The sequence below is a fragment of the Amaranthus tricolor genome, chromosome 2, assembly GCF_026212465.1.
Source record: "Amaranthus tricolor cultivar Red isolate AtriRed21 chromosome 2, ASM2621246v1, whole genome shotgun sequence".
In the NCBI taxonomy this organism is placed as follows: Eukaryota; Viridiplantae; Streptophyta; class Magnoliopsida; order Caryophyllales; family Amaranthaceae; genus Amaranthus; species Amaranthus tricolor.
The window spans coordinates 28,124,365-28,196,453 of NC_080048.1; the positions used below are offsets into that span (position 1 = coordinate 28,124,365).

The following is a 72,089-nucleotide window of genomic DNA, read 5'->3' on the forward strand; positions in this document are numbered from 1 at the left end:
AGTAGGAGTTCCCAATTTTCTTCACATGAATTTAAACAACAAAAAAAAAAAAAGAAAAAAAGAAGTAACACTAAATTTAATAACTAAAACTTCAAATCTATATTTTGCATCAAAGCTGAAAAAAAATGGAACTTACTCGAAAATTAAAGCAATAGTAGTCACTTCTGATTGATTCTTAGAATCAATACTTTCAAAAAGTGAATTTGATGTTTGAAACTCGGCAAATATGCAACCTACCGACCATATATCCACAGCAGAGCTATAATACTCTGAACCCAATAGCAACTCTGGTGCTCTATAAGAAAGAGTAGTAACCTAAGCAAAAAAAAAGACTTATAAAATGATTAAAAAACATAACATAATTATTTCTACTTAAATAAATGAAATGAAAAAAAAAAAAATCAACCTGCGGTGTAAGATTGATTTCATCCATGAACCTTTCCCTAGCTGATCCAAAGTCCGCTAACTTCAATATACCATCAGCAGAGACCAAAACATTTTCGGGCTTCAAATCCCGATGAATTACTTTCTGCCTATGAAGATAGGAAACAGCAGCTAACATTTGCTTAAGCCAACCCTGTGAAACACAAAGAAAAATACATTAGCTATCAAAATTTTAAATAATTGATAATTCAATATTATTTTTTCATTTTACCTTTGGATTTTCAATATACTTCTTGCATTGCAAATAGCAATTCAGATCTTCTTTAACATATTCCATAATCATGTAAACTGAATCATTTTGAAAAAAGACCTGCTTCATCCTACTCAACAATAAAATATCAAAACCAGAAATAGTTCAGAGGAAACATACATGATTTTTTAAATTCATCATTTGGTACATAGACAACACCTAAAATACTTAGCAGTGCACGTCATATTAGCCATATAGGTTTATAAAAACATGATGGAAAATGATTCATTGCGTTGGTTGAAGAAAAGAAAAGAAACATGGTGCGCTTTGGAAATTGGACTTTCAAAAAGCGTAGTTTTCATATAACATTTTCCACAAAAAAAAAGGTTAAATCAGAAGTTATATGAAAACTACGCTCCCTGCATTCCCTTAGAAGCTACAAGCTTCATCTGGGAAAATGTTGACCCCCCAAGAGGGCAATTGACCCTTTGGCTTGCAGTTCATGAAAAACTATTTTGACTCTGGAAAGGCTTGGAGTAATTAAACAAGCACAAGAACTTTTTCCGTTCTGTAATCTTGAAATTCAAAACCGTGCTACACATCCTGTTTACTTGTCAATTTACATGGAAACTGTGGATGATGATACTACAGCGGTGGAGAATTAGTGGTGTACTACATGGAGAATGTGGTATATTTATATTAGCATGGAGGGGACTTGCAAGGACCAAGAGAATGAAAAAGTAGTGGAGCTCTGTACAGTTTTGCATAATCTGGAGTATTTGATATATAAGAAATAAAATCAAATTTGAAAACTCAATACCAAATTGGAAAATTTTCTTATATTATAAAGGTAAGGGTTAGTACGTGGGCAAAGGTGTCACTAAATAACCATAATCACTCCAATCATGATAAAATTGAGAAGATGAAAGCCGTTGTTGCTGTGACATCTTAAAGATTAATGCTAGCCCAAGTCATTGCTTAGATACACCATGATATGATGGGGGTGCGATCCAACTATTGTGTCTCTTTTACTGTTATGTTGCTTTGTTGTGAAATATGCAAGTATTGTATTTCACTCGTGTGCAGCAACAGTAACTATGGAATGTTAGATTTATGACTTTAATTCCCAAAATCACATGTAAATCCATAAAATAATTAAACCTCAGATCATAGAAACATACCTTGCGAATCCATAAGATTGTATGCGGAAGTCCTAATGGTATTATTTTTTAGGGTTTGCTTGTTATAACTTCCACCACTATGTTTTCCTTTTTTTGTGAAAAATAAAATGATACTTTTCAATCACCCTTTTAACACTATAATGATGGGTATATATAGTATTAAGAGTTCTTTAAGTCTAATGGGCCACAATCCCATTATAACTTAATGAGTTATATTTATAAACACGTGGTGGGGCCATAACCGCTTATTAAATACTATAGCATAATATCTCTAATTTGTCCCGATCACCAAAAAATAAAGATATTATTATGGTATCTACACAATATTATTTTCACGACATTATTGCCTTTAAGCCTATTTAATCTTTAATAAACCACTATATTATTGGCTATACTAATGACGATCCACACATTATTATTTAACATGTGTGACCCATATTACAAAGACCTTACAATCTCCCACTGGGTCGCATATGTTTCCTTAAATGTGTCATACCTTATGAGCTCAATTATATCATCATTACCTCAGGCAACACAATCTCGTCCATCAATCTCATCAATATAGGACCAATGCAGCTTTCATTATGATAAACACAATTTGACCACCAATGATCACACATATTAACATGATTAAATGACATAGATCAATCATAAAAAAAAAATGTAGCATGAAAAACACATGAATGTGGCTTACACATGTCGATTTTCAACTGGCCTACTTAAAAAAAAATTTTCAACTGTAATGTTCGGTAAGAAACTGTCTAATTACACAACTTTATTTTGATCAGAAAATAAAACTTAACATGTAATCAGTCTTTATGACAACCAACTCCCACTAAACTCCAGAATCCTTAAAATCTATTACTCCCGTGTGAGTAATATGCTCATGAAAAACTTTAGGCGGGAGACCTTTTGTTAGAGGATCTGCCAACATAGAGTTTGTGTCAATTTTCACAATTGAAATTTCCCTTAACCGAACTCTTTCTTTAGTGGCTCGATACTTTATTTTGATGTGCTTTGACTTAATCGAGCTACTATTATCATTTGAATACAGTACTGCCGACTTGTTGTCACAATAAATCTTTATAGGCTTTTCAACCTCATTACTATTTGCAGCCCAGTGACAAAGTTGCGTAACCATAATCCCTGATTTGATGTAACAAAACAAGCAATGAATTCTGCCTCCATGGTAGAAGTAGCTATAATTTCCTGCTTAACACTTTTCCACGATATCGCACCACCAGCTAGCAGATATACATAACCTGTGGTGGATTTACTAGTGTCTTGACATCCCGCAAAGTCAGAGTCAGAGTATCCAACGACCTCCAAGTTATTTGATCTTTTATAGGTGAGCATATAGTTCCTTGTTCGCCTAAGATATCTCATTACCCTTTTGGCTGCTTTCCAATGGCCCATTCCTGGATTACTGAGATATCTGCCTAACATTCCGACAATGTATGCTATATCTGGACGCGTACAAACCTGAGCATACATTAGACTTCCCACACATGACGCGTAGGGAATCTTCTGCTTCTCCTGTCTTTCCAGATGACTCTTAGGGCATTGCTCGATACTGAATTTGTCTCCCTTAGAAATAGGGGTATCTCCTGGCTTACAATATTCCATGTCAAATTTCTTTAAGACTTTATCGATATAGTTCCTTTGTGATAACCGTAGAGTATATTGTGATCTATTACGCAATATCTCAATTCCTAATACAAAGGAGGCTTCACCAAGATCTTTCATCTCAAAATTCTTTGATAGAAATTTCTTGGTTGCGTAGAGCATGCCTGTATCATTAGTCGCTAATAGAATGTCATCGACATATAAAACCAAGAAGATCATCTTACTCCCACTGAACTTATGATACACACAATCATCAACAACATTTTGCTCGAACCCAAATGAGAGAATGACTTGGTGGAACTTGTAGTACCATTGACGAGATGCTTGCTTAAGCCCATAGATGAATTTCTTTAACTTACAAACCATATTTTTTGAATCTCCTGATACAAAATTTTCTGGTTGTAACATATAGATTGTTTCAACTATGTCACCATTGAGGAACGCCGTCTTTACATCCATCTGATGTAATTCAAGGTCAAAATGTGCAACAAGTGCCATGATTATTCTAAAAGAATCTTTCGATGATACAGGAGAAAAAGTCTCTTTATAATCAACACCTTCCTTTTGAGTATAACCCTTAGCCACAAGACGTGCCTTATACCTCATCACATTACCTTGCGAGTCCCTTTTAATTTTAAATATCCATTTACAACCAATGGGTTTCGCGCCTTCTGGTAATGGGATAAGTTCCCAAACTTTATTGTCATGCATAGAATTATACTCTTCGTTCATTGCGCTAATCCATTTATCCGAATAGGAACTTTTCATGGCTTCACGGAAGTTGATAGGCTCATCTTCCATTAGACCACCACTTTCTTCATGTTCCAGGAGATAGACAATGTAATCATCTGGAATTGCACTTCTCCTTTCTCTAATGGAACGACGCAATGGGACTTGTACTTGTTGCTCTTGTTCTTGAGGTTGTTGAATTTGTTCATCATGAACAGGACCTTCTATTTCATTAGGAGGAATAACAACATTGTCTTGCTGAGGTTCCTCATCTGTTTCCTGAAAACCATCTTTATGAATCGTTTCAGGAATTGAAACTGATTCTTCCTCAAAGACAGTGTCTCTTACTTTATTCTTCTCCCCAAATGAAATATCCTCAAAGAACACAGCAGTTCCCGTCTCAAATATAACTTTAGTAGTAAGATCATAAAATTTATAACCCCTGGATCTTTCCGAGTAACCAATAAAGTAGCAGCTAACTGTTTTGGAGTCCAGTTTCTTTTCATGTGGCCTATATGGTCGTGCTTCAGCTGGGCATCCCCATATATGAAAATGCTTCAGACTTGGCTTTCGCCCAGTCCAAAGTTCATAAGGTGTTTTAGCAACTGCTTTAGTTGGAACTCGGTTAAGAATGTGAGCTGCAGTCTTTAGTGCCTCACCCCAGAGGGAATCTGGTAAGACTGAATGGCAAATCATGCTTCTTACCATGTCCTTAAGGGTTCTGTTTCGTCGTTCAGCCACTCCATTCATGCTGGGTGATCCCGGCATAGTGTACTGAGGCACAATCCCACATTCCTCTAGGTATCTTGCAAATGGTCCTGGACGTTGTTCACCTGTACCGTCATTCCTACCATAGTATTCTCCACCGCGGTCGGATCTGATGTTCTTTATGCGTTTATTGAGTTGATTTTCAACTTCAGCTTTATACGCTTTGAACACATCCAAGACTTGAGATTTTTCATAAATAAGAAACAAGTATGCATATCTAGAGTAATCATCAATGAATGATACAAAATATTCTTGCCAATTCCAAGATGGAGTTGGAAAACGCCCACATATATCTGTATGTACCAATTCTAATGCTTCTACGGCTCTGTATGCACCTGATTTCTTAGACTTGGTTTGCTTACCTTTAATGCACGCAACACAATTATCAATACTTGTGAAATCAATGGGGTTAAGGATCCCATCAGACACTAAACGCTTAACTCTATTTATAGAGATGTGACCTAGACGTTTGTGCCACAATTCACCTGATTGTGCATTATCAATTCTACGCTTAGTACCACGTGTTTCAACATTCAGGCTTTGATTATAAGAAACTACAGTATCAAGCATATATAGATTGTCATAAGTATTAAATGATCCTGTCCCAATTTCATTCGAATTAAAAGACAATGTAACTTTATAGTTTCCAAAAGAACAACAATATCCTAATTTGTCCAAATAAGAAACAGAAACCAAATTCCGCCTAAAAGACGGTACAATAAAAGTGTCTTTCAAATCCAAATAAAAACCAGAACTTAACAACAATCTAAAATGCCCTATAGCTTCCACCGCCACCGCTTTTCCATCACCCACGTAGATGTATCTTTCACCATCAGTTGGCTTGCGGTTGCTCAGACAGCCCTGCATAGAAAGACTTATGTTAGATGTAGCACCGGAGTCTAACCACCAAGTGTTTCTTGGTACTGAAGCTAAATTGTTTTCAGAACAAACCAGAATAAAGGTTGTACCTTTCTTTGCCTTCTAGGCCTGGTATTTAGCACAATCTTTCTTTAGGTGTCCAGATTTTTTACAGAAGAAACAATTAATTATATTTTCCTTAGGTTTCTTCTGCTCAGGACCTTTAGCAGCTTCATCCTTATAGGGAATTTTCTTTCTCTTTTTACCTTTATCTTTAGAGTTACTAGCCAGATGAGCACTCTCTATCTTATTTCGTTTCAACCTCTCTTCCTCTTGCACACAGAATGAAATGAGCTCATTAAGAGACCATTTCTCCCTTTGACAGTTGTAACTGACCTTGAAGGGATCAAATGCATTTGGGAGAGAGTTCAAGATTATATGTACGAGGATATCTTCTGATATTTCGATCTTTAATGTCTTGAGTTTTGAAACAATATGAGACATTTCCATAATGTACTCCCTTATGTTTCCTTTTCCTGAATACCGTTTGGAAGTAAAACTGCTTAACAACAAGCTTATTTTCCGCCTTATCGCTTTTAATAAAGCGTTTCTCAATTTCAGTAAGGAAATCCTTGGCATTTGTAACCTCATCGGACACAACGCCTCTAAAAGATTATGGAATGCCGCGCTTTATGATCATTAGACTTAGGCGATTCGAGCCATCCCACTTCTCATAGTACCTTTTATCCTCAGCGGTACTATCATCTGTAAGAGAAGGGGGTTGTTCTACTCTAAATGCCAAGTCTAGATCCATGCAGCCTAGAGTGATTTGAACATTCTCCTTCCATTCCTTAAAATTAGTACCGGTTAGGACTGGAATAGAGTTCAAGTTGGTAGATATACTTGAAAAATTAACTGAAAAAGGAACAAAAACCAAACAATATAAATATTTGCTCACTTAGAACTTTATATAACAATTCAAATAATTGTCAAAAACCCATCACAAGATATCAAACGCATCATTAATACCAAGTCTTTGGAGAGTAATATTAACTGCTAGCAATACTCTTGTTGCAACAATCAAACATTAATGATAATATATGTGCAAAAAATAAATCCTCCTTTGGGTTGATTCATGAACCACATATTTCACTTGATAATCATTACATGTTTATCGTCGTAAATGTACATATATCTGGCCAAATATTAACCTTCCTTTGGGCCGACTAATATTCGCACATAATTATACATACATGCATTCAATCTTTCTCATAAGTTGTCTACATAACCGGGATCACTTTGGTGATATTTTATTTCAACAAGCTTAATCAAAATAGTGAACATTTATTATTTGTCAAACATACATTATTATCACCACATGTGTGTTTAAATTTTGGCCAAATAATAATCTTCCTTTGGGCCGACTATTACTTGCACGAAATTAAATACACACATCTCAATATTTTAAATCTAATAATCTATACAAAAGAGGTTACTCTGGTAACATATTATATCGATTAATTAGTCTAAAAATTGAGGCAAAATTTTATTTTATATTATATTATATTTATTTATTCATATATCTGATACCAATTGTTAGATTTATGACTTTAATTCCTAAAATCACATGTAAATCCATAAAATAATTAAACCTCAGATCATAGAAACATACCTTGCGAATCCATAAGATTGTATGCGGAAGCCCTAATGGTATTACTTCTTTAGGGTTTGCTTGTTATAACTTCCACCACTATGTTTTTTTTTTTTTGTGAAAAATAAAATGATACTTTTCAATCACCCTTTTAACACTATAATGATGGGTATATATAGTATTAAGAGTTCTTTAAGTCTAATGGGCCACAATCCCATTATAACTTAATGAGTTATATTTATAAACACGTGGTGGGGCCATAACCGCTTATTAAATACTTTAGCATAATATCTCTAATTTGTCCCAATCACCAAAAAATAAAGATATTATTATGGTATCTACACAATATTATTTTCACGACATTATTGCCTTTAAGCCTATTTAATCTTTAATAAACCACTATATTATTGGCTATACTAATGACGATCCACACATTATTATTTAACATGTGTGACCCATATTACAAAGACCTTACATGGAACTGCTCTGCGGCTATTCTGTGGAGTGCGCAGCAATATAGTGAGAAGACAACAGTATAACGTAACAAGTAGCTGTGTATGACCATTGCTATAGGTCCAACAGGGAGTGCAGGCTAATTGAGGCTGTGTCCATGCCGTGGTTGTGGGTGGTGACTAGTGGGTGCTAAGTATGTTTGGAGAAGGACAGATATACTTGAAGTGCTACCCCTGCTGTGTGCTGCGATGTAGATATAGCAAAACCAAAGCAACTACACTCGGGTATGACATATAGGTTGGTGACAGGAGGGTACTATGGGTCGAATTGGTTGGACTGCAGCAATTCTGAAGGCTGATCCATGCATGCAACGTGCAGCATTGAAGGTATTTGACAAGCAGACCTACCAACATAAGAGGTACAGAGTGTGTTCAGAAAGTATGCAAATGGAACCATATAGCGAGAAGACTGTTGGTGTGTTGCGTTTTGGTGTTACTGTTTTGGTATGTTTACTACATAAAGAATGTGAAAATGTAAGCAGACTGTGAGAAGATAGTGTGTATAAGAGGGAGTGTAAAGCAATAATTGTGTGCTGTTGTGCCACATGGGCAAAGAATAAAAGCAATAATCGTGAAATTGAGGAACCATTCATATTCGTGGGTCATTGGCACTAGAGTTGTTCAAAACAAACCCGACCCGAAAATCCGACCCGGAATCGAAAATTATCCGACCCGAAAAATGTAAGTTTTTAGGTTTACCGAACCGCAATTATCCGAACCGATACTTCACTCGAACCGTTTGATAACCGAAAAGGGCAAAATCGAACTCGAACTGCAACCGAATTTTATAACCGACATATAAACCTTAACCGATGTTACCCGAACTGAACAGTGATCGACCCGAGTCAAATCCGACCCGAATTATGCACGTAACCGAATGTAACCTGACTAAAACCGATTAAGATCGAACTGTTTTTAACCCGAACTGATACAAACCCGATCAATTATTAATCGAACTGTTTTTAACCCGAACTGATACAAACCCGAACCGATTGTAAATCGAACTGTTATAAATCCGAATCAAATTTTCACCTAATTTTAGCAAATTAAGTCCAATTGCAGTTTTCTAATAATACGGAAAAAGGAAGAACACAAGTTCTATACAGAAGAGATTGCATACAGAATATATATATATATATATATATATATATATATATATATATATATATATATATATATATATATATATATATATATATATATATATATATATATATATATATATATATATATATATATATATATATATATATATATATATATATATATATATATATATATATATATATAACTATTAAGTGTGATTTACTTTTGTTAATTAAGTTTTAAGTCCAGTGGCAGTTTTGTAATTTTTTAAAGTTCAAGGGCAAAATGGTAATTTCGTTGGGGGTGGAGATAAAATGAAAAAGGGTGGCGATGTTTAACAACACCCGTTTTATTACCCCTATTAATTACCCTCAATTTCCAAACAAATTAAAAGCCCAATGCCCCAATGTCGAACATTTACAGTCGAAGGCAGGAAGCAAAACACCAAGACCCAAACAGAAACGACCAAACCCTCTGTCATCTGACCTGCACTGGCGACCGGCGTCCACCACAGCACCACTTCTTACTCCACCACTCCACCGGCGTACATCACTGTCTTTTGTTGGACCATTTATGATTTCTCTTGTTTAAGGTTATTTTTTTCTTTTTTCTTTACAATTTTTTGTCATTTAATCTTATGTTGAAATTAATCAAATTAATTGAAAGTAATTCATTTCTAATGTTGGAATGATGATGATGTAAATGAGGTAAGAAACCCAATATCATATTATGATGTAAATGATGTGATGAGGTAAGAAGAACTTATATTCAAAGAGGTTCATATCAACCTCATAAAAAATCTTATCTGCAAACTTTAAATTATGGATTCGCACGTCGATTTAAAGAAGAGTGGTATTTTAAGTATTCTAATTGATTAGAATATAATCCTAAAAATGATGCTTGTTATTGCTTGTTTTGTTATTTGTTTGCAAGCGAAAGTGAAACTTCAAGTTTCCAAGGAAGAGAGGCATTCACTAGTGTTGGGTTTAGGACTTGGAATAATATTAAAAGATTTGATACACATATTAGTGGTGTAAATAGTACTCATAATAAATGTGTAAAAAGATGTGAAGATCTTAGATGCAAAATCAATCCATACAAGCTACTCTTCATAAACAATTTGAGCAAGTTAAGATTGATTATAAGAATCGTTTGAATGCATCTATAGATATTGCTAGATTACTTTTGATTTCTGGATTACCTTTCCGAGGTCATGATGAAAGTGAAACATCCTTAAAGAAAGGTAATATTCTTACTTTCTTAGAGTTTTTTGCTGGAAAAAATGAAAGTGTTGGTAGTGTTGCTTTGAAAAATTTTCCCATTAATAATCAAATGACATCCCTTTCAACTCAAAAAGACATTATCAATGCTTGTTATAAAGAGACCATTAATGCCACTCTTGAGGAACTTGGAGATGATTATTTTGCTATTTTAGTACATGAATCCCGTGATGTGTCTTGTAAGCAACAAATGGGTCTTTTTTTGAGGTGTGTTGATAAAAGGGGATTTATCATGGAGAGGTTAGTTGGTCTTGCTCATGTTACTAGCACTACCGATGAGTCACTCAAAGGAACAATTTATTCTATGCTTGATCAGTTATCTTTGAGTCCATCTCGTATAAGGAGGCAAGGTTACGATGGAGCAAGCAATATGAGAGGTCATGTACATGGGCTTAGGACATTAATTCAGGAGGATTGTTCATCGGCTCACTATGTACACTGTTTTGCTCACCAACTTCAGTTCACTCTTGTTAAGGTTGCACACAAACATGTTGATGTTGAGCGTCTTATTGATTTGATTCAGCTCACTTTAAACACTATTGTTGTTTCTTATAAACGTAGAGATGAGTTTCGAAAAAAACAAGCCGAGATGGTTGAAAGAACATTACATAAAGGTGAGCTTATAACTGGAAAGGGTTTAAATCAAGAAGTTGGTCTTCAAAGACCTGGGGATACTAGTTGGGGTACACATTTTAAAACCTTTTGCAATTTCATTAGTATGTTTTCACCAATTGTTGATGTGCTTGATGCTCTTGTTCTTGTGGGAGATGATGATATAGCTAAAACTCAAGCTATTTTGGATGGTATTCAAACTTTTGATTTTGCTTTCATGGTACATTTCATGAAATTAGTGATGGGAATTACATATCCATTTAGTCTATCTTTGCAAAGAAGAGATCAAGATATTGTGAATGCTATAAGATTGCTTCATACTGCTAAGAGACAATTTCAGATGACTAGGGATGAAGGTTGGGATTCTCTGATGAATAATGTGACTTCTTTTTGTGTAAAACATGATATTGAAATTCCTAACATGGATGAGCTTGCCCCTTTACGAACTCAAGGAAAATCAAAGAGAAGACGTTTAGATGTGACACTTGAGCACTATTATCGTGTTAATGTTTTCTACACAATTCTTGATATGCAAATGTAAGAACTTGATAGTCATTTTCCTGAGAATAGTACAGAGTTACTTATCGGAATTGCTTGTTTGAATCCGGCTAATTCATTTTCCAATTATAACAAAGAGTAGGTACTCAAAATGGCTAAACTTCATCCCGATGGTTTTGATGATCTGGCCATTAACTGTCTTAGTTTTGAGTTAGACGCTTTTGTTGGTAATTTTGCAACTAATGACAGATTTTCAAACTTGGCCACTCTTGGTGAATTCTCTAAAACGTTGATCCGTACCAATTTGTATAAGTTGTGCCCAACTTTTTTTAAGCTTTTGAAGTTGGCATTGATTTTGCCGGTATCCACTGCGACCGTTTAAAGAGTGTTCTCTACAATGAAGTTTATCAAGTCCGACTTACGCAACAAAATTTGTGATGAGTTTTTGAGTGATGTTATTGTAACTTATTTTGAGTGTGATTTGTTTCATAGTTTGTCAAATGATGACATTATGCGTCGCTTCCAAAATATGAAAATGTGACGTGGGCATTTGCCTTAATTTATTCAATGGTGATTGTAATTTTTTTTTATTATTGACATCACTTCTTTTTTTTTTTTGGATTCGCCACTGGGTCTATGCTGTAGGAAATGAGAGTACTAACCACTGATCTAGCATATATTTCTTTATACTATTTGATTTTATTTTAGATTTAAGTGATGTCTACTGACGTTGTTGACCTCATCATAGATCCGCCCCTGATTGAGATGGAAAAAGCCCAAGTTAGGCCAAGTACAAGGATATGACTAAACAATGACTAGTTTAGTGCTAGGTTCATGGGAGAATATTAAAGTAGCATATGAAGTTTTTTAATCTATCCAGATTTAGTGATAAGAACCAATAATAATGGTGAAGGTGGGAGTAGTGGTGAAGGGGAAGGGGGATTGGGGCAAGAAGTAACGGTGGTGGTGGAAAAGTGAAGGGTAGTATTGTTTTCTTTTTTCAGAACTTTTTTTGACATTTTTAATTTATTTTTTTTTATTTTATTTCATTAAATAACCTTTTACATGGGTTAAAGATAATCGAGAGTACTCTTGGAAAATACCCCTAAAATTGAGATTATTTGTGGTCAATCAAAAGTTAAGATTGTTGTAGGAAAATTAGTAAAAACATTTCATTACTCAGGTGAATTTATCCTTAAAATAAGCAAAGATATTATTTAGTTGTGAGGTGTAGGAAAAATTATAGAGAATAGATGAGTTTTAAATTCATTGGTTAATTATAAAGTAACAAGATGAACTACTATATTTGAAGGCGAAAGGTCAAGAGATATGAAGAAGGACGATGAATTCTGAAACTTCTGAAAATAGAGAAAATTAAATTTTACAGCTGACCTTTATGTTGGAAAAAGGAAGGAGTTGAATCAACAAATTATTTGCTGGAAAATGTGTTGTAAATCACCATACTATGTTTTTAAAAATTAAAACTAAAGGCTTCGAACACCAAACCTCATGAATAGAAGATAAGGAAAAAATAAAATGGTAACTCATTGGTCAAATCGAACTCGCCCGAAATCTAAAGCAATCCAATTTGAAACTGATCGATTCAAAAATGCAGAGTTCCATGGTAGGTACCTTGGCACAAAAAAAAAACTTATATTATTTAAGTAAACTTGTTACTAATGTTATACGAGTACTTCAGTTTAGAAGTAATTCAAGTATATATACTCGTGCTAATGCACAGATTAAGTGTATAGTCACAATAAAGTGTATGATCAAATATTGTTCACTACCATTCAACAATATGATGGAAAATGTATGCATATGATGTGATCGTTTTAGAGCACATTTTCAACCCCATTATAGTGTCAAGTCTTGCTATTATAGATTAGTTTTATACACATTACGCACGATCTTACCTTATTCTTGTCTCCGAGGTGTTTTAAGGTCTTTTCAAGTGTTTTTAGAGATTTTGAGGTCAAGAGGCGTGAGTTCGAGGCTTAGTGATGTATAATCCATCATGATCACTTTTTTATTTTAGAGATCCTCATGGTGAAAACGTGCAACCATGCTCCAACAAGGGGTTAAAATTAATGTCTTCTGATGAATTAATGGTCCAAATACAAGAAAAAGTCCAAATATGAGTCTGACTTTGACTTGTATGTCAAGGCTTTAGGAATTTCAAAGTGTAGCAAAATTCGTCTTTGACGTACATAAGGTGTCATGTTAATTTAGCTTGACATTGCTGTACGTATCTTCCTGAACTAAGTCAAATAAATAAACCGAAATACACTCTATAGCATAGAGAATATGACTAATTTAAGTCATGCATAAATATGGAATGGTTGAGGGAATATTGCTATATTATTAATTAAGCCATTCAAGAGGTAGTAATTGCTGAATTTATTCTTGCCATTTACTACCTCAATTATAGCCTTTTTTAGAAAGGAATGTTTTTGATATTAAGGCTATTATCATTATTTTCGTTCATATGGCTGTTAGGGTTCATAATGTTGACTATATAGTTATTAGAAGGGATATTATTGCTGATTTGGGGTATTATTCCGTACCTATGGCTATTGAAAGTCATGATTTCATTGTTGAAGGTTTAATGGCTGAATTCAAGAGGGATATCCAAGGGTTTGAAGCATTCAAGAAAAAGGTTTAAGAAGAATTAAAGTTTCGGATCTTAAGCATCAACATAAGATGAATTAGAAGATTTCCATGATGGCATTACAAAGTTTTTAAATCTGATTTTAAATTTCACCAAATAAGTTAGTAAAATAATAAGTTTTAACTAGCATTAGTTGTAACTTACTAGTAGGTTTCATAAGTTATAACTGAATTGATCTAATGTATGTCAAGGGACTATTCAAGGCTTTTTAGTATGTTTTTAGAGACTTTTGGTTAGTTTTCATGTACTTGCATACACTATATAAGGCTATGCAACGAGATGAATAAAGATAGACTTGAGACTTAAAATTTGATTAAGCTATTTTGCTTGTTAATTATGACATTGAAATTCTTTTAGGGAATTTGTCTTGTTTTCCAATTGTGAGGTTTTTCTCATCATTGAAGAAATTAGTGAGTTTTTTTAGAGTTCCAAACATACTAATTTGTATGATAAATCCGAGTGAGTGTTCCTCAAATTAAGAGTACACCCTAGCAAGATTAAGTGGGTGCTCCTTGCTTGCATATCCATAAATCCTAACAATCTAGTGAGTGTTCCTAGTTTTTTCGTTTATTTTCTATAATATAAAACCAGCTAAACAGTCCTTTGAAACATGTCTCAACCGTTGAAAAACCAGTACAAAAAAATTCCTTGAATACGTATTCAAACCCTTGAAAATAAACTCAAACCATCCTCCTAAATTGTTTTGTTAATCTAATCATTTTAGATTATACATCATTTGGCACGTTAGGTAGGGGGCGTAAAAAGGATCTTTGAGTACTTTGTACTTGGAGTCTACTTACAAAACCTTGTTTATGATGTGAAAAAAAAACAAAAAAAGAATTAATTCGAAATTCCTACCTAATAATGAGAGAGTATCAAAATAGTTTGAGAGAGAGATTGCAAAACCTTGAGGAATCTTTGACTAGGATTAATTGTATGTTGGGTATTACGAAGTGTAAACCTTTTGAGTATCACTATGACATGCTTCTCCTATAAAGTCACTCTCTTTTCCTAAAGCAAAACCCCATCTAAAACATGTCATGAAAAAGGAGGCAGCGCAAGATTGTTTTCCAGAGAAGGAAATAGTGCATAAAGTTGAGACTAAGGAGGATAATGCTCTTTCAATAAGAGACGATCCTATATTGTTGCCTGCACCTCAAGCTTTGGATAACCCTTTTTATGATCTAGTGGATGAAGAAGAATCATCTTACTCCTCTCATGAGACCTGCATAAAGGTAACAAAGTCATCTTTGGTTACTCTCAATAATCACAATGAATTGCAAAGCAAGGAGTTAATTCTTTATGTTGGGTTATCTAGTTTGTCTTCTTATGCTCTTGATGGTGTTATTAACAGTTCTTATGAACTAAAAAGGCATAGAGGATGATAGTTATGTTGAAACATATAGGATTGATCAACGTGAATCTAAGGGGAGAAATTTTTTCTTAAACTCAAGATGATTCATGAAAATTCTATATATCATTCATATGAGTTTTGTTTTCATGGTGGGAACAGAACAATCAATTCATCCTTATTGATTATTGGTAATACTTAAATTTTTGGCATCATTCTTGATGAAAAAAACATTTTCGTTTTTAATCCAGGAGGTATTGTTTATTTTATTTCTCATAAAACCCGATCGAATTTGAGGAAAAATTCTTTTAAGAGGGAAGGTTTGATGTATAATCCATCATGATCACCTTTTCATTTTAGAGGTCCTCATGGTCAAAACGTGCAATGGTCAGAATACAAGAAAAGGTCCAAATACGACATTGACTTTAACTTGTATGTCAAGGCTTTGTTAGGAATTTCAAAGTGCATAAAAATTCGTTTTGAGGTACATAAGGTGTCACGTTAATTTAACATGACAATGATGTACGTATCTTCCTAAAATAAGTCAAATAAATATACCTAAATACACTGTATAGCATAGAGAATATGACTAATTTAAGTCATGCATAATCATGGAAAGTTTGAGGGAATATTGCTATATTAATTAAGCCATTCAAGAGGTCGTAATCGCTGAATTTATTCTTGCCATTTACTACATCAAATACAGCCTTTTTTTAGAAAGGTATGTTTTTGATATTAAGGCTATTATCATTGTTTTCGTCCATATGGCTTTTGGGGTTCACAATGTTGACCATATAGTTATTGGAAGGGATATTGTTGCCGATTTGGGGTGTTATTCCATATTTATGGCTATTGAAAGTCATAATTTCATTGTTGAAGGTTTAATGGCTGAATTCAAGAGGGATATCGAAGGGTTAGAAGCATACAAGAAAAAGCTTTATGAAGAATTAAAGTTTCAAATCTTAAGCATCAACATAAGATGAATTAGAAGATTTCCATGATGGCATTACAAGGTTTTTAAATCTGATTTTATTTCAGCAAATAAGTTAGGAAAACAATGAGTTTTAACTAGCATTAATTGTAACTTATTATAGGGTTTTTAACAATTTATAACTGAATGGATCTAAGGTATGTCAAGGGACTTTTCGTGGCTTTTAGTATGTTTTTAGAGACTTTTGGTTTGTTTTCATGTACTTGCATACACTATGTAAGGCCATGCAATCAGATGAACAAAGATAGACTTGAGACTTAAAATTTTATTAAGCAATTTTACTTGTTAATTAAGATATTGAAATTCTTGTAGGGAATTTGTCTTATTTTTCAATTGTGATTTTTTTTTCCTCATCATTGAAGGAATTTGTGAGTTTGTTGAGGGTTCCAAACATAATAATTTGTATGACTAACTCGAGTGAGTGTTCCTTAAATTAAGAGTACACCTTAGCAAGATTAAGTGAGTGTTCCTTGCTTGCATATCCTCAAATCCTAACAATCTAGTGAGTGTTCCTAGTTTTTTTGTTTATTTTCTAAAATATAAAACCAGAAAAATAGTACTTGAAAACATGTCTCAACCTGTTCAAAAACCAGTCCAAAAAAAATTCCTTGAATACGTTTCAAGCCCTTGAAAACAGACTCAAACCGTCCTCCTGAAGTCTCTTGTTAATCTAATCATTTTAGATTATAAATCACTTTGACAACCTAATCGAAGTTTAGTCGCGCGTATCGGAGCTTTGACACACTTTTCAAGTCTTTCCCAAAAGCTGCACAAAGTTCGAAAGACATTGGATGCATTGAAGAATTAATGAAGCAAAAACCAAGTGCTGGAATGACCGAATGCTGAGCCATTTGGTCGAATAAAGGACAGCTCGGGAAAATGGGCTTATGATTCGGTCGAGTGGCCTATTAAACATCATTGCATTGCCTCACAACTCTCTGGAAAGGGCGAATGGCATGTATTCGGGCGAGCCACTATCCATTCGGGCGAATGGTTGAAGATTCAGGCGTATCATTGATTAAACTCTAAGACCTTGGCTCAAATGCTTTTGAAAACCCCGAATGAGATTGCGATCGGTCATATGGACATCATTCGTCCGAATGAGTCCTGCATTCGGCCGAATACACCCTGTTCCTACACGTTTTGATTTCTTTGCAAGCTTTAACTCGTGGACTATTTTAGGGCTTTCTTCCCCTTATGTTTCTAGGCTATATATACCCGTTTCTCTATACATAAACCCGTATGCCTACATTGAGAGCTCTTGCCTCAACAAAGAACTTCAATTTTTACCTGCTTTCCTTTCATTTATGCCCACTAGTGGAAAAAAATGTATTTGCTGCTCATTATTTGCTGCGGTTTTTGTGTATTAGCAGCAAAAAATAGGAAAACGTATTAAAAAAAAATATATATACTCTAATTGCTGCGGTTAACCCTTTGACCGCAGCAAATACCCTAGCATCATGCATTAATTGCTCCGGTTTTTCCACAACCGCAGCAAATAACCCTTCAAAATTAGATTAATTGCTCCGGTTTTTCCACAACCGCAGCAAATAAACCTTCAAAATTAGATTAATTGCTCCGGTTTTGTTATGAACCGCAGCAAATGACCGTTGGGCAAAAACCCGCCAGTTTCTTTTTATTTCGCATATCTTCTCAAATATGTTATACAGTTGTTCTTCATTGAAAAAACGCTTCATCTTCATTTGCTTCGTTCCTCTTCTACATCTTCACAAACGTATAAGATTAAGCATCAAGATCATTTGTGTTCGTTTCTTGTGTTCATCTTCATTTTCACAAACGCTGTTTTATTCATTTGCTGTTATTCATCTTCATTTGTGTTCGTTGCTGTTCATCTTCACAAACTTGTTGCTGTTCATCTTCATAAACTTGTTGCTATTTATCTTCACAAACTTGTTGCTGTTCTTGTTGCTTCTGTTCATCTACTGTACATCATCAAACTTGTGTTTTGAAGGTAAATCCTTGCTTCTGTTCTTGTTCATCATCAAACTTCGAATTTCCATAAACCTACTTGTTGCTTCTGTTTTGTTGCTGTTCTTGTTGCTTCTGTTCATCTACTGTACGTGTGATAAATATCTAAAAAAAACCTAAATTAATTACCTTATTTTTATTTTGAACCAACTTCGAATTTTGTTGCTGTTCTTGTTGCTGTTCATCGAATATAATTATGTTTCTGTTCATCTTCTTGTTGTTGTTGTTCTTGTAAAAAATCTTGTTACGTTGTTGTTCTTGTTGCTTATTCTTGTTGTAAAAAATCGAATATAATCTTATTGTTCTTGTTGTTGTAAATCCTTGCTTCTGCTCTTGTTCTTGTTGTTGTCTAAATGCTTAAATTTGCTTCTGTTCTTGTTGTTGTCATATTTGTTTTTCACAATTTATCTGATTTAATTATTTCGATTTTAAATATTTTTAGTTGTGTATGTTTTAAAAATTATTAAAAATTAATATTAATAAAATTTAAATTTTAACGAATTAAATAAAATTTTACTTTATTATGTTTCAACTTATAGATTTTACATAAAATACTGATTTTACATAAATGAAATAATTGTTTTGAATTGAAGTCAGTATCTAGTATTTTAATGATTGTATTTATTTGCTTGAGGGTTAGGGAAATAGGTGAAATTTTAATATGAAAATATTAATATTGCATTCTTATTTTTCATGTTATTTCTATTATAGTTAATACAAAATAATAATACTCCTAGTTGATAAATAATACTAGTATATTATTATTTGTAGAGTAAATAATTTTTTGTTCAGAAAGTATTTTTAATTTTTAAGTTTCTTGTTCGTTTAAGTTTTAAATGTGTATGATTCGTTTATGTTGTTGTTGGAGTTCATTGATAAGCCACTAGACCGGATTTTAAGGGTGAATTGGACTTATGCTTGTTTGTACTCTACGTCTAGTTTGTAGCTAGTATCATAAATTTTCAAATAAGATCACTATTAGGTTATATAATTTGATGTATATTAAAGTCAATTATAACTTTAAATTTTATTTTTTTTTAATTTTTAGAAAGATTATTATAATCAAAGAGTTTAAGTACCTTCAAATAATTTGTAGCAATTCTAAAGTGACCAATTATAGTTATAAAGTAATCACCTACAAGTTTAAAATGATCACTTTTTATAGTATAATTGAAGTCATCATTAACAATCTTAAAAAACATTATTAATTATTAATTTTTATTGTTTTTATATGAATATTATTAATTATTGTTTTGTTTTGAATCAATTAATCACACTAATTAGGATGACAAACGATCGTTCTTGGATGTATGGAAGCATTGAATCGTCGGAATTTATTGATGGCGTATTCGAATTTTGTAGTATTACGGTTGAACATCAAGTTAGGACGGGGGGAGTTGGTTTTTATTGCCCATGTGTCAGTTGTGGCAATGTATCAAAGGTAGATAGTGTTGATATCCTTAGGAAGCACATACTTCGACGTGGGTTTAGGCCTCAATATCATGTTTGGGTTTGGCATGGTGAGGAGGGAGTTTACAAAGAGAAAAGTGTTGTTGAGGACGTCAATAATGTGGCCGATGTCAATGAGGATGTAGTAGATCATGTTGATGGGTATGAGACAGATGAAGAGAATGTTGATGAGGATGTGGATCGTGTTGATGAGATGATGGAGGGAGTCGAGGATGAGTTAGGAAAACGTCCTCGTGTTTTTGACTTGTTGACAGAGGCTTCTCAAAAGCCTTTGTACCCTGGATGTACAAAGTTCACCAAACTAACAGCAGTGTTGACAATTTTCAGCATTAAGTCAAAGTTCAATTGGAGTGACGCTAGTTTCACAATGTTATTAGAAGCGTTAGGTGAGATGCTTCCTGAGGGAAATGAACTTCCAAAGTCGACATATTATGCCAAAAAGCTCATGTGTCCTTTCGGCTTAGAGTACCAAAAGATTCATGCGTGTCCGAATGATTGTGTGTTGTATCGGAATGAAAACGAGAACTTAGAAGAGTGTCCTAGGTGTGGGTTATCGCGCTACAAGCGTAAAGGGGCTCGGGATGCTAAAGGGCCCCCGGCTAAGGTATTGTGGTATCTTCCAATAATACCTAGATTCAAGCGCTTGTTTTCTATAAAGAAAGATGCGTTAAATTTGAGGTGGCATGCAGATAGGGTGAAGAAAGGTCACTTGCTCACACATCCATCTGATTCTCCGGAGTGGAAGAGTATTGATAGGTTGCATAAGACTTTTGGGGATGAGGTTCGTAATTTAAGGCTCGGACTGTGCACGGATGGAATGAACCCATTCGGTAATCTTACTTCTCAACATAGTACTTGGTCGATACTTTTAGTGATCTATAATTTGCCACCTTGGTTGTGTATGAAGCGTAAGTACATAATGCTTTCGCTTCTTATCTCGGGTCCTAAACAACCTAGCAATGACATAGATGTGTATCTTGCACCTCTCGTTGAGGATTTGAGAAAGATGTGGGATGAAGGCGTTTCAGTGTTTGATGCATATGCTAATGAGGAGTTCACCTTGCGTGCAATGCTTTTATGCATCGTTAATGATTTTCTGGCATATGGCAACTTATCGGGGTATAAGAACAAAGGGAAGAAAGCATGCCCAATATGTATCGATGACATGGAATCCACGTGGATTCCTAAGTGCAAACACGAATTCATGCACCATCGAAAGTTCCTCCCACGAGACCACCAATATCGTAAGAAGAAGTTGTTCAACGGGGAGGTTGAGGACCGTGTAGCTCGTCGACCGTTGACCGGTTATGAGGTTTATGAACAGGTTAAGGGAGTTGAGACTGTATTTGGTAAAACGGGGCAAGTGCAAGGGGGTGAAGACCGATTATAGAAAAAAGAATCAATCTTTTGGAAGCTTCCATATTGGAGAGATCTACAGGTTAGGCATTGTCTTGACGTTATGCATATAGAGAAAAATGTATGCGATGCCATACTCAGGACTCTCATGAACATTCCGGGTAAGACAAAAGATGTTAGGGTTGTGCGAGATTGGTTTGAATGTAAGGGTCTTCGTCCGGAGTTGTGGGCACATGTTAAGGTGAGTAAGAAAAGAAATAGAGCTGATGAAGTTGGTGGCAGTAAGAAGAAGATGAGTAATGACAAAGTTTATTTGCCTCCAGCTTGCTACACATTGTCCAAAGCAGAGAAGCGGACATTTTGTGAGTGTTTGTATGGCATTAAGGTTCCGTCTGGGTACTCATCCAACATGAAGAGATTTGTGAGCCTAAATGGTGAGCTGAAGTTGGGAAGCATGAAATCTCACGATTGCCATGTAATGATGCAAGTGTTTTTACCAATTGCAATCCGTGGAATACTGCCAAAACATGTGAGATATGCTATTACCGAGCTATGTTCGTTCTTTAACACAATTTGTAGTAAAGTTCTTGATCCCTTTAAACTTGATGCACTTCATCTCGACGTGATTGTAACTTTATGCAAGTTTGAGATGTATTTTCCACCTTCTTTCTTTGACATAATGGTTCATCTTATTGTCCATCTTGTTCGTGAGATCAAGCTTTTGGGTCCAGTTTTTTTAAGGTGGTGTTATCCTTTTGAAAGACACATGGGTGTTTTACAAAATAAGGTGAGGAATCCAGCACAACCCGAGGGGAGTATGATTCAAGGCACTGTGAGCGATGAGATTAGTAACTTTATAGCCGAGTATTTGGCCATGGCAAAGCCTATTGGACTTCCCACCTCTAGACGTGAAGGAAGGCTTGAGGGAAAAGGAACAATTGGCTCCAAATCGGTCACACCTCCTCGAGAAAGCCTTCTACAAGCACACTTGTATGTGTTGCATCATATTCCGGAAGTTCATCCTTTTTTGAGTGAGCATTTTGATATATTGCGTGCAAAACATCCTTCTAAAAAGGATAGGGCATTGGTGCAGTTGCATAACAAGACATTTATTAATTGGTTTCATAATCGAGTAATATACGAAGAACTCAAGGGTGTATCCGAAATTGTTAAGTGGTTAGCTTTTGGTCCTCGTGATGATGTCAACAAATATGAGGGTTACGATGTCAATGGCTTCACATTTTGGACTGAGGGTCAAGACAAGAAGTCATCGTATCTACAGAATAGTGGGGTTTCTATTTTGGCGTCATCTACATTTTACGCGAGTGCGAAAGATCAAGCGTCGGTTGATGCTAAATTGGTATACTACGGGCGGGTACATGAAATATGGGAGCTTGACTACTCTACTTTCAATATTGGTCTTTTCAAATGTAAGTGGGTAGATAATAATCGACGATGCATTAAAAATGACGACCCTTGTGAATTTACTCTTGTAGACTTAGCTCGTTTGCGTGATAGTGAGGAGCCATTCATACTAGCTACACAAGCCAAGCAAGTATTCTACATTGTCGACCCGTCTGATAAAAAATGGTCTATTGTTGTACCGGGAAAAAGAAGTATCCTTGGTATAGGTGATGTTGAGGATGAGGAAGAATATGATGCTTTTGAAGACTCCCCTCCCTTTATCTATCCAAAATCAGTGGATCAAGATGATGTAGATGATGTAGATGTTGGTTATATGCGTGTAGATCACACGGAAGGAATACATTTGAATTAAGTGATTCACAAGGTATGAATTTAAAGCTTTTTAAAGTTTTTTTGGCACTTGGTTTGTTTTGCATGAAACATTGCACATAACACTATTTGTTATATATTATTGTGTTGAACGTATTAGAACTGTTTGTCATATTCTTAATATTACTTAGCTTATATTCTAATATATTTCTATTCATTCTCTTTCAGGTACTGATATACAATGCATTTATAAAGAGACGAAATTGTCCCCGAGATTGAGACCTCGGATAATGAGCATCGTAGTGATGACAGCGAAGAAGACCAAATTGTGAGATACGAGCGTATGGCTGAAGACGCTCCACCGATTGACAATGATTTGAAATTGAAGACGCCCTACCAATGGATGCTCTCACCACTACCAGTAAGAAAAGAAAAGGGCGAGGTCCTACAAAAAACCTCAAAGTCACAGAACCCATACATTTGGAATACAATGCATTGGGTCAACCCTGCGGAAAATGGCGTAGGCAATATGGAAAACAAGTGGGTCTATGTATCCGCAAGTTTTCCATATTGCACGCATAAAACGAGGTTCCAGAGGGTTTGAAGAACTCTCTATGGCATGATACTGTTGTAAGCAACTTTACTATTTTTACTCATTTATTTTCATTTTAAAATTAATTTGATTGATAGTAATAAATATAAATTTTTTTTGTAGAATCTTTTCCACATCGAGAGCGATGAGGACAAGAAGAATGTGTTTCTTTCACCTGTTGCTGAAAGTTTCAGAGATTTCAAATCCAAGCTAGTAACTGGCTGGATTACGAAGAGCCGTGCTCGTACGACCAAAAAGGTCAAAACTTGGAAACGAAGGTGGAGAGCAAGCACCTTCGAAGATGCCCTACGAAATATGGGGTCACATATCGAAGAGGGATTGGGAAGCCTTTGTTGCCAAAAGAACAACTCCCATAGAAGTTGTAAGTATTTCATATTATATTATAGTTTACCAATTTGAATTTACTTCTTTTGCTTAAGTCATTAAACTAATACATGACATTCGATTTCTATTGATTAATTAGGAAAAGCGTGGTAAAGCTTCTAATTCTGCAAGCAAAAGGAAGTTTTACCATCGCTTAGGCCAGAAAACGTACGATGAGGTCCGAAAAGAGTGGGTGGATGCGGGTTTATACCCCAATCAAAGTTCATCCACGCCCTCATCTACGACTACCTCCGAATCCGTAAATACTCTTGCTGGAGATCGGGTGCGTGATTGGTATTGCGGGCTTCATTCCCGAGATGCAAGTGGTAAATTTACCATTAATGATCCGAGAACGAAGAAGGTTGTTGATGTTGTGGTGAGTTTTGAAATTATTAAGTATATTCTTCATTTGTTTTATATTCTTTGGCTTTGATGTACTTATACTAATTGCTATATATGTCACTTTTTATTTGAACAGATGGGCTGGAAGGAAAAAGAAGCTATGGGGGAGTTCACCCCAAGAGGCAATGTTGACGCATTGCATATGGTCTTAGGGAAAGACCACAGTGGGTGGGTAGTCGGAAAAGAAGGCATCTGCGTGGGGTTACAGAAGGCATTTGGCAAAGAGTGTGTTGCTACTCAATCCCAAACGGCACTGCGGGAAGAAGCAGCAACCCTCCGAGCGGAGATTACGAAGGACGTTCTCTCCAAGCTGGCCGCCGTGTTGCAGAAGATGGGAGCACCCATTGTGGACTTGGCAAACCTGATTGTCAAGGATCAGGAAAGTCAACATGGGGATCCTAACGCTTTGGTCGAGCCAACACCCGAGCCCATTACCCCCGTAGCACCCCAGCTCATTATTAATACCCCTGAAGGGGAAAACACCACACCGGAGAACATAAACTTCGTTGCTCAAAATCCGGAGCCAACTCCGGAGCCAATGCTACAGGTACATAGTTTTTAAATATATAAGCACTTATTAATTAAAATTGCAACGCGTAATTAATATTTTATTATGATGCTTATTATACTAAACGACACAATTTTCAGGAGGCGACTCCTTGTTCTCTTTTGCTGCCTCAGTTAGGTGTTGCTAGTGATGGCGACTTAACTGAGGTTGCATATGGTGTGGCCCAGCCAAACAAAGAGGGCCAAACAGTGCATTCAATGCCTGTTACAAGTGGCCACATCAGTGTGGCCGTGGAGACTATTGTAAAGGGGTTTGAAGATTTCTCACTCCCAATTCCAATGCCAGCATGGAGCCTTGAGAAACTATCAGACGCCCTAGGTAGTTTCGTCACATGGCCATATGCTTGGGTCCGATTCACTAACATGGTAAGAATCATTTGTACCTTATTTATTTTTATTTTTTTAATTGCATGCTCACACTAATTTAATTGTATAAATTGAAATAGCAAAAGAGTCCAAAGAGATCTTGGAGAGAGGTCGGTTCCTCAGCAAAGGTGTCGACTCGGTCAAAGTCGATGCCAAGCACTCCAATTTTGACTGATGAGGAGCTAAAAGATCTCTCTCAAGATTGCAAATGGCTGCATTATTGTGCATCTCGCATAAGTGAGGAGGACCTAATCATTTTGACCCTGCTGAAGGAGCAATATTGCTTTTTAGAGAGCCCGTTTGTAATTATTGGTCCTAATGACATCGGGCAATTTTTGAGAGGAGAGATGTTGAACGTAGCTATTTTCCATGTCTACATGAGGTGATGTTCATTATCTTACAAGTTAGGCATTGTTGTTTGATTGTTTTAATGACCGAATTACTAACAAAATTCTCTTATTTGTGAGTTTAGTGCGGCTTACAAGGAGCTAAATTCTTACGAACCTCCAATAAAAATTGGATGGTTTTGTCCGGAGTCGATTTCGGGTAGTAAATGTAGAAATGATCCAGATCAGGTCAGAGCATACATTGAGACTGCTTTGACTAATTCCCTTGCATCTAAACACACATTCATTCTGGCTCCATAGTGGGAAGAGTAAGTTTTATTATTGAAATTGAACTTATCTTTTGATTTTTAAAGTCACCTAATCTCTAATTTGTTGATTTTAAATTTGTGTTTCTAGTTTGCATTGGATACTTTTGATCATTTGTCCTTTAACGAACACTGTGCACGTCTTCGACTCATTACAAAAACCTCAAAGCCCACCTCGCAACACAAGATTCAAAGTGTTGTTGAATGCGTACGTAATATTAATTATTTTACCAATTTGATTTAATTAAGTGTTATATATATATAAATAGTTTTACTTTTCCCATGCGTTTCAGCGCAATGAAAAGAGTGCGTGGACAAATGGGATCTACATCCAGAGCCACATTTCCAAAATGGATAGTAAGAAAGGTACGCAAATTCGATTTTATGCGTTTTTAAGCGTTTTTGTCAATTTCGCGCGTAAAGTAGGTCAAAATTGGTTTGTTATGCACGAAACTTCGCACACAAGACTATTTGGCATATATTATTGTGTTGAAAATGTTAGAATTGAAAATAATAGTCATATGCTAGAAATTAGGTGTTAAGTTGCGATTTTAAGGGTTTTTAAGCGTTTTTGTCAATTTCGCGCATAAAGTAGGTCAAAATTGGTTTGTTATGCACGAAACTTGGCACACAACACTAATTGGCATACATTATTGTGTTGAAATGGTTAAAATTGAAAATAATAGTCATATGCTAGAAATTAGGTGTTAAGTTGCGATTTTAAGGGTTTTTAAGCGTTTTTGTCAATTTCTCGAGTAAAGTAGGTCAAACATGGTTTGTTTTGCACGAAACTTGGAACACAACACTATTTTGTATATATTATTGTTTAGAAGTTGTTAGAATTGAAAATCATAGTCATATTCTAGAATTTACGTGTTAAGTTGCGATTTTATGCGTTTTTAACCTTTTTTGACACTAACATCTATTTTCTCTTAGTGCTTTCAACAACCTTCTTCTTCCGTTGACTGCGGCTACTACGCGCTGAAGTATATGGACGATATTATAAATTCCGTGGAGGACTTTGGAGTCGAAAATATAGATGCCGTAAGTATTTGTTACATTATTAATTAAATATATTATTGGTAAAATCTAATGTTTATTTCTATATTAATCTTTTATTTTAATATTATATATAGGTTTTAAACGACATTCCGAGGGAAACACGCCCTTTGAGAAGTGAAGAGATACGCGAATTAAAAGACAAGATTGCCGCGTATCTTGCTAATATTTGTCCTTGATAAATTGTAATTAGTATAGATTATTTTTTATACTTCAATGTATATATATATATATATATATATATATATATATATATATATATATATATATATATATATATATATATATATATATATATATATATATATATATATATATATATATATATATATATATATATATATATATATATATATATATATATATATATATATATATGTACGTACATAATATTATATTATATATACGAGTGAGAGTTTATTATTACAAAGAGATTAATGTTGATTATCTGTGATTATCATTGGATTAATCACTGTTATTACATTGTATTATTATTGCATTATTATAAGGATAAAACGGAAAAAGAAAAAAAAAAAAGAGAGTTATTTGCTGCGGTTTTGCCCCTGACCGCAGCAAATAACCCTACTTATTTGCTGCGGTTTTTGCCCATGACCGCAACAAATAATGCCCTTATTTGCTGCGGTTTTGAACCGCAACATTTAAAGTAGGACATTTGCTGCTGTCAGTATTGCTGGGGGCCATAACCGCAGCAAATAATGGCAAAAAAACCGCAGCTAATGAGGTTTTTTCCACTAGTGGCCCTAGTGTAATTAATGCTTTTCTTTATTGCTTTTATATACATTTCAAGCTTTGTATTTTGGATTTAAGTCTTTCATTTAAGCTTTTTGTATATGTAAGTTTCATTTCTCTTTTATGCTTATTGTCATTTAATGCTTTCATTTATGGTTGTTTGATTTCATTGCTTTCTTTATTGCTCTTGCTTCATTCATTACTTTGTAGAGTAGTTCTTGGTTTCATTTATTGTTCTCTCTATTGATTTCTTGTTATTTTCATTTAAGTTCGTCATGCTTTCATTAATGGTTTTCTTTATTGCTTTTCCTCTTGTCATTTCTAGTATGTGTGAGTAGTTTTCTTAGGGGTTTTTGTTTGGTGAAACCTTAGGATTGGTTTTATTCTTCTTGTGTTAAGTTAATGTTTGAGATTATTGATGATTAGTTGATTGATATTCGATGTGAATCTTGTGCTGCCACTCTTTAGGAGACATGGGGCGATTATAGGTTTTTCGCAAGATTTATAGGGTCACAAACTTTCTCGCATCATCTAGAGTGTCTTGATTGATTGTTGTATGATTTCCCTTGACCTAGCTATTCATGAGTTCATATAGACCTTTCTAGGGTGGATGCATTCCATCCCTGTTTGTCTCATATCGCTTATTATCACTTTATTTCTTGTTTTGTTGTTGCTTTTAGTAGTCTAGCTCTATCAACCCTATACCCCTTACACTCCCTGCATCAAGTATTTAGTCTTACAAGCCTTGTCTTCGTGGTTCGATCCTCTACTCCTACAATACTCGTGTAGTGCTTAGGGTGTTTACAAATATTGTTTGCATAACTTGGTTCTTAGTTAACGACGCTAAAAGTCGATTTTCAATATGGCGTTGTCAGGGACAAGGCGTTATTCTTAGATTTTGTGCTTGATGTAGCTTATTTTTGCTTTCTTTTAGTTTATTGTTCAATAATCTTGCTTCTCAGTGCTTACGCTTGGTTTCTAGTGTTTTTTGCATGCACTATAGCACTCACATATCAGAGCTACAACTCGTTACTTACAATTTCGAAATTCAAAAGGTTAGAAGACGATCTCCACCTCTTGTTCGGTCATAACCATCCATACCCGATCCCTCTTACACCATCGATGGCTGAAAAATAACCTTTGTTTGGTCAGTTTGGGACACCTAGGTTTCAAGGGTTTCAAGGGGGTGTTGTGCTACCCGTAGCCCCAGCTCCATTCCAAATTCACCCCCAATTCACGTAAATGGTGAAGGAGACCTCATCATGTCTTCTCCAACACTTAGAAGCATTCTCAAATATCTAGTTTGTGTGCTCATTCCTCCATGCCCCAACAGTCCAGACTATGTTCAGATGCACCTTTTTCATGTGAGTCTAGCCAGAAACGGCAAAGATTGGTATAAGTGCTTAGAGCCCAACTCCATCACTACTTGGGCTCAGTTGAAGACGCTTTTCTAGAAAGGTTCTATCTTACTGTTCAGACATAGGATTGGCGCAAGAAAAACGCGTCATTTACTCAAGAGGATAATGAGAACCTCAGTGACGCTTGGAGTAGAATTAAAAGAATGATCAGAGCTTGCCACCATTATGAGTATGGGGAGAATCATCTCAACACCTTTTTCTACGATGGGCTCAATGACTCCACCAAAGCACTTTTAGATTCGACGGTTGGTGGACAACTCTCCAAAGTCCCATGCAATCAAGTAAAGGTCAAGATTGAAGAGGTGGGCCAAAAATAGCTCTTGGGATAGAGCGAGGAGTAGTAGACTGCCTAGAGGAATGATTGACACGGGCAACTTGGACTCTATCAGGGAAAAAATTGAAGCAATTATGGATAAAAAGTAATCTAAGTTCAAGTTGGTTCAAGGTAGTTCCAACGTATCTGCTGCGTATGAAGCCAAATCATTCTCATGCAGAATCTGCGGGGGCACTAATCACGATACATCCTAATGTAGGGGTTCCAATTCTGAATAGCGGTTGTGAATTATGAGGGGTGCAACCAAGAAAAGGCCCCGGTCATGAATTATGATGGAAATGGTTATAATCCCGAATGTGTGGCGGCCGTGGGTTATGGTGGCCAAGAACAAGAGTGTACTCATCAAGCTTCATATAACAACCAACCCTCTAGACCTCCCTTCAATGCCAACCCTAGCCAAGGAAACTTCATCCAAGGTTACAACTCTAACAATTATGTACCCTATAGCAATCAAGCCGGTGGAAGCTTCCCTAACTCTAATGGGAATAGGCCAAATATCCAAGTGCCACGACCTAACCCCAACTTTCCATATCCTCCAGCACAACCACCACCCAACCTTGCTCTAACCAATGATTACCTTTCTACTCAAGTAAGCTCTCTTGCTAAACAAAACCAAACCCTATCCTGAATCAATCAAACCTTGATTACTCAAATGCAAAAACTTCATGCTGAACAGAAGATGTTTGAGTCTCAACTTGCTCAGTTGGCCCATCCACCTCCACCATCATTATTTCCATCCAACCCTCAACCAAACCCATCCACCCACTTCAATCGCCTAACACCCCAAACTCTAACCCTCACCATCATACAAGGCAATCTTCCTTAGATCGGAGAATTCATACTCCACTCTAGTTGTGGCTCCAAGGGATTATTTTGGGGAAGGTTCTTCAAAGGGGAATGGTCTTTAATTGAATATTTAGCATGGGGGTGACCTTGAGAGGGAAGAAAAAAGGGGAGTTTTTAAAGAAGAAGATACGATGTTGAAGAAGAGAAGAAAGATGAAAGTGAAGAAGGAAAAGAGAAGAAATCATTGGATGAAGAAGAGAGATGGAATAAGATACAAGAGAAAAGGAAACTTGAGCACCTACATGCCCCACTGCTACCTTTTTCATACAAAGCAGTGGAAAAACAATTGGAAGATAAGTTCCTTAAATTCCTTGAGATAAACTCATATACAAATACTACAATATATAATAATTTAAATTAAAATAATTAAACATTTGAACTAAGTGATATTTTAGAAATTGACATGTCATGAACGACCTTTTTATTATTATTGTTCTTGGTGTTATTGTTGTGATCTTGTTGATGAATGATGAAATCAAATTACCCCAATAGGAGTTAATGGTTTATCTTCTTCGTCATCAATTTCAAGTGATTCTTCCATTTTATTTGCATAATCTTCTAATTCATGATCATGTCCTTCTTGGTAATTTGTCTTATAGTCGTTACTAACTAACAATGATGTTGATCTCGCTAGAGTAGAAGTAATCTTTCATTTAGAACTTGATCATCCTAATGATTTTTCCATCTTACTAACTATCATAATGATTTTCAAGAAGGAAGATATATTCGTATGTCACAAACTCACAATTAAAGATATAAGAGAATAATTATAGATTTCTTTAAATGAATCATAATAACTAGTGTCAAGCATGTGCAATTAATGTGATTTTTGACTTTTCATATACATAGAAATTTAATTATTTTGATAATTTTTTCTTAGGATAATTAATAATCATGCAAATAAAAAAATTTAATAATTATATTAAAAAAATCCACATAGTCAATTAAAACAGGTATTAAATTAAATCTTGTAAAGTAAGTTATTGATAAATCACCTCAAAATACTACAATACAAATTTAATATATAAAAAGTTATTACATTTTATATGAACTCCACATAAATTACACATTTGAAGATGACAACATCTAATTCCTACGTAAAATAAATAACAAACAACTAATCTAGTTAGTAAATGATCATGATATTAATGCATAAAATTTTACAATAATATGTAGTTTAAATCAACTTAAATAAACATCAACGGAATAACTTCGTTATTATTAATAGTTGTTACGTTCAAGTAATATATATGCAATTTGGATCAAGTCAAAACTTATTGTACGTCATTTAAATCGAATCTAAAGATCAAGTGAAAAATTTGGAAAAAACATTACCTCAAAGATAAAACATTGGAATGAATATTTCTTGAAATGGATTATATATCGATTATGTGCCTTTTCCCACAAGTATATATCGAGAATACCATCACATTCAAATTAATCTTGTTAGTAAACGATCATGATATCACATACAATGAGTGCATCATTTTGTTAATAAAAGATTTGTATTTGGTTGACAATTAAGTTATTGTTCATGGGGTAATTTAGTATAAATATTAATACTTATACATTTTTACCTTTTGCAGATGTAAATACATTGTGGCAGAAATTTTGTTCATATCCTTGAATCACATTGAAAATATTTTTAAGAAATGAAAAAATAATATGATTAAAATAACAAAATGAACATGCAAGTAGTAGTAATTAAAAAAATACTTATAACTTGATTGGTAATATAAATTGTAAATTTATTCTACATGAATCAATTAATAGTTTTTAAAATAAAACAAATGTACATGTAGTCAAAAGATTTTTAATCAAATAGAAAAGATTTTTAATCAATTATTATTATTATTATTATTATTATTATTATTATTATTATTATTATTATTATTATTATTATTATTATCATTATTATTATTATTTATTTTATTATTATTATTATTATTATTATTATTATTATTATTATTAATGTAAGTAATTTTATATTATTAACATTATTATTATTTTGTTATTATTAATTTAAATATTTTATAATTATATATTGTTATTATTATTATTATTATTTTTTAATATTAATATGTTTTATTATTATTCCAATTATTTAAATTTATTTTTTGTATTGTTATTATTTTAATATTAATTATTAAAGTATATTATAATTTTTAATTAATATTAATTTGTATTACTATTATTTTAATACTAATTATTAAAGTAAATTATAATTTTTATTTATTATTAATTATTAAAGTAAATTATAATTTTTATTTAATATTTTTATTATTAATGTTTGTATGTATAGTTTTTTAATAACCTAATATATGGTTTATTTCATATTTCAAATTCGCAGGACTTTGAAAACTTAAAAGACAATGTAGATTACTCTGGTAGATTTGTTATGGATAGGGAATTTAATTCCATAGATGAATTACATAATTGGGCCGATGAGATAGCAATAACAATAGGTTTTCAATTTACACGTGTTTCTTATAAACAAAAAAAGGACGTTCTAGAGTTAGTTTGTATTTAAGATGTCATCGCTATGGTAATACAAGGGATGATTTGCATTATCTAGATAATGCTGCCCGACCTGGTTCTAAAAGTAGAACTTGTCGGTGTAAATTTATGGTTGTAAAAAGTAGTCGTAAACTAGGAGAAAGACCTTGGACGGTGAGGGTGTGTCCTGGAGAAAAAGGTAGACATAATCATGGATTTTTAGTGTATAGAGAAGGTCATGTAAGGGCAAATAGGATGAATGTAGATATTCGGGAGCACATACGACAACTTAGTGCAAACGGCATGCAACCTGCCTTTATCATGACTTGAATTAGAGATAATTTTACTGGTTTTTTTTACTAGTATGAATCAGATTTATAATGTTAGCCAATCAATAAGGAGAGAAGAGATGGAGGGTAGGACTCTCCTTCAACACTGTCTTTATATGGCCACAGAGCTTAATTACGTGGTCTGGACAAACTTAGATAGTGAAGGGGGATTGAGCAGATGATTAGTTGCAAATCCTACCTCTATCCAAATGATATGTATGTGCCCGTATGTTTTGTTGATAGATATAACATACAAAACAAACAAACAAAAGTAGCCACTGTGTGAAGTAATAGGAATGACGCCAACCAATCACAACTTCTTGATTGCGTTCTGTTTGATGCGAGATAAGGCAGTTGTGTCATATTCGTGGGTGTTACACGAATTGAGAGATATTTTAGGCACAGCTCAGACTCCTAGTGTCATCGTCACTGATCGAGATGAGAGTTTATCTGCAGCTATTCGTGATGTCTTCCCAGGTAAAAAAGTTTTGTTGATTAATTATTGTCGTTCTCTTTATTGAATATGTTTTAATTACATTCAATGTTGTGTTTAATGTAGATGTGCGGCATTTGTTATGCATTTGGCGTATTGCAAACGACGTTGAGAACATGGTGGACAAGTTGTGTGGTAGGAAAAGAAATCAACAAGGGCAGATATTCAGGAAAAGTATATGGAACCCCTTGGTTGAAAGTTCTACAATCGACGAATTTGAACAGAGATGGCAATTGATGGTCACTACCTGGTCGGTTAGGAACAAAAAGGTCGTTCGATATTTGGCTGGAACATGGATTCCACTTAGAGATAAATTTGAGCCTGCATGGACGAATGACTGTTTACACATGGGTAACCAGACTACCAGCAGAGTCAAAAGCCAACACTCGTCTTTCAAGTATTATCTTGGTAGCGGTAATAGCTCATTTGATACCCTGTTTAAAAGGGCACACGCACAGATTACAAACCAGCAAGCTAGGATCCGACAAGCGCTATAGGAATCCATGAATTTTGTATCAAGGTCAATGCGACATAATTTCTTTAGACCTTTATATCACCATGTATCTATTTTTGCCTTGGAGCAGTTGCGGCTTGAGCATAACCGTATGTTTGATTTGAGTGATTATGTACTTAACAAATGCAGTTGTGTATGGATTTCCGTGTGCTTGTAATTTATATATGTCGATCAGTTCACAAGGTGCGTTGTACGTGGATGACATTCATCCATTCTGGAGTACTTTGAAGTACACAGAGGTAATAGATGACACCAACGAAGAAGTACGGCACGCAAACGCCGATGACAAAGAGTACTTTCAATCGTTGGTCGATGATGTCTTAAAAGCTGATGCTGCAGTTCTACGACGATTGTCTCAGGTACTTGAAGATGAATTACACCCTGATGCAGCCCATATACCTGAGCCTTACGCAAGTCCACCTAGAAAGGGAAGACCAACCACAAGCAAAACCCTTAGAAGAAATAAAAGTTCATTTGAATATAGTAGATCATCTTCATCTCATGGTCGAGGGTCTAGTTCTTCATCCCGCGGGAGATCCAGTGGTAGATCTAGTGGTTGGGAAACACAAGCCTCAGTTGGAATTAAGTTGAGTTTCAACTTATCCGGTACATGACTTTCCTTTCCGTTATTTAAATTAGTTTGTTACAGTTTAATCTTACTAACCTTATTTCAATAATAGTAGATGATCCATGAGGTCGTGATTTATCACTGTTTCCATGGCCCATTCACATCCTGCACATTCTCCCTCTATTCTTGTTTGATTGGATTGATGTCATAGGTGATGGTAACTGTGGATTTAGAGCTATTGCCGCCACAGAGTTGGGAGGCGAGGAGGCATGGCCTCTTTTAAGACGTGCAATGTGTATGGAAATGCAAATGAATAGAAAGCAAGACCTACGTTTGTATCTATCGGAGCAGACGTTAAACAATGCTATATTCAGAATTGGTTCACACAGCAATGGACCTGTTCCTTATATTCACTGGATGGATGCACCGACGGCATTGTACTCTGCAGCAACGTTTCTTGACATTACAAATGCTTATTATGGTTCTGCTGACGGTAATCCTATGTACAACTGTTTGGTTCTTCCGTTAAGGAAAGCAGCGGGTGTGCATAGTGTAAATAAAGTTATACATATATGTTGGGTGAATAAAAATCATTTTGAGCAACTATTAACGAACGATGATTCATCTCTTCTGCCGCTAGTCCATCAATCATGAAGAGAAGCAGTTGACAATTTTTCCAGACATATAGAAACACATTTTAGTAGCAGGATTTTGCTTTGGAATAGACTATACGGGCCAAAAGCACCACAACGTAATAACACCGCTAAAGATGCTGTAAATTTAGATAGTCCATGGTGTAACACAATGTGTAAATCATTATTTAGTTTAACTGTAAAAATATAGATGGGATTCAATTGTAGATAGTCCATAGTTATATTATTGTGTGCATCATTATTTAGTTTAACTACACATGTAGATGTGATTCAGTTTGTAGATGAAATTCAATATGTATAGTAATGATATATATTAATAAAAGCATTGATGTAAACATGAATTAAATATAATGTAAAAGGCATTGACGTAAATAAATAAAAGCATTAATGTAAATTAGTTTAACTACAGTCTATGAAGGGCCATGCCCCTTAAAAGCTTGCCATTCGGCAAATAAATCTATTACATCACCATGATATACATCTAAAGCATGTCTTTCCCAGGCGGTCATTTCCGCAACATGAGACAATTTCAACAATGGAGCGACTCGACTCAGCCATTCATTTAGAAACTGTAAAAAAAAGGGAAAAAGGGTTTGAACAAGATATTAAACAACATCTAAATAACATAAAGACATAATAGAAAACAAATAAATTAAAAAAACTTACGTATTTCGATCTACTTTCAGCTGGACCAAAACCGGCACTCAGTCCTTCGCCAGGGAGGATGTATGGGTGGGAGCACCCTCTGAACCAGTCAACGTAACTAGGATCAACCTCTGATGGAACAAATTCTCGACAAAGTGCCTGATCACCAAGGCGGGCACTATAGGGGAACCTACTCCATGCCTCCGTATACATAGACGGAGAAGCAAAGGTCACGGAATAGGTACCGTGTGCCAGTCGTAAAGCCTGGGCTGGTCTCATAGGAGGGGGGAATAGCCTGCACAAAGCCGACCTCTCGCACTGTCCTATCCGGCAAATACACCTCGTCGATATCAAAGCAAGTGATACCCCCGATGTAGGTGGTGCGTGGGTGCTCATTTAGCAATGCCCTTGGAGAAGTCATGTACAGAGTCCATTCCACCTGCATACAAGCCAAGTTAACATATAAAAATAATCTAAAATTAAAATAACATGAATAACAAAGTGTGATGTGATGTACAATACCTGAGTCTCCGTCATATAGTCCAGTATACTCTTGCAGTCCCTTAGCCTGTTGATCTCACGACCTGGCTTGGGCGTGGACCACATCTCCGCCCTAGTCTTATTAGGCACATTTGCGTGGCGAGGATGAGGGCGGAAGGCAGGAAAGTACTCGTAAATCCATGTCTGGAGCAATGTCAGGCAACCAGCAATGGTCTTGCAATCAGCCCTAGATGCCATTCCTAGTTGGCGATACATGTAGGCCAGCGTCACCGCACCCTAGGCGGTCTCATCCTGATCGACGTTGATGGTAAGTATCGGGTGAGGTCGCATGTCGGTTCTGGTCTTATCCGCCAGCAGGGTAGAGCCGACAATAGCCATGTAGTAGGTTGTTGACTGGGTCTCCATAGCCTGCGACCGATGGCACAACTGCATAACTTACGTTGATGCAACCTGCCTTGAATATCCCTTTCCGTCGTAGCTTGGCCATGGGCTCCCCAAACAAACCAAAAATACCAACCTGTCACTGCCCCTTAGAAGGTTCAACGGTAGTGAACCTTCAATGCCTATGCACAATATGCGTTGCACGTCGTGCAACATAATCGTCATCTACCTCAATGGTATGTTGAAGGTGTTCATATCCGGCTGCCACCTCTCCATGAAGGCCGATATCAAACCACAGTCGATGTGTTGGTGCATAATGTACGGTAGCCGGCCGAGGGGAGTGACCGGTAGAACATCGTAAAGCGCATCGGGCATATCCTGCAGTCCAATGATCGCCTCCAACGGCTTCTTTCTACTACGACACTCCAGAATCGGAGGTGTACGCTCAGAGCCGTCAAAAATAACTTTAGTTATGTGCCCGCCATAGCTGGGTATCATGCGCGTATCTGTGGGGCCCCCGAGCTGGGGCGATGTGACCAACTAGGGATGGTCATGGGTCCAGGACCCTGTTGGACCCGCTTCGGACCCACCCCTTTTTAAGGGTCTGGGTCTTAATTTTTGGGACCCATCGGATCCGGGTCGGATCTGGATCCAAAAAATATTTGACGGGTCCGTGTTCGGGTCCTAAGGTGAAGACCCGGACCCTAAACTTTTAAATTTTATATTATGAATTTCTGATATCTAAATTCTAATATTAATTTTTTTTATTATTAATATATAATGCCTTGAATATTGATTGCCTAATTTGCCTTCTCATTAATCTCAATCTAGTAACTAGTAAGGCTGTCCAGTAACCCTAACTTTTTCTTTCTCCTCTAATATAAACTATATATCTCATTTAGTCTTTTATATTTAATTTTTAATTATGTATTTAAACAAGTGTTTTTATGTTTTAGTAATTATTTTGTATTTGAATTTTATGGACTCGAACAAGTGTTTGTAATACGATAATAAGTTGCTTACAAAAATACAAAAAAACTCGCAAAAGGTTCAATTTTGACAAATCAAAGACGCTTTGTATAAGACCCATTAATTGGGTCTGGGTCTGAAAATTTTGGACCGTTAGGGTCCGGATCTGGGTCTGGATCCATCAAAAAAAAGGGTTGGGGTCCGGGTCTGGCCAGACCCGCTCCTAACCCGCTTCATGACCATCCGTATGACCAACCAGTCCGTTCCAGCGGACTGTGAGCGCCTGCTCTCCCATGGCGGCTCATTATCAACGTGACTATGTCCGGCACGCTTAGATGTGCCTGAAGAACTAAGGCCGACACGTGCGAATTTCCCGTCGGGCCTCCGGACAACAGTCCAGTCCACTGGACGAAGAACAACACCTTGGTACTTAACATCATCAGCATCATCATCATCACTAAAAACCCTACAACTACTCTAGAGGCTGCTAGCCTGATCATCAAAACGAGTACACACTTGCTGCAGCGTACTCGATCGTTGGGCCTCACTGTGTCTGCTAGCCTCTTCTTGCCTAGCCCTCCTAGCAAAACCCGTTACCCCCCTCTCATGAGGGTCCCCTCTGAGCAGGGTAGGCCTAGAACTATTCCCGCTCAACAAGTTTCTAAAAAATCCCTTTCCTTTCCCGTGAGTACCAGCCATTTACTACAATTTTTCATAATTTAATAAACTATTTCTAATAAATAAAAATCATCAAACATTACGTTAAATTAACCATATGAACAAAAGACAATAATTAATTAACATATTAAACTACTCCTAATCAACATATATAAATTAGCAACAACAATATTTAATTAATCATTATCAACAAATTTAATTTAACAAAATATTTATTATTAATATTATTGTAATTAATTTTCTAAATTAACAACAATCAGTATAATAATAATAATAATAATAATAACAATAATAATAATAATAATAATAATAATAATAATAATAATAATAATAATAATAATAATAATATTAAAAAAATAATTATCATAACACTAATAACAAAAACAACAACAACAACAACAACAACAACAACAACAATAATAATAATAATAATAACACTAATAACAAAAACAATATTTAAAAATAAAATTAAACAAAAATATACTAACAATAACAATAACATTAACAACATCACCAACAAAAATAATAAAAATAATATTTAAAAGAATAAAAAAATTTAATAATAATAATAATAATAATAATAATAATAATAATAATAATAATAATAATAATAGTAATAATAATAATAGTAATAATAATAATAATAATAATAATAATAATAATAATAATAGTAATAATAATAATAATAATAATAATAATAATAATAATAATAATAATAATAATAATATTTAAAAAAATAAATTAAATTTAATAATTAAAACAAAAATAAAAATTTAATAATAATAATAATAACAATCACAATAATAATAATAAACATAATAACAATAATAATAAAAATAACATTATAAATTAAATTAATAATAATTAATTTAAATTAAAAAAAGAAAAAGAAAAAAAATAGGGTGTTGCACAAAATCCGCGACACGACTGCGGGTCAGTCGCACGAAACCAGCAACATGCGACTGACCCGCGTTCGAGTCGCGAATTTCGTGCGACACCCTATTTTTTTTCTTTTTTTAATTTAAATAATACGATTCGAATAAAAATTACCTTGATTATTTGTTTGCGGATTGAATTTCTTAGCTTTTGCTCGAAAAATTTTATGTTGTGATTTTATTTTTTAAGTGTGGTAAATGAGTTATTTAGAGAGGTTAGAGTCTAAATAAGAAATTTTAAGTCCAGTAGCAAATTCGCAATTTTTTAAAGTTCAGAGACAAATTCGTAATTTCAAAGAAGGGTGACGATAAAATGAAAATGGTGGCGAAGTTTAAAGATCTTGTTATATATGATGATTAAGAACAACTAAAAAATTAAAAAACTAGTTGAGTAACTAGAATTGATTGCGTAATTAAAGAGACTAACCAGAGTGTATTAGTAAAGAGGTTAGAAGCAGATGAGTTGGTGTACATATGTAGAACAAAATCATCCCATGTATACAAGTGAAAAACATTCCAACGATTATATTTCAAGTTCCGACAATTAGTAGTAATTAAAAAAAATACTCTCTTTGTTTTGTTCTTCTTGTTTACTTTTTACACAGTTCAATGTAAAGTTTGAACCCTTATATCTCTAAATACACATTATAAAAAATTATAAAACATACATAGTAAAACGTATACATTAAAACTAATCTAATTAAATCTCACATGTAAATATATATATATATATATATATATATATATATATATATATATATATATATATATATATATATATATATTTATTTATTTATTTATTTATTTATTTTTTATTGAATAGTAGGCTAAGTAGGGCAATAGATTACTACCTGTAGAGGAAAAAATAACACAAAAAAAGAAGCTAAAAAATATCAAAAATGTGATTGAGCTCTAGCCACAATAATGTATTTTTTTTAACGTCATCATGACTTACAAAGTTCGTTATTAGAATTCCATCCAAAATTCTAAATTACATGTTTCACATATTTTTAGTCTGATTGAGATTTACTAAAACCAAGGACCCAAGAACATTCTATAAATAACAAGCCGTAATCCCTAACATTATCCCTATTCCATTCCCCTTCATACCATCACCAAACTTCAAATTCTCCCTCTTTAAGCTCAAAAACCCATTCAATAATGGCGGATGAAGTAATACTATTAGATTTCTGCATAAGTATGTTTGGAATGAGAGTAAGAATTGCCCTTGCTGAAAAAGGTATTAATTATGAGTATAAAGAACAAGATATACTAATGAATAAAAGTGATTTGTTACTCAAAATGAACCCGGTTCATAAGAAAATACCGGTTCTTATTCATAATAATAACCCGGTTTGTGAATCTTCTATTATTGTTCAGTATATTGATGAGGTTTGGAATGATAAGAACCCTTTGATGCCTTCTGATCCTTATGAGAGGGCTCAAGCTCGTTTTTGGGTTGATTATATTGATAAAAAGGTATATATTTTTTACTATTAATTGTTTTCAATTTTTTTTTTCAATTTATGCCATTTCTGTGGATGATAAACATTTGAGTATTTATTATTTTAGTGTGCTATTTTTATCAACTTGAGTTGATGTATTTATTTTAAAAAATTTATATCATACTATAGATATTTTGAGTAAATAAATTAAAATTAATATATGAATTAGTGTCCAATGATCTACTAATATCTTTAAAAAATAAGAATCACAAAAAGCTAAAGTTAGCTATTAGACGATTTTATGTGAAGTGCAAAAAAAAAAAGAATTAGCAGACAAATCGTGTTATACCAAGTTGAACTTGAAATTTAGAAAAAAAAAAAAAATGGAAGGGTCAAGGGTTCTACTATTTGTCTCATCTAGTTTCGCAAGTCTCGCTATACCCAAATTCAATCCTTAGAGTATGTTTAATGTTGGTCAAATAATTAGGTGTTCGTATAATAAAAAACTAGATAATTCCTGAGCGATGTATACTTTTTTTAACATTTTAATTTAAAAAATAAATAAATTAAATAGGTCCGGTATAATATCATATTAATTTTAATTATTTATTAATACACATTTTATTACATTTATGAAAATTAGAATCAAACTTTTTTAGTTTTTATAGTTATCATTATAATAATGATAAAGCAGTGGATCATTTTAAATTGTATCTATAATATAATTAGCATTTTAGTGAACTTTTTTTAAATGTATATTTAAAAGTAATATAATTAATTTGTAAATGATTGAATGTTTTTATAAATAAATATAGATCAATAGAACTTTGTAAATTAAAAATCAAAGATAATAATTTGTGCATCTATATTATATACTGCTATTCATTACATTGTTTTTCAAATTTTAATAGTAAATGTTATAGTCTTAACTAAAGTTTTTAATGATGGTCAAATCAATCATCTTATAATCATTCTTAACATTTAGGATTCCTATAGTCATTCTTATTCAATGACATCATCATTGCTTAAATGAGGGAAATAATTTCATGAGAAGATGACAACTAATTAATTTATTAAGTTGCTTATGTCAGTTGTGTTTTATTTTGGTATATAATATAGATATATAAAAAAGAGTGTGTCTCTGGTCTTCACTTTGGTCTTCACAGAGTTCAAATGCAATGTTTTAGTACAGAGAAATATTGATATAGTGTGAAAATAAAAAATTATTAGTAATCAATCAAATAACTTTTTAATATCTTTAAATGTGCATAATTAAATATTATAAAAATATTGATACAAATTAAATGAAACCTAACTCATCACTTGACTATGTCGTTTTAACTTGCGCTCTAAATTATAGATTAAAAAATAAAATGTAAACTAAAAGTGATCAAGAGTTAGCTATAGTTTTATGCTCTCAAGTCATCCAAGCTGCTATAGAGGTTGTTTTATGCTTTTATATTCTCTAACACTAACTCCTTCTACATCTTATGCAGCTTTATGAGAATAGTAGTAGAACTTGGACTACCAAAGGTGAAGAACAAGAGGCAGCCCAGAAGGAATTCATAGACCATTTCAAATTATTGGAGCAACAATTAGGAAACAAGCCATATTTTGGAGGGGATTCATTTGGGTTCGTTGATGTTAGTCTCATTTCATTCTATTGTTGGTTTTATGCTTGGGAAAAAGTAGGCAATTTTAGCATTGGTGAGTCATGCCCTAAGCTTATTGAATGGGCTAAAAGATGCATGGAAAGAGATAGTGTTGCTAAGTCTCTTCAAGATGAGAAGACGATCTATGAGTTTCTATTGGAGTACAAGAAGTCACTTGGTATTGAGTAAAGAAAACACATTTAATTCTAAAGATATGTTCCTCTTTTTATTCATGAGTTTATCGATTTAATCAAACATGAATACTCCTTTGGAACATTTGAAATAGTTGATTTATCTCTTGATGAATAATTAGCAATGTTATTCATGGTAGATTGATGTGTTATTTAACTATGTTTTTTTTAATAGTGCATATGATGAATAATAAATAATTATACAATTTAATTGTTACGAATAAAGTATGTATAGTCTAATATAATATAAAAGGGAAATTTCACGTGGTAATTCTGAACTATTGATTTTTTCACGTGGTAGGCAAACATTTTTGTATATGCACGTGATGACCTTAAGCTTCTAATTTTTCCACATGATAGACAAAAGAAAAGTGTTTTTATTAACTTTACGTTATTCTTCCCAAACATAGTGACTCTTATTTTTCAAAAAATAGACATCGTGATCATCCTAATTGGCCATATATTTCGTAATCGAGTTGAAATAGTTATAGTCAAGGTAGACATACCCACCAAGGAAAGTGCTGCTTCTTTTCGCAAGACAACTTCGTGGCACAACCACTTATGGGGATGTTCAATCCAAAATACGTCACGATACAAATCCAAGGTCAAGGGGTTACACATGTACTCAGTGCCAGATGAAAGATATAAATTTCCTAACGGCCTAAGGCATCAACTGACCTAAAGAAAGTTGGTAATAGCAAAGGACCTTAAAAGGAACCAATGCATGGGAAATCGTACGCCCAAGACCAAGTGGTAAAGGTGGACAACAATGTATACGTCAGTATGAGAGGTGCAAGAAACAATGAAATGGGTGGGCTTGCATCTTTGGCTCGTCCAAGAGACACCAGTATCCTTGTTCCTTAGAGATAAGAAATCTATCCTCATTACAAAAAAAGTTGCAGCTACCCACACTTAAAAATATATTTAGGCACGCTTATATATAAGACTGATGGATTTAGCCACACTTAAAAAAGTTGCATCTCTGCTTGTGTGGGTAAATTTTAGGCACGCTTAATAAGCGTGGCTAGAATTGCTCATTGTCACACTTGTAAGAGACGCTGGTAGTACCTGTAGCCACGCTTATAGGTGTTGAACACTATCCTCACTTAATAAGTTCATAGTCAATTGTTTTGCTCTTGTTTTTACACACAATTAAACGTGATTAATGAGCATAACTAACATTTTAATTAATTTTGTCGGTAAATTATTATTATTATTATTATTATTATTATTATTATTATTATTTTGGCAAAAGATTTTTGTATTACCAAAATAAGGTTTATACAACTTAAACCAATGAACCAACTAAAAAAAGTCGTGAACGGTGAAACAAGCTATACATAAAAAATATGAGGCCAAACAGCAAATGTATTCTGCACCCACTGATTTGTGTTGCACCTGATCTGCACAGACACACACGCATTGAGCTGCTGCTGACTGACTTGCACATACACACACGCATTGAGCTGCACTGACTTGCACAGACACACACGCCCACTGATTTTATCTGCTGGACACACAGAATTGATGCACACCCATTGTTTTGATCTGCTAGTTGGTCCGCTCCATATACTGTATAACTAAAATAGCTGCACCCTGTTTACATATCTTATGTGTGTACCACACCCAATTGTACTGGCAATGCACACACACCCAATTGAGCTGCACTCACACTTGGTTAGCTCGCTGTTGAAAAGGAGCAAAAGGTCCGCTCACTGTAGGTAAGCTCACACTTGGTCTTGAATGCTGCTGCAGAGAGAAGCACTAGCTGCTTCATTTCCATATAATTCTGTTGCAGAATATAATGAGAAAGAGGTTTCAGAAATTAAACAATGTGTTATATGCAAAAATTTTAATGTGTTTCGGCTGCTGCATCTGAAAATTTTAATGGATTATAAAATCATAGAATCGTCTGTAAACCTTAGCAACTCTATGGACCGATCTGTATCCAATGATATCGGCTGCTGCATCTGAAAATTTGCTGGGAACAGTCATTGTTAGATATGCCTGCATTATCAGCTGGGAACTCATTACAATTTGCTGCTACATCAAATATACTCTTCTGTTCTTTTGTTTTCCCCAATTTTTGGAAAGCCCCAAACCCAAAAGCAGAGGATGCCTCTTTAATGTGTTTCACTGATGATAACCCTTGCTTTAATTTGTTTTTGGGTTCCTTGTTGATCAAAGTCTGCTCGTCTCTCAAATCAATCTCAGACCATTGCTCTTCGACAGTATTTTGTGTTTGCTTTTGTGTTCCAACGATCACATCTTTGACCTCGAGCTCAGCTCCTTGTACAGCTAATCTCTGAAGCAATGGCCTCTTTGATGCATGATACTCTTCTTCTGTTATGCATTTTGCTATAACAGCTCCTATTGAATCAGTAATACCCACAACAAAAAGAGAGGGGGAAAATTTCATCAATTTCACTGACATTGTACTATTATTAAATACCCAATCAATTCTTCTTGAAGTAAAGTTGTAGTATAACATAAACCCATTTAAACTAAGTTCATATCAAAATTACTGAATCAAACAGAATTATGAAGTATATTCCAAGTAGCTTAATTGTAAGAAGTAAAGATGAAGATTTACACACAATTCTATGATTTTATAATCCATGTTTTCATTGAAAAAAGACGAATTACAAGCATGGCAAAGAATCTGAACCAGAATATCTGTATACTGCAAAGAATCTGTAGGCCTCTGAACTGGAAGGGCCTGGAGCTGATGCACATTGATGCACTGATACAGGAAAGGAATCGATATGGAACGAGAGAAATTAAAGTAGTAAAAGAATTGCTGATGTACTAACAGAGACTTACTTCAGCACAACCTTTAGGAAGAATAGCTCAAATTATCAACTAAACTGATGCACACTGAACTCGTGCACACTGAATTGATGCACACTGAACTGGTGCACAATGAAATCGATATGGAGCTGAGCACATTGATGCACTGATGCACAGCTGCTGCACCATTATCAGAGACTGCACACCTGCTGACAATGCAATCCATAGCCCCAAGAGAAACCCTGCACAAATAACACATACCAAAACCAGGATCCTTGGCCACAGATCAGAGAGCATTCAAATCGAAAAAGTTAGGACTCTGCGCCTCAAACCTAGGCTGAATTTGTAATTCGGCAGCCGGACAACAACAAACAGCTATGCCAATAACACAAGCCACCACAACACAAATAACAACGAAGAAGACACGAGATTAGCTAAATCATTCGGACCTCTGAGCAACAGCAACATTCCACAAAAACATACTATTATAACCATACTATAACAGCAACAGCGACAACAACTATACTCAATACTCAATACGGCACACAAAAACATGTCTCGAAAACTAATTTATTCCTTGTTTTGATATTGTTCCCAAACAAAAGCAAAACGTACTACATAGAAGAAAACAAAACAAAAAGCTACGCAAAACATGTCTTGAAGACTAATCCATTCCTTGCTTGTATTTAGTACTTGCGGTTCTCTTACACGTTCCTTATTGGCCACCAAAACACATAAAAGGTAGACTTTTAATTTATTATGAACTATCTACGCATAAAACAATTGTGAATGAAATGTACTTACCTTATTTAATTTAGCCCACAACAATTTGTCTAACATTTGTGTATTAGCTCGTTTCTTGCACATATACATTGCCTACAAAAAAAAAAATATGGAAAAGCAAGTTCAAAAATTTTTTTAATACATTAAAAGGAAGGTGACACGTGAAAACTATATATACCATGCCAGCTAGATGACAATGTGACATTTCTGTTTTATGTTTGTCTCCACGAATGAATTTCGTAACTAGTTCGGGATTCTCCATAAGTATCTTATCAATCACTTTCTCCAGCTCTTGATAAGTCAACTATTAATAAAAAAATATTATTTATCAATAATATGGGATAAAGTAGTTTAACATCATATATATTAACTCTATAATGAGTACTTTATCACTTACTTCAACTTTTTTAAATCATTTGATTTCTCTCGATTTCAGGTGCTCCATTATAGGCTTCCATTTTTTCAACATTTCTCCGAAAAAAGAAACTATGTAAAATAGGCATCGAACCTTAAAACAAAATATTTAAGTTTCATAGTTTCAAACCTTATGGCTTGGTTGTACAACATGACGTGGAGTAGTTGCACCACCAAGGGACATAGGTACTGGTTGTTTAGAGAGTGGTGCACTAGAAGTACCTTGAAGAGTTATAGGAGCACGTTCAATCGACATCCCTATATATTAATAATATTAAAGGTATTGAAAAGTATAAGTGAACAACCTAGAAATGAACTTACTCTACACTACCTGATTTACAAGCATGAGTATGATGTGGAGTATTTTCACCACCAAGGGACATAGGTACTGGTTGTTTAGAGAGGGGGGAATACGAGTACCTTGAAGAGTTGCGGGAGTAAGTTCAATCAACATCCCTATAGATTAATAATATTGAAGGTATTGACAAGTATAAGTGAACAACCTAGAAATGAACTTACTATACACTACTTGATTTAGAAGCTTGAGTATGATGTGGAGTATTTTCACCACCAATGGACATCGGTACTGGTTGTTTAGAGAGTGGTGCACTAGAAGTACCTTGAAGAGTTATAGGAGCACGTTCAATCGGCATCCCTATCGATTAATAATTGTTAAGAATACTACTTATATCAATGAACATATCACATAATTTCCTTTTTTACCCTTATTATTTCTTGTCAAGTATTATGTATACCCCCTTTTCTTGTTTTTGTAAGATTTGAATTGGATTAGCTTTCTTTCAATATATTTTCAGAATGGTTGCTCTGTTTGCTTTTCTTCCTCTTTAACATGGTATCAGATGGAACGATCCTCTTTTTCATCCTTGTCCCATTACAGTTTTTGATGCTTTCTTCCCCACCCATCCCTGTCCATTTCATCCATGTCCATCATCAACATTGCTGTAGTTTCTTCCTTTCGATCTGTTTTCTTCTTCATCAGGAAAGTTTCTGTTTTATTTCCTTTGCAATTCTCTTTTTCGTTTTTTTATGTTCTTGATTTTCTGATTTTCTTTATGAATCTTTTTCTTTCTTCATATTGGATTTGATTGCTGTTATCTCTGTTCCTCTTGTTTTTTGATCTCAATATCTTCTTTTTCTTTTTTTTCTTGATTGCATGTCAAATTTGTTTCCCATCATCTTCGTTTTTTTTTCCCCTAATTTTTCATCAACCCTAATTTTTTTTTCTTCCGCTTTTCCCCTTTTCTTCATCAACATGTCTGCTGATTCTATCAACGATTTCACATCCAACAATTTCAATTCTCGAACCCTAGATCTTACTACTGATCCTAGCACCGTTTTTTACATCCACCCCTCTGACACAACTGCTCAATCCTTCGTCTCTGAAAAATTTGAAGGGCAAAATTTCATCACCTAGAAATCTTCTATGATTATTGGTCTTTCTACAAAAAATAAAATGTGCTTTGTTGATGGCTCCTCCCACAAACCCTCACCCACTGCTCCTACATATCAAGCATGGATTCGATGTAATGATATGATCAGAGGATGGATTCTCAAATCTTTAAGTCCCATTATTGCCAAAAGTGTCTTCTTTTTCAAGACTGCTCAAGAAATGTGGCAAAATCTGGAAGAACGATATGGACATACTAGTTCAACACAACTTTTTGCAATCCAAGAAGAAATAGCCACTATACGGCAAGACAATGATGATATAGCTGTTTTCTATGCAAAAATCAAAGTTCTTTGGGATGAATTAGATGAGGTTTGTCCTTTGCCAACTTGTGAATGCCTCCGCTGTACTTGCAACCTAACATCAAAATTTCTTAAGGTTCTTCAAGAACAACGTCTTATGCAATTCTTGATGAAATTAAAGGATGAATACAGACAAATTCGAAGTAATATAATCATGATCAATCCTTTGCCCACCATCACAGAAGCATACAAGATGGTCTTACAAGAGCAACACCATACCACTATCACCCAGAATAAACCTCATCCTGAACCCCTTGCTTTTGCTGCTGACAGATTTCTACCTCCACACATTCCCTCAAATAGATCATATAACAACAAAGGTAGACACATCCCAAATAAAGGAGTTCTGACTCAATACAAAGGAATCACCACAAGGAATTCTATCCTACATTGTGATCATTGCCACTGTACTGAACACACTATTGATAGATGCTACAAGCTTCATGGATATCCTAAAGACTATAGGACTCAAAATCAGAAGAAGTTTGCTCATCATTCCCAACTCAACATACAAGATGAGGTCTCTACTCCTTCAAGATCTGATGATATGGTGCATACAAATTTTACCAAAGAACAATATTCACAGCTTCTCAATCTCATTGACAAACAACATTCTGATGCTCCTTCCACACCACATAAAACTTCAGCTCAAAGTCCACACACTGCCTTCCTTGCAGGTACCATTTGTCTATTATCTCATATTGATAATGATTGGATCATTGATAGTGGAGCTACTGACCATTTTTGTTCTAACCTCCAAATGTTTCACACATACAAAAATATTGAGAATCAACACACCTTCATTACCATTCCTAATGGAAAAAAGATACAAGTCACACACATTGGCACTATTTCTTTAACTAAAAATCTGCAACTAAAAGATGTTTTATATGTTCCAGATTTTCAATTCAACCTCATTTCTGTTCACAAACTTTGTCAAAATCTGAATTGTAAAATTACTTTTAATAATCAAAATTGTTTTTTACAGGGTCCTACCCTTCCCAAGAAGATAGTTCTTGGTAAATTGAAATCTGGCCTTTATTATGCTAAAGAAGATTTCTCCAGTGATTCACAACAGTCCACATCTCCTATTCCTTCTGCTGGCACTGTCACTTCTAATTCAAGCATCTACACACAACAAGCTAAACTATGGCACTTAAGACTGGGTCACCTTCCTTTTTCCAAGCTCTCTCATGTTCTTCCTTTCTTTAAGAATAAACCAAAATACATTGATACTATATGCCAAATATGCCCTACATCCAAACAATGCAGATTACCCTTCCCTACAAGTGAAATAAAAAGTACTAAACCTTTTCATTTACTACATATTGATGTATGGGGACCTTATAAACATGCTACCCCAAGCAACTGTACTTTTTTCATCACTATAGTTGGTGATTTTACTAGATATACATGGATTCATTTACTTCAATACAAATCTGATTCTGTTCATGTTCTACATAAGTTTATAGCATATATTGAAAATCAATTTAACAGCAATGTTCACATTATCAGAACAGATAATGCCAAAGAATTGTGTGAAGGTCCCATTAAAGATTTTTATTATAAAAAAGGAATCACTCATCATACTAGCTGCACTAATACTCCACAACAAAATGGTGTTGTTGAACGTAAGCACAGACACTTATTAAACACTGCTAGAGCCTTATCCTTTCAAGCTAACCTACCTCCCACCTATTGGGGAGACTCCTTACTATGTGCAACATATCTTATAAATAGAATGCCTCTATCTGTTCTTAAACATAAATCCCCTTATGAATTATTACATCAATCCCCTCCTGTGCTTGATCATCTTAGGACTTTTGGATGTTTATGTTTTGTTTCCACATCTAAAGTCCACAGATCAAAATTTGATCCCAGGGCTGATGCTTGTGTTTTCTTGGGTTATTCTCTCACACAGAAAGGGTACAAGGTTTTAAACTTACTCAACAACAAAATTTTTGTTAGCAGAGATGTTATCTTCAATGAAAAACATTTCCCTTACCATAGTCAATCCAGCACCAACAATTCTAAGAAACCTTTTCAATTCTTCCTCCCTGCTGACACAACACACTCTCAATCTCTTACCCATCTCACTGATGACCTCTATCCAACCTTTTCCATTCCTCCCTTACAAACACCCACTTCAGGTTCTCCCAATCACCTTCCCCTCAGATCTGTTCAACCAAGTGACCAACTTCTTATTGACAACAATGCCCCTATTCCTCCCAGAACATCCACCAGAATCTCCCATCCCCCATCTTACTTAAATGATTATGTATGTTCTAATATAATTTCTGATATTTCTAACCAACATTGGTGCAATTTGGTTACCTTGGACAAAATACCTACTTACAGTAAGTCTATTGTTTATGATACATCCCAATTTATTGAACCCACAACATATAAGCAAGCATGTAAAGATAACAGGTGGATACAGGCTATGAATGCTGAAATCACAGCCCTAAAAGCAAACAACACCTGGTCCTTAGTTGACCTTCCACCAGGTAAGAAGCCCATTAGATGTAAATGGGTCTATAAAATCAAACTTAAAGCTGATGGAAACATTGAACGCTTCAAAGCCAGGTTAGTTGCAAGAGGTTACACACAAACACATGGTGTGGACTATGATGAGACATTCTCTCCTGTTGTCAAACTCTCAACTATAAGAACTATCATTGCTGTTGCTGCTACTAAAGGTTGGTTTCTCTATCAACTTGATGTCAATAATGCCTTTTTACATGGAGATCTTCATGAAGAAGTTTATATGAAGCTCCCAACAGGTATTCCTAATCCTCATAACAGAGTATGCAAATTACACAAATCCTTATATGGGTTAAAACAATCATCAAGACAATGGTTTGCTAAACTTCACAATGAATTACTTCTCCAAGGATTTAAACAATTAAAAAATGATTACTCTTTGTTTATCAACAACACTGATTCTTCCCTAACTATAGTTGCTGTTTATGTTGATGACATTATTCTCACAGGTAATGACCCAACAGTTATTACTCAGCTCAAAGATCATCTACATAAAGCCTTCAGCATCAAAGACTTAGGAAGATTGCATTACTTCCTTGGCATTGAAGTGTCCTATGTTCCTCAAGGCATCATTCTGACCCAGCATAAATACACCAAGGATATCCTCCAAGCCAGTGCATCAAATGATTTAAAAGCTGTTGTCACTCCTCTACCACAAAATATGAAGTTAAGCTCCACTGAAGGAACCCTCCTTGCTGATCCTCTCTATTATAGAAGCATGGTGGGAAAGTTGAATTTTCTCACTAATACTAGACCTGATCTGGCCTACTCTGTTCAGCATCTGAGCCAATTCATGCAACAACCAAGAGACACTCATCTCCAGGCTCTTCATCACACTCTAGGCTATGTTGCTCATACATCTGGACAAGGTATTCTTATGAATGGAGCTGACAAACTTACCCTACAAGCCTTCTGTGACTCTGACTGGGCTTTATGCCCTAATTCTAGAAAATCTATATCTGGATATATTTTACAACTTGGCAAATCTCCTATTTCATGGAAATCCAAGAAACAAGCTACTGTATCAAGATCCTCTGCAGAAGCTGAATACAAAGCCATGGCAAATGCTGCAGCTGAAATCACATGGATGGTACGCCTGCTCAAAGATCTTGGCTTCCCAGTTCTTGAACCAGTCACTCTCCACTGTGATAATCAATATGCCATCTACATAGCCAAGAACCCAGTATTCCATTAAAGAACAAAACACATTGCTATAGATTGTCATTTCACAAGAGAAAAGGTAATGGAAGGTCTCATACAACTAACCTATCTACCAACTTCTTCTCAAATAGCTGACATATTCACCAAAATTCTTCCTTCACACCAATTCAACAAACTTATGACCAATCTTGGCATGCTATCTCAGCTAAGATTAAGGGGGGGGGGGGGGGGGGGGGGGGGGGGGGGGGGGTTAAGAATACTACTTATATCAATGAACATATCACATAATTTCCTTTTTTACCCTTATTATTTCTTGTCAAGTATTATGTATAACCCATTTTCTTGTTTTTGTAAGATTTGAATTGGATTAGCTTTCTTTCAATATATTTTCAGAATGGTTGCTCTGTTTGCTTTTCTTCCTCTTTAACAATAATATTAAAGGTATTGACAAGTATAAGTAAGAAACCTAGAAATGAACTTGCTATACACTACCTAATTTAGAAGCTTGAGCATGATGTGCAGTATTTTCACCACCAAGGGACATAGGTACTGGTTGTTTAGAGAATGGTGGAATACGAGTATCTTGAAGAGTTGCAGGAGCCCGTTCAATCGACATCCCTATCGATTAATAATATTAAAGGTATTGACAAGCATAAGTAAGCAACCTAAAAATGAACTTACTTTACACTACCTGATTTAGAAGCTTGAGCATGATGTGCAGTATTTTCACCACCAAGGGACATAGGTACTGGTTTTTTAGAGAGTGGTGGAATACGAGTACCTTGAAGAGTTGCAGGAGCATGTTCAATCGGCATCCCTATCGATTCTACGGAGTTATATTTCTGTAAATAAACAAATGTAAAGTTATAACTATCATTTGGACACATGATAAACTATTAACATAATCATATATTCTTACTGATCCATGTTGAGAAGCTTGTTCAGCAGCTTTAACTTTTAGTTCCACAATCTCATTCTTCATGGTATGTATTGTTTTCATACGTTCTGTCATGAGTTCAGATTGATTTTTATAATGCATGTCTTGTAGGTCTTTAGCAGTTACTCTAGGACCATATCCCGTAACCCTTCCCTTGGTTACTTCTCCCGTTAGCTTCTTATAAGCCAAACTCTCAACATTTGCGATTGTTTCTGAGAAAACAACATCTGATTGGCCTGTCTTTTGTTTTATAATATCCAACATTGAGTCCTAATTTTATAAGAGAACATACAATATAAATATTATTTATTTTTTTTACTATTTATTCACTCATTATTATTATAACAACATATTTCAAGTACCACAAATTCTTGGGTAATTGGTTCTTGGAACGTGTTGTCCTTTTTCTTATGGGTTTTTATAAACCATTCAATTTTCCCCTAGATCACGATTATGCTCTTTAACCTGAATAAACATTTTAGAAGTGAAACAAATATTGTAGTGATAAGTGTATTATAACTGTATTTTCAGTTTATAACAACTCACAAGTTTGTCACATGTAACCGCATAACTTGTAGTGCCACAAATATGCGTATGCAAGACCAATCCTCTAGCGTTCTTAAAACATTAGAGTATTTCTGTCATCATTAGAGGGCCAAAAATTCCCATGAAAAAGGATTCTGAAGGCAGTGATGTTCAAAAGTCCGAATCTAAATGTAATCAAAGTGATTTAGAAGCTATGTTCAAAAACTATAGAGCCATGAATCAATTATACTGGCTCTAAATGAAACATAATACAATAAAGTCTCATCTTGTACGAGTGCCAAGGAAATATGGGATAAACTAGCTGTGACTTATGAAGGAACTAGCGAAGTCAAGGAGACAAAGATCAATATTCTTATGCACCAATATGAAATGTTCAAAATAAAAAAGGATGAGAATATTAATGAGATGTTTACTTGCTTTACTTTAATTACTAACAATTTAAATTCTCTTAGCAAAACTTATTCAAATGCAAAGAAGACACAAAAGGTATTGAGATGTCTTCTTCAATCAAAGTGGGGTCCTACAGTCAATTCTATAGAAGAATCCAAAGATGTGAAAGTGTTATCAGTTGATGATCTTCTTAGAAAACTGACTACTCATGAGCTTGCACTCCATGAAGATGGAGACAATGATGTTATACCCTTCATGAAGAATCTTGCACTTAATGCAAAGAAACAAGAAGAGACCTCAATTGAAAACAAAGATAGTGATGATGAGGAAGATCCTTTTGCTCTCATTACCAGAGGATTGTAACACATAATGAGGATGAAGAAAAGATTTAAAAAATTTAAATCAAGAAAAAACTATAAAGGTATGTGCTCTTCTAATTATAAAATTTACAAACTTGTTTGTTTTTTCTTGCATTGACTCCAAATTCAAAATAAGAACAATAAAGAACGATAAAAAGAAGCAAGCAATGTTTGCTTAATGGAGTGAATCCGAGGAGTCAATGCAAGTGAATCAGATAATGAGGATGGACAAGCCCATTTATGTCTTAAGACAATTTCAAAGAGGTATTGGATTTTCTTAACTCTTGTTCTAAAGATGAATTGATAGAAGCTCTTTTCGATATTTTTCAAATTGAATAAATATTAAAAATGAAAAGGAGTTAGAAAATAAAATACACCACTATGCCGACGGTTGTGATGAATTTATAAAGAAACACAATGCATTTAAAGCTGGAATATTAAAATTTGGAGAAACTGTCATGGACTTGAAAAACCAGAACATCAATTTGATGAAAGAAGTCATTAGAATTTAGAACACAAATATGGCTTGAAACTGAAATATGGAGCTTAAAGTCAGAAACTAAAAAGGACAAGCTTTGAAGCCGTTTTTAAAGCAATGTAAAGATACGCAAACATTGCTTAATCTTCCAATTATTTCGGTTAAAAGTGACCATGGAAGAGAATCTGTTTAACTAGGCTTCTATTCCGTTTGTGAAAAATATGGTATAACTCACAACTTCTTAGCTCCTAAGACACTTCCAAAAATGGTGTGTTTGAACGAAAGAATCGCACTTCAAAAGAAATAGCTAGGAATATGCTTATTGAAAATGAATTAGCTAAATGCTATTGAGATGAAGCAGTTAATACAACTAATTATGTACTTAATAGATGTCTTTTTCAACCCATACTAAAGAAAGCTCTACATAAGCTTTTTAGAGGAAGAAAACCTAATATTTCATATCTTAGACCATTTAGTAGCAAATGTTTTATTCATAATAGTGGTAACTAAAATTTAGGTAAGTTTGATTCTCAAATTGATGAAGTTGTGCTCATAGGATATTCAATAAATAACAAAGCTTATAGAGTGCTTAAATTACGTACAAATGTGGTTGAAGAAAGTATATATATTGTGTTTGATGAATCTAAAATGGTATATTAAGTGATGGATTTGATGATGTAAATTTAAATAAGCATTTTGATGATGAAAGCATAGAAGAAGATGCATATGAAGAAGCTACAAGTGAAACAAAAAATATGCAAAAGCCTATAGAAAGCCTTGAAGAAGTCGATGTTAAAAAAATTGAACACATTGAAGACTCACAACCCGATCAAGAGACTAATGCTCAAAACTTAGAGAAACAATCTAAACGTTCTAATCCAATCAAAGACTTTCCAAAGGAAGAACCAACTAGCTTTCTTAATGACAACACAACATCCAAATAAAGAAGGAGATTTAAATTGACATTTAAACATCCTCCAGACAACATTATCAATGATCCAACAAGAGGTATACAAACTAGATCTTCCATAAAAAATTTAAGGATGTTAAGGAAGCTATAAAGGAACATGAATGGATCATTGCGATGCAAAGCGCATTAAATGAGTTTGCAAGAAACCAAGTCTGGGACTTAGTTGCAATACTATAGGATCACACAATCATTGGAAATAGATGGGTCTTTCAAAACAAACTTGACGAGGATGAAGAGGTAATAAGAAAAAAAGCAAGGTTAGTGGCACAGGGATATAATCACGAGGAAGGTAGTGATTACGATGAAACTTTTGTTCTTGTTGCTAGGCTAGTGTAATAGTTCGGGTAAAAGTAAACCGGATATTCATATGTAAATATGAATTTCGGGTTACACGCCACACATTTAAGTTAAACCGTTTCTAAGATCGATGACATTGTAGTGATAAAGAAACAAGTAATTTAAAGAAAACGATAAAAATAAATCAGCAAAAGTCTTCAAGTTTACAGCTTGAGAGCCTAATGGCATCATCAAAACAAGATAAAGTCCAAACTAGAATATATTTGCTAATATAGATAATTAAGTTCAAACAATAAAATGGCATTAATACGGATGCGATAGTCAACACTATTACAGGTTCTAACTTTTGAATCCTCACACACTCGTCCCACCTACACTCAACCTGCTAGTCGTCAAGTGACAAAATCATCGCAAGCACCAAAGGACACAAACCAATACACGTCAAAGACTTCATACATTGTATTGTACAAGTTACATACAAGCAATGGGTTCATCCTGGCATGCAAAGGCTCTAATAATTTAGATGTCATATTTGATTTTTCAAATTCCAACTCATGTCGTGGCCCGTCCAATTCGGGTCGCCAGAGTAATATCAAAGTTTGGAGGAATACACAGGGAGAGCTAATCCCAAGGCAACCTCCGTTGTAAGACGCTGCCCGTCCTGTTCGGGTCGTAAAAGGTAAAGTATGCATACCCCCATGGTGACCATAATGATCCAAAACTACCATGGGAACGATAACAATAATAACTCCAATAATTTAACCCCGTGTGGGTAACTAACACAACCATCCCCAACTTTCCAATTTAAAACTCCTTTGAAATTATTTTTGGTATCTAAACCTTAAGTGATAAACAACATCACATTATAGAATGAGCACAACATTACTTCACATAACCAATTACAAAAGTATGGTCTAAGCGTGTACCTTGGTAGCACGATAAACCAATTCCATGTACTTCACGAATAGAATCTCAACCTCTTATGAATCAAGGTCCTAAACATAAACACACATATAAAATTACGTAATAGTACGTGTGTACACATTCAATCCTCTTTATACCATCAAGGCATCACTAGACTTCATAATTTTAAATGATTAAATCCTAATCTCAATAATTTCCTAACTTCAAAATGCAACCAGTAACTTTTTTGGCCTTTTTGGACAGTTTCAAAAATTCAAACAGAAAATCCGACTTTACCATGGCGTCTGGAAGGCACCAATTACGTTGGGGGTCCACATTTCATAATTTTAAATGCCCATTTACTATTTTTAATTAATTTTAGCGTGTTAAAGGACTTTTAATGTAATCAATAAACGAAATGATAAACAAACTCACTCAAACCCCAAAGACTGAGGCACGCCTTTCGAGACAGAAATAATGTTACTGTCCAAAATTTTTTATTTTATAATAACTTTTTTTGTTTTTTAATTTTTACATTCATTTAAGTTAAATAATTAAATCCCTTTAATCTCCTTTTATAAGTCAATAATTTTTATCCATAATACATAACAATTACCATATGCTACCATAATTATTCACAATAATAAAATCAACCATACCTACAACAAATTCATAGAACAAAAGAAGTACATCACAAAAGTCCATCATCAAACCAAGTCATGAATCAAACATAAATAATCATTAAATTGGAATGTTCACAACCACCATCAAATTTGCTTTCTTTTTCTATGTATGATAATTAAATTCATAAACATGATTCTTCTAGCAAATTGATATTTTGCTAAAGAATAATCAGTTATGATGACTAAAAATAAATAAATACATAAATGTACAAACACAATTCTTTAACAAATTGAGATTTTGTTAAAGAATCATTATTTCATAAAAACCTCATCTACTAAAAGTATAAACACAATCCTTCTAATAAATTGAATTTTGTTAAAGAATTATAAATTCATGAAAAACTATATAAAATAAAATATAAACATAATTCCTTCTAACAAATTGAAATTTTGTTAAAGAAATATGAATTCATAGATATTATATAAATAAAAGGTATGAAAATAATTCTTCGAACAAATTAAATTTTGTTAAAGATTTTTATAAATTCATGAAAAACTATGTAAATAAAACAAAAACATGATTCCTTTTAACAAATTAAAATTTTGTTAAAGAATATGAATTCATAAATATTATACAAATAAAAGGTATGAAAATAATTCTTCAAACAAATTGAATTTTGTTAAAGAATTATAAATCATCAAAAATAATTAAAATAATTAAAATATTGTAAAAGAATAATGAATCAAGAACTTTCAATTTTAAGGATTAAGGATAGAATTAGAGCCATTCACACCCAAAACCCACTCAAGAATTTTGTCCTCACTTTTTCTTTGTTTTTGTTCTTCTTGGCCGAAGCACTCAAGTAATTTTTGAGAGTACTTTTCTGAATTTTTTTTGATATTACTCACCCTTAGGCAAGCTTCAAAACTAATTCAAATCAAGAAGTAAATGTAAGGATTAATTGCCTTGGTTAATTGTCATTAACTTGCAATTAGGGGGGAAGGTTACAAGATTCTCCACAAGCCCTATGACTGGCCAAGACCCCTCAATTACTCATCATTCTTTTTTTTTTAATTAACTTAATTAATGTATTTTTCGGTTTCATTGATAGACGCAAAAGTCGTTATGCGTTAAACTTGTTACGCGATAACTTATTACGCAATACAACGCGCGTACAACAAAGATATTATCCAATAATTATTTAACATATTTAATCGACTAATTTATTTATTAATAATAATTTTTTTTTCTTTTAATCGATATTTTAATGGGGTGTTACTGCTATAATCTATAAGAATTGTGCTTGCTTTTGCTTCTTATATGAATATAAAGTTAAATCAAGTGGATGTTAAATGTGCATTTTTAAATGGCTATTTACGTGAAGAAATATACATTAAACAACCCCCCTGGATTCAAAAAAGCTAATTTGCTTAATTATGAGTTCAAGGTAAACAAACTTTATACGAGTTGAAAAAAGCTCCAAGTGCTTGATATGATATATTAGCTCATAGTTACTTAAGAATAACTTTCAATGAGGTAAGATTGATAAAACACTTTTTATTAAAACTAAGAGTAAATATATTCTTATTGTTGAAGTCTATTTTGATGGTATTTTGTTTGGAACTACTAATGATTCTCTATGCAAAAAATTTTCTGAGATAATGTGTAAAGAGTTTGACATGAGCATGATGGGAGACTTAAAATTCTCTCTTGAGCTCCAAATAAAGCAAAAGAAGAATGACATATGTATTTATTGTCAAAAGTGTGTCAGAGATCTTCTAAAGAAATATATTATCGACTAGTGCAAAAGTGCAAATACTCTTATGAGTGCAACAATTAGCCTAGGTTTACTCTTTGCTTATGTGCACGTTTTCAAGCTAACGCAAAATAATCTTATTCAACTCTGGTTAAGAGAATCTTTAGATATCTACATGAAACTAACGAATTTGGTTAGTGGTATCGTAGTAGTAACAATTTTGCTTTGGTTGTTTGTTTGGATACAAATTATGCAGGATATAAATATGATAGGAAAAGCACATCAAAATCGTGTCAATTCTTGGGATTATCTTTGATATCATGGAATTCAAAGAAGTAAAAATCAGTGGCTTTATCAACAGTGGAAGCTGAGTACATTACAAGTAAAGCGTGTTGTTTACAAATATTGTGGATTTCTCAACAACCTACAAACCTTGGAATTACTCTCAAGGGCATACCAAATAAGTGAGACAACACAAGCGTAATTTTTATCACCAAGAACCTAGTGTAACATTCACGTACAAAGAATATTGCGGTACGCCATCATTTCATATGTGATCATGTAGAAAAGTTAATGTAACTCTATCTTTTGTTCCTACGCATAAACAACTAGCTAATATACAAAGCCTTTGAGTCCTGATCCTTTTGCATATACACGTATGGAGCTTGGAATGTTGAATGATGTTGCATGTACTTAGGGGAAGAATTAAATAATATGCATGTGTGTAAGGGGAGTGATTTACGTAGTTACTCAAGTTTTTTTTTAATTTTTGCATGAATAGCTGACATGAATAATTTGCGTGAATTATATTTATGATATAAAGTTACGTGAGTATGTGTATGCATGTTGATTTTTTTATGTTTTAAGGTTAAATATATTTTTAAGAATTGAAAATTAATTTCAATTGCTTAATGTTATATTAAACACATAAAAAGGGGATTATTAAGTGTCTTTAATTATAAAGTACATTTAATAATTTTAGCTAATTATATAGAATCAATTTTAAATTGCTTTGAGAAATTTACTTAAAAGAAAATTTTATGTATCTAGTCTCATTTTAACTATCATTTGGATGGAAGTTACAAAACTCGTAATTGCACCCTTTAAAATTCTTTCCTTCACTCCACCTAACTCTGATTTCCCTATTTATTTTTCTCGTTTCCATCCTTATTTTGTCACTTTATTTTCCTAAGTAGTCATATCACATTTTTAATGTCTTCACATCACAAGTACTCCCTCTTTTATTAACCCTTGAGCTATCTCTTTCGCATCACAAAAATCGACAACACTTTTTTTATCTCCGAAAATCTAAAACCCTTTTTTTTATCATTCAAAGGTCTAACAATTGTACCCAAATGAAAAATCACTCGTCCTCCAAGAAAAGTCAACAAAAATCCTCAAGAAAGTCTTTAAGACGCTATCATAAGCGCACAAATTTAAATTATATTTTACCCTATAAAAACTTGCTAAATATGTTAAGTGAAAAATAAGGGTCGATCCCACGAAGATTGTGATTATTAGTTTTAAAGATACTTCTAAATTTATTTTTTTTAATAGAAAATATGTAAAATAAAAAGATGGAGGGAAATGAGTTGTGATTACACTACTAAGAACTTAAAAATAAAGTAAGCTTAATAAAAGAAAATAAAATATGTAGAGTAAATAAGAGCATAAATCAATTTGAGAAAGTAGTAGCAACATATATTTTAGTCATTGGCAAGATTATTTTTAATCATTGATTAATTACAACTTTTATATGAATAGGCGATTTTAGGACTTAGAGTACCCTCGTAAATCCCCTATCTACCCGTCTTACTAGCTTACTCTTTGTACCTAAGATAGTAAAGCCATAGTGTTCACTAATCCAATTTTAATGAATTGACTACTTTAATTTTAGGAAGACTACACCATCCATTAAACTTAATTAAGAAGATACCCTGTGACCCAAATAAGTTTAATATTATGTAAACTCTAATAATAAAACTAGATACAGTTATTATATTTAATTGTTTCATAATAAAACTAACTAAATTAAATTTAATTAATTTTAAAACATTAACTTATACAAGAATAATTAACTATACCCAACAAAATTAATCTTATATTACTTTAGAAATAAGAATTAGTTTACATAAATACTCATTAATAAAGTTGCACAAGTTAAAGACAAATTTCAAAACTCATAAAAATAATATGCCAAGACATTAATACATGTTACTATAAATAAAATTACTCTAAGTTAAATATGACAAAGTAGGGAAAATAAGAGAAATTCATTAAGTTCATAATTTTGAACAAAATAAGAGACTTAGAAAATATTTTTCAATCTCTCTACTTAGTTTTATACATAAGTACATTACTATCTTATTGTTGGATGATATTACTTGAGCTTGAAGGGGTAACTTGTTACGCACCCACTTGGTTAAGTTGGTTTTATGACTTAGTTGTAAGTAAATATATCTTATCATGCGATAGTATACAACTAGAACTTGAAGATCTTGCAAGATGAGGTAGAGATAATTATTACATCTACTTGAGCTTAGTGATGGCCACGGTCCGGGTTGGGCCGGTTCCGTTCCGGTTCCGGTTCCATGTGGAACTTGATTCCAACGTTTTTGGTTCTGGGCGATTCCAAACGGTTCCTTGGCGGTTCATGAGGCGGTTCCGGCGGTTCCAACTCCCGGGTCGGGCGGGTCGGACCATCGGTTACATTCTTATTTTTACTTTAAATATAAATTATAATATAAAAATACTATAATAATGCGGACGTACCTTTGATGATTACTTGATTATTAGTGAAATTCATTGCTTGTTATCGTTATTAAAATATTTACTAAAAAGAATGAAAAAAATAAATTAATAAGAAACGATAAAGATGATTAATAAAAAAAGAGGGAGAAAATGGACTTGAACCTAGTACCCGAAATACTAAGTTGCCTACGTATCTCGAAGGAATCAAAGCCCACGTAGTTTTTTGTCATACCTTTTATTTGTAGTTGTTGAATGTTGATTGAACGTTATCCGATATTCATGATCCTATTCGTCTTCGTCATCACTTCTTGTTGGTTAGGTGCTTCTGCCGACTCTCCTCCTGACGATGATGCAGATGTATCCATCATCATCCATGGATCATCATAGTCTTCATCATCATCGTTCTTGAGTCCTTGTGTTCGGAGCTCCGCTTGATCCCAATCTTTCTTGCAAATTCATATTTGAATAGTATATGGAGCAAGACGAGATTTCTTTTCATCTAGAACTCTTCTACCTGCACTAAAAGCAAATTCCGACGCAATAGTCGAAGCAAGAATTGCAAAATTGCAAGGATATCCTTTGCAATTCTCGATAGTATGGGAAATTTTATTGATTTTTCTTTCTACCGTTCTAAAATATTATAACTACCTTGTTCAATCTCAAAGTATTGTTTAAGATAATTATCTAGTTCTAAATATGAAACGGAGGATAAGGAAGAAGATGGTCCTACAAAACTATCATCTTGGCGTATTATGTTAGCTATTATGGGATTATAATAAGTGGGAAGTGCTGAGGCGCTCGCACGCCTAGACGTATCACGACTTGGGTTATATATACTAGAATAGTAATCATAAAGTTCTGCTAAAAGTTTTTTTACAATTTCCAACATAATTATGTACATCACTAGGCGGGCAATCTAATTATTGGTAGTAAATTCCAATTAATTTACTAAGGTTTTCCATCGTAAAATATGGGTCTAAAATTGTCGCAATTCCATAAATAAAAGGAAAATCAGTAAAATACATCTTCCACTTGTCCATCATATCTGCAAGAATGGCCTTTAAAAATATATTAGTATCATTATGCGAATGTTTAAGAAGATGATAAAAATAGTAATACATTCACTTATTACTAAGTGGACGTTTGGTTCGTAAACATATGAAAAAATCTTAGCTGCGTGGACAAACGCTTCTAATATTTTCTGTACGCCTATAGCTTGTTCCCATGTTTCATCACTTATACGACTATCCGTACACTCAGTATACAGTTGTGTTATAACCGGACGATAAGTAATAGCCTATTTTAATAAATCATGGGTTGAGCCCCAACGTGTAGGAGTATATAATGACCAATATACTTTTTTTTAGTTGATAATGGTCACATAATTGCTTATATTTTCTCTTTACCTGTCCTAATGAAAGCCACTTCACTATGTCTCTAATGGGATCTAATAAATCACTTAGTTGTCTAATACCTGCTTGGCAAGATAAGTTAACAATATAAGAACAACAACGTACGTGTAATAATCTACCACCAAGGATAAAATTAAAAGCAGGTTTGTTATACAAAAGTTCGATGCATTTAATGTTGGCGGTTGCATTATCGGTAGAACAACAAATTATCTTATCTAACAAGTTCCATTCTTTATATATATCTATTAATCTATATTTTATGTTTTCACCCGTATGTCTTTCGAGCATAACTCAAAAGCAATTATTCTTTTTTGAATAAACCAATTATGATCTATCCAATGTGCTATTATACACATATAAGGTTCTAAATGTGGGGGAGCTGACAAAATATCAATTCTTATGCTAACCCTACCATTATAAAGATTTAAACATTTCTACTAATTCTTAGCGCTTAATTCATATATTTTTATTGTGCGTCGTTTAAGAGTGTTCCTATGGATTCCTCAATATTGTGGTTGCAAAGTTAATCTAGTGTAATACTCGCATGCCTTACTTTCACCATGGTTAAATGGAAACTCATGACAAATTACATATTTAGAAAATTCATCAATCATTTCATTATGATTATATTTAAAAGGCATACCTCCACCGAGAATGTCCCACTGTCGGCTTCCACTTGTGGTCCCGCTGCCACTTGCTGCATGAGTTTCTTTTGTGATTCCATGCTTCTTTGCCAAATGTTTGTTGAAAGATCCTGTACCACCACCTAACATGTATTCACAAAACACAATAAATGAATTTTTAATACATTCTTGATTTACAAAATATAAATATCATGTATAAAAACTTAAAAATTATTTACCTTTGTTGAAATTGTATGAAACTAAGGGCCGCTTTACCCCTTGACTTTCAAAAATTTGACAAGTGCATAAGAAAACATCTGGGTTGTCGGTTGGCTGTCTTGTAAAATACGACCACACATGTGAAACAACTCTACCACTAGGAGGTGGCATTGCCGGAAAATGTTGTCTTACTAGTTCATCTTCATCTAAATTTAAATATAAAGACATACTCAAATACCACAATATATAAATAAATAATAATTTAAAATTTAAACAATTTGAAGAATAAAATTATAAAACTAACCGATACTTTGGAAATTGACTCGTTTACCACGAGCTTATCTTTCTTGTTGTTGTTGTTGTTGTTGTTGTTGTTGTTGTTCTTCATGTGATCTCGTTCAGGACTGTCGAGATCTAAGTATCTCAATAGAGGTCGTTGGTTTCTCTTCTTCTTTTTCTTCTTCTTCTTCAATTTGTATTTCTCTTTCCACTTCTTCTGCATAATCGTGTAATTCTTGGCTGTACCCTTCTGGATAATTTTGTTCAAAATTATAATTACTAACCGAAGGTGTTGTTTATACCAACAGAGTTGAAGTAGCCTTTCTTTTGGAGCTAGAACCTCCAAATGATTTTGCCACTTTAGTAACATTTTTAAAGGCTTTTTTCAAAAAAGAAGACATGATAATATTAAATTAATAATGGAATTAAGAAATAAATAAATAATAAAAAGACTAATTATGTAATTAAGAGAATAATTGCGTAATTAAGTAATTAAGTAGAGAGAGTAGGAGAAGAGATGAATTGTGAATGAAAATGATTGAAAATGTGGAGTTATTATACAAAAAATCCCCAACGGCTAGTTTTTGACCGATTCCAAAGAACCGTTGGGCCGGGTGAACCGCCCGGATTCGGTTTCGGTTTCAAGGAACCGTTGGGCTGGGTGAACCGGTCCGGTCCGGTTTGGTTCCCGGTTCCGGGGCGGTTCCTTGGAACCGGTGGTCCGGGTGAACAAGCCCGCGGTTCTTTGGCTGGTTCAGGCGGTTTTGTTCGACGACTTCACGGTTTCGCGGTTCGGGCCGGTTCAAAACCTGTCGCAAACGGTTCCGGTTTCGGGACGGCTTCAAGCGTTTCGGGACCGGTTCGGTTCCGGGTAACCCGCTCTGTGGCCATCACTACTTGAGCTTTTGTCTTTATATGCCATTAATTGACACTTATCACAAACTATGTTGAGTTGTACACTTGTATTGTACTCTTCCAACTTTTGTAACGAAATTTTCACCCTGTTACAGCCAGAATTATCTTTTTTACAGAACATAAACGTTGTAGAACTTTTCGAGTAGATATTCGTAGCCTTATAAAACGTCTAATTTGGAGTCCAGATGAGTAAAATATGCCCATGTTACTATAGCAATGTAACTATAGTTTGTGAATTACATTACTTTCGATTGACTCCAATTTTCTCATATCATCCAACTTTATTTTTAATAAAGAGTCCTAAAAATATTATTGAAAATATAAATGTGTTGATACCAACTCATAAATTAAATATGTGCTAAATTTATTTATTACTTGTTGGCCTTTTAGGTTTTGATGATGACTTCACTTTTAAATAAACAAACATGTTTTAGAGATTGTTTTGTAGGTGAATATCCGATTTTGTTGAAATCGTTGATGAAGCCTATGACTTGGTTCGTGGAAGTTGTACGTGTCTTAGAATATCCAAGAAGTTAGATAAATGCTTAGGACGTTAAAAGTAGACAGACGGTCTACTGTTCCCAAAGTTGAAAATCTGACAGAAGTTGTAGATGGGGACAGTACATTGTTCCCACGGCGCAGGTCTGAAGAAAACATCGACTGGAAAATTGCAATAGATGGGAATAATGAGATCTTTGTGTTAGCCTATGGGATTGTTGACACAGAGAGCATAGATTCCAAGACTTATTTTTTCAAAAACTTGAGGTGCTTGTTTGCTCAGTATGAATCTCAGAAGGATGACTGGACTTTTATCAGTGACAGGATGAGGGTAAGTTTCTTATTTGTCTTTGATTTGAGATTATGTTGCTGTTTATTAACTTAGTCTTGTTTTTTTAGGGGGTTGAATCAGCATTGTTTGAGGTGTTCCCAAGAGCTACAAGGAGAATATGCTGCCAGCATTTGTACTCAAATTGCAAGGCTGCAGGATGGAGGGGGGCAGCATTTCATAAGATGTTTTGGATTGCGGCAAATGTCTACAATGAGTACGTTTTTGAAAAAGCTATGTCCAAGATAAAAGATTTTGATGCAGCAGCATATGACTATCTCAAAAATGTAGAAGAGCAGTGGAGTGTGCACATGTTTGACAGGACAGTTTGTTGTGATCATAACACAAAAAACTTCGTGGAATCATTCAATGCAATAACAAAGGCCAACAGGGACATGCCTGTGTTGACATTGCTGGAAGGTTAATTTGTGTCCCTGTTTTGCTTATTTAAATGCAAAAAAATTGTTGTTGCTTACTGTGATATTTTTTTTGGTTTTTTGAATAATTAAGATGTCAGAAATTGGTGCATGAAAAGGATGGGTTCCAGGTTCGATAAAGCACTAACCATGGAACCTAATGATCTAACAGAGCATGCAAAGGGGGTGCTGACGACTAGGATTGATGATTCTAGGTTCTACCATGTCACTGCAGCTGGTGGTGGAGAGTTTGAGGTAAGGGATGGCCATGTCAAGTTCCCTGTCACCCTTGGAAATATGACTTGTGGGTGTGAGAAATGGCAAGGATCAAGGATCCCTTGCAAGCATGGCCTAAGGGTCATTTACAACCAGAGACTTGATCCTAGGGACTTTGTCTCACCTTTCTACAAGGGGGCTGCTTACAAACTCACTTATGGAGACCACATCCACCCCATGGCTGATCTAACTCACTGGCCTTCACTAGATGTGCCAGAAATTGCACCACCCCAAGGGAAAAAAATGCTGGCAAACCACCTAAGCAAAGGAGAAGAGCTGCTCATGAGGCAAAAAAAGGAAAGAGGCATAAGAATAACAAATGCAGCCTATGCAAAGAACTAGGCCACAATGCAGTGACATGCAAGGCAAATAAGGCATCATCAAAGAAGACAACACATGCAGCTTCCTCTTCACAGCAAGGCAACACTAGGGGGAAGAGAAAGGCTGCTATTTAGCATTGTTTGGTGTCATTTTTTTGGTGAACATTGTTTATTGTCAAGTTGTTTTTGAACAAAATGTTAACTACTTGGTTTGTATCACACTTCTTTTGTTTATCATAATTCCAAAGGGTATATTTTTAAAAAAATGGTATTTGACGCAAATAAAAAAAGTAAATGGTATATGGTGAATTATTAATTTACCACAAACGGCAGCTGTCATTGATGGTATTCTGTGCTAACGGACGAAAACTCAATGGTATATGGTGAATTAGAAAATTTCGTGTGGTATATGGTGAATTTCGAAGAAACTTAGTGGTATATCATGAAATATCCGTATAAAAAATGATAAAGGGGATTCAGTATCCACTAGAACAGTTACGGGTTGGAGAATGTGAATAGATTACAGGAAATTGAATAAAGCAACCCGTAAAAATCATTTCCCTTTGCCTTTTATAGATCAGATGTTGGAACGTTTAGCAAACCATTCATATTTTTGCTATTTAGATGGATACTCTGGATTTTTCCAGATCCTTATCCATCCAGATGATCAGGAAAATACCACTTTTACTTGTCCCTATGGGACCTTTGCATATCAAAGGATGCCCTTCGGTGTCTACAATGCCCCTGCCACGTTCCAACGATGCATGATGGTTACTTACGTTTTGCCTAGTTGGGAAGGTTCTGCTTCGGATCCACGCGTTCTTCGTGATGCTCTTCAAAGGCCTAATGGTTTGAAGATTCCTAGAAGTAAGACTTTATATGTGTAACAACAACCTAATAATTTACACCAAAAGTAAAATGAAATGCTAATATATGTATAATAATTATATAATGCAGATAAGTATTTTCTTGTGGATTTGGGATTTGCTAACGCTAAAGGTATTCTAGCTGAGGTACCATTTGAATTTGTGGAGAGGCACCACTCCAACAAATTACAAAGAGCTTTTTAATTTACAACATTCTTCAGCACGAAACACAATTGAAAGGGCTTTTGGGTTATTGAAAAAGCAATGGAGTATACTCAGAGATTGAAGTTTTATTAAGAAAAAGACTCAAATTAGAATTATTAACGCTTGTTTTAGTCTTCATAGCTTTTTGAGGGATGAAATTACGGATGAAACAAGTCTTATTAATGAGGTAGATTAAGATTTACTAAATATAGAGACAATTGATGAAGAAGATTTAGAAGATGATTACATTTTTAGTATGCAATCAAGTAATGATTGGAAAGTGTTTAGTGATAATCTTGCTCAAAAGATGTTTAAAGAATATCAACAGCGAAGGACACATGTTACTTGAGATTTTAGTTAGGAGATCTTTGTCCTAAATGTCTTAAATGCTTGTAGATATTAAGCTAGATTGGAAGTCTTATTACTCTCTTAAGTATTATTTGAAAGAACAACTTAATTATGTATTGTTATTTTCACTAAAGTCTTTAAAGTAGGTTGTTTTGTTGGGTACATGAAGACTTGTTTAAAATCATATGGCTTCATTATTTGCGCTGCTACTCGTAATTGTTCATATGTAACTGTTTCACTGCATATTATGTAAATTTTTCTTTATATTGTTGAGGACATGCTTGTTAATGTTGATTGCCTTTGCTGAGACATACTTTTAGCATTCATCATGAAGAGATTCGAAAAAGAGCCAATGGTACCACAAAAACAACCAACACGATCTTATCTTACTTGGAACCAACAAATGGATGCTATACTTATCTCCACTTTGTTTGAGCAAATCAGTGAAGGAAATAAGGGCGATGGAGAATTCAAACCACAAGCATATTCAAGCTGTTGCTGATAACCTAAGGAACCAATTGGGTTTATTAGCTACCACCGAACATGTAAAGAATTGAATAAAAGTATGGAAGAAACATCATTCAGTTATCATATATATTTCGACTTACACCAAGTTTAAGTGGGATGATGATAAGAAGATGCTTGTTATCCCAATTGAAGACCCCGAGGAATGGAGTGCCTATTGTAAGGTACAATCTCATAAATTGACTTCATCTAAATATTTTATAGTAATGTTCTTAATTAGTTTCAATTTCATATTATCATCTATTAACATTCTCCACCTTATTTTTAGTCTTTGTTTTTCTTTGCCTTTTGTATTATTTTCGGCCCTTGGTTTTTATATTAATTTCAGTGCTTCTGATACTTTTTATAGTAAATAAATAGAAGTATAAATAACTTGTATTTTTTATCTTTATAATATTTATCTAGTAATTTTTTAAAATAGGTCAATCCCGTGGTTTCTGCTTATAGAAATAAGAATGTTGATCATTGGGATGAAATATGCACACTATTTGCCATGGATAGAGCTACGGGTCAAGAAGCTGAGCAACATGAAGAATCTATGGTAGCTATGGAGAAAGAAAATGAAACTTGCAGTGCATCTGAGGTAAACTCTGCATCATCTAACAAGAGGTCAAAGAAAGATTCTATCGTGGATGCTATTTCTAGATTTACAGAGTTTTTTGAAAACTATCTATAATCAAACAAACTTCCACCTAAGCCCAATTCCAAAGAGGTTTATGATGTTGTTTCAAAGGTTGCCGGACTAGATTGACATGAAGTCTTGAAGGCAACAAAGCTGTTTTTGAAGGATACAGAAGAGTTTGTTATGTTAAAGGGACTACCAGAAAATGAGAAATTAGACTAGGTGTTATTATGTCTTAACTCTTGTGTAGTTTTTTCAGATTTTATTTTTGTTTATATGGACAGTTTGGATGTGTTTAAAATAGTATTGACTATATATTTTCCAAAAAAGATTTTAAATTTATTATGTTTGATTAAATGTTACTATTGAATTCAAGAATTGTAATTCTTCATTTTTACCAAACAATGTTAGAATTTGAAACTTAAAAATTGAAAATCTCATTGATTCCAAACAAATTTTAGGATTTGTAATTATGGAATTGTAAATTCTAAGATTTTCCGAACAATAAATTTAAAATTGAAATTCAAAATTTAGAAATTCAAAATTGAATTCTAAGTTTTCAATTCAATTCTTGGTTCCTAAACACATCTAAGGTAGCGTTTGGAAACACGAATTTCATTTGAATTTTTGTAATTCAATTCAAGATATTGAAATTATAGATTTAAATTCCAATTCCAATTCCTCAATCTCGTTTGGAAATAAAGAATTGAATTCCTATATTTCAAATCCACAGAGTTGTTTGGAAAATATTGGAATTGAATTCCCAAATTTAAATTCTATAGCGTTGTTTGGATAACCTTGTAATTACATTCAACCATAGAAACGGTAAAAATGAACATAGAGTACTATAGAGAAATGATGGCCAAGTATTACTTTCTAAACCTCAATAGTGAAATATATAGAGAAGGAAAGACAAATATTACTTTTAAAATAGTGAATTAATTATAGCAGTCGGAAATTTCTGAGTCACACAAAAAATAGAGTACCACTACTATAATATAGAAAAGTAATAAATAGTGAATTAAAAACAAATTTATTATTAAATGAAAATGTAATGAAACTTCGGATGAACACGGTTCGATTTGGTCTGATCTGATACTAAAATCAAACCAAATCAAAAATTTCGGCCAGGAAAATTTTCTAGACTGGATCAGACCAAACTGTTTTACAACAGTTTGGTCTGCTGTATCGTTTTTTATTTTTTTATTTTTATCCAAATTAATATACGTGTTTATCAAATATTTCACATCTATAATCTCTAAACATAATAATTTGTAATTAGTTGATAATATCAACATCATTTAAGTATATATCATTATACAAAAATTACTACATCTTGAAATATCTAGGTAGCAACTTAATTTCTTTTTAAAGAAAATTATGATTTGGACCATTGTAAGGTTTGCAGTCTGGTCTGTTCTGGTCTGGTATGAAAAATAAAAAATCGATACCAGAACGTAAATTGTAATTTATTTTTTTTTTAAAAAAAAACAGACCAGATCATTTTGACCGTAAACCAGACCATATACTAGATTTTTGATTTGATCCGATTTGATTTACGGTTTAGAATTTAGACTAAACTTTGTTCAGTACGTGGAACCATATGAAACAAGTTAGTAATAAATGGTCTTTCATCACCAATAGTACAACCTTGGAAATTAAAATAATAAATAAATTCATCTATGATTTGCCTAAGTAGCGTTGGAAACTAAAAAAATTTTCAATTTGGGGTTCACCAAAATTTATTTCCCAAATTAGTGTTCATTAAGAAAAAAAAACTAATTAAATCTATTTGATTGTGGTTTGGAAAGTTCCAAACCTCTTAAATATCTACCACGCAAAACAAAACCAAAACTAAATTAATTTCAATTCTAAAAATAAATTTAAAAATAAAATAATGAATAGGAATTAAAATTAGGGAAGATATGGGCTGGAAATGAAAACTTTG

The 72,089-nt window shown here is 34.0% G+C and overlaps 2 protein-coding genes and 1 pseudogene across 3 annotated transcripts in view; 2 read left to right on the top strand and 1 right to left on the bottom strand.

Moving 5' to 3' along the window:
- LOC130806625 (uncharacterized) overlaps nt 1–1,467 on the bottom strand; it is a 4,039-nt gene extending 2,572 nt beyond the window's left edge. For both annotated transcript variants that reach the window (XM_057671775.1, XM_057671774.1), the window contains exons 1-4: nt 656–1,467; nt 407–577; nt 137–315; nt 1–19 (exon numbers count right to left, since the gene is read on the bottom strand). The exon at nt 1–19 is cut by the window's left edge and continues 66 nt beyond it. In XM_057671775.1, coding sequence (XP_057527758.1) covers nt 1–19; nt 137–315; nt 407–577; nt 656–763 — 477 coding nt within the window. In that variant the 5' untranslated portion in view covers nt 764–1,467. The remainder of the gene's footprint in view (nt 20–136; nt 316–406; nt 578–655) is intronic.
- Nucleotides 1,468–10,125: 8,658 nt separating this feature from the next.
- Nucleotides 10,126–11,976, top strand: LOC130805671 (uncharacterized; annotated as a pseudogene).
- Nucleotides 11,977–40,513: 28,537 nt separating this feature from the next.
- Nucleotides 40,514–43,085, top strand: LOC130806769 (probable glutathione S-transferase). Its single transcript, XM_057671971.1, has 2 exons — nt 40,514–41,008; nt 42,471–43,085. The coding sequence occupies exons 1-2, from the start codon at nt 40,691–40,693 to the stop codon at nt 42,813–42,815; spliced, it is 663 nt and encodes a 220-aa protein (XP_057527954.1). The 5' UTR covers nt 40,514–40,690; the 3' UTR covers nt 42,816–43,085.
- The last annotated feature ends 29,004 nt before the right edge of the window (nt 43,086–72,089 follow it).

Bases quoted from the DNA above. Each gene is read 5' to 3' on its own strand.
- LOC130806769 (XM_057671971.1), top strand. From the start codon at position 40,691: ATGGCGGATGAAGTAATACTATTAGATTTCTGCATAAGTATGTTTGGA. The intron at 41,009-42,470 runs GTATATATTTTT...CATCTTATGCAG, and splicing joins TTGATTATATTGATAAAAAG to CTTTATGAGAATAGTAGTAG.